Genomic DNA, 68239 nt, shown 5'->3' with positions numbered 1-68239 from the left:
AATTTATGCTATTACTGGATGGGAAATACCCCTCCTCTACTCATACTCAAAGCTACCTGCACGTCCCCTCTGGAGTCCCTGACCATCAAACCAACACCCATTCGATTGCCTTTCAGATCCACAGATGCGTCCCAATTCAATTTGACAAAGTATTCTTCAGGTGCCTTCCATCTTATTAGTTCTCTCATTTCCCTCTTGGACTCTTTTGCTGCCAGAGGCCTACTTTGAGCTTCCTTAAAGTCTTCGACTATCCTTCTAGCTGACTGCACCAGAACTTTTGGACTATCAAAAGAGTGTTCAAAGATAAATTTGTTTCTTCGCATCCATAAGCTCCTCATCGTAACTGCCACCACCTCTAATTCCTCACCTGGTATGGATTTGACTATTTTTTCCCAAGTCTGCATAAAATCTTCTTCTCTGCATGACCACTTTTGAATAGAACCAGCAAGTTCAGACCACACATCCAAGGCTGCCCCGCAACTCCATAGGACATGACTTACTGTTTCCTCCTCCTGCAGACAGATAGGGCACATGTTTGATTCCCCAATCCTCCTCTGGAACAGATTTTTCTTTGTTGGGAGACTATCATTGATAGCCTTCCAGAGAAAAGTTTTCACTATATCCAGAATGTTCAATTTCCATAGCAACTTCCATACTTCGCCCTTCTCTGAAACTCTTGAGAACTCCCCTTTATGTTTTTGCTTTCTTGCCATCTCTAGATGGTATGCACTCTTTATCGTAAAAGGTCCATTTTTTGTGTGAAACCAGATCCTTTTGCCCTGGAGACCAGTTTGGCTAATAGGAATGGAACAAATAAGCTCAGCCTCTTCTTTCATAAAAATCTCCTTAACTAGATCTTCCTTCCAACATTTTCTCTCCCCATCTATAAGCTCTACCACTCTTGATGAAATATCCAACTTTTGTACTGGAGATTGGATGCAGAAAGTAGAGGCCTTCGGGATCCAACTATCCCCCCAAATGTTAATGCTTTTTCCATTACCCACTCTCCAAAACATGCCTTCCTTCAGTAACTCAAGAGACCCCCATAAACTTCTACATATGAGAGAAGGCCTAGACCCCAACTTCGACATTAACAGATCAGCTGACTTGAAATATTTCTCCTTTAATACTCTAGCTGCCAAGGAAGATGGGTTAGTATAGATCCTTCAGCACTGCTTTGCAAGGAGAGCTTTGTTGAAATTCTCCAGATTTCTGAAACCCAAGCCCTCTTTTTCTTTTGTAACCCCCATCTTATCCCAACTCCTCTAGTGAGTCTTACGCTCGTTTTGCTTATGTCCCCACCAGAAACGAGCCATCATGGCAGACATTTCTCTGCACAATTTCACCGGGATTTTAAAGACACTCATATGATAAATAGGAATAGCTTGCACCACTGCTTTTATAAGCACTTCCTTGCCAGGAAAAGATAGGAACTGGTTTCTCTAACAGTTAATCTTCTTCCAAACACTTTCCTTAATTCCTATGAAGGCATTATATTTGGATCTCCCTACCATCGTAGGTAAACCCAAGTACTTCTCATAATTACTGCTGCTACTTGCACCCACCTCTCTTAGGATCAGTTGTCTATCAGACTTTGTCACATTGGTACTAAAGAATATGGTCGTTTTGCTTCTGTTCAGGCACTGTCCGGAGGCTTCCTCATAAACTCCCAGGATATTTCTAATTTTCTCCATATTTGCCCTCCCGAATAACACACAATCGTTGGCAAAAAACAGATGGGAAATCCTTATACCTCCTCTCACCATATTAACCCCCTTAATAACCCCCTCTCTTTCAGCTTGATTAAACAGGGAGCTGAAACCTTCAGCGCACATTAAGAAGAGATAGGGGAATAACGGGTCGCCCTGCCTTATACCCCTTGATGGAGTGTTCCAACCACTAGGGTTCCCGTTTACTAGAGTAGCATAGGATACCGTAGTAACACATCCCATTATCAGAGCAACCCATCTTTTATCAAAGCCCAATTTTAACATTATAGCCTCTAAGAAGGGTCATTCCACCTTGTCATACTCTTTCGACATATCCAATTTAATGGCCATATAACCAGTTTTACCTTTCTTCCCTGTCTTCATAGAGTGGAGAGCTTCATATGCCACCATGACATTATCTGTAATAATTCTTCCAGAGATTAAAGCACTCTGGTTAGTCGAAATAATCTCATTTAAAACTGTTTTCAGCCTATTAGCCAGAGTTTTTGCTATAATCTTGTATAAGACATTGCAAAGACTAATAGGCATATAATCACTTACTGAGATGGGATTCTTTATCTTTGGAATAAGAGCCAAATACGTGCAGTTTAGAGATGCCTCCATACGCCCATCTCTCAAATAGCACAACACTGCATTACACACTTCATCTCCCACTATACTCCAGTAGTTTTGGTAAAAACAAGCTCCATACCCATCTGGTCCAGGAGATTTTAATGGACCAATTTGGAACATAGCCCTCTCCACCTCCTCTCTAGTGAACTCTTTTAGCAGTTTTGAATTCATTTTCTCGGTCACTTTTGGTTGGACAGAATCTGTGCATGTTGTTACCCTCTCCTTTGATGGGTTGCTTGAAGTAAACACACCCATGAAATGCTTTATGAACGCTGCTGTGATTCCTTCAGGATCATATTTCACTTTCATTTTTGAATCAACAACAGACTTGATGCAGTTCTTCCTTTTCCTCTGAGTGGCGCATGCATGAAAAAATTTGGTATTTTGGACCTTATTCCAAAGATAAAGAATTCCTTTGCTTTGCCCTTTGCTTCCATTTCAGATCCTCCTTTTCCATCAACTCCCCCACCTCCTCTTGCAATTGCCTTATCTTCTCAGAGTTGTGTGGGCCCTCCTTCTCTTGTAGGACTTTTATTTCTTCTATTTTTTCTTTTATTTATTTATGCATATTCCTTCTCAAATTCCTACTCCATCCCGCAAGAGCCCCACTACAGCCCTTCAACAGCCCCTGAACTCTCTTAATAGGCTCTGTTGATGGCCTATGCCCAGACCACTCCCTTGATATTAAGTTCTCACACCCCTCCTCTTTCATCCAACTAGCTTCAAAACGGAATAGGAATTGTTTTTTCCTATATAAGAATGGAGGTTCTCTCGTAGTTAAGAGAAGAGGTCTATGGTCTGAACATCTCCCTGTTAACACCTCCACCACAGCCCCTTTAAAACACGACATCCATAATGCATTTGCCACCCCCTATCTAGTCTTTCTTTGGTAAAAGTATTATCCGAATGCTTGTTTCTCCAAGTAAAAAAGTCCCCACTACATCCCAGATCATTCAAGTTATTCTCCACCAAAGTTTCTCTGAATTGAACCATTTGTCATTCCTCCATTAGTTTTCCACCTACTTTTTTCTGATTGGACCAGGATCTCATTGAAATTCCTTATAACAACCAACCCATCTGTTCTTTTGGACACAACTTGCTCAACAGATTCCATGACTCCTTCCTTTTACAAGTCTCATGGTGGCCATAGAACCCAGTCATCAACCAACTCACATTCATCTCTTCCTCTATCACCCAGGCACTAATATGCCTCTGAGAGAAGTTATAAATCTCCACTTCTTTTATATTTTTCCACAATAGGGCCAAGCCCCCTTTCCTCCCTACTGGCTCTACCACAAAACACCCTTCAAACTTCAACTTCCTCCTTACTACTTCCATTTCTTCTGTTCTGAGTTTGGTTTCTATTAAGAAAACCAAGTTGGGTTTCTTTTCCTCCACCAACATGTGGACCTGACCTGTCCGAGGGACCTCAGAGCAACAGTCTCATCTATCATAGCAACAGTCTCTTCCTCCCTTCTCAGTTTTATAGATCTTTCACATTTTCTTTCCCCACCCTTTATCTCATCTATCAATATTTTGATACCCATATTTAGGTTAAGGGACTCACCTGGAGACAGTTTTTCTCGTGCCCTTCTCTTCCATTGCCCCCGTCTTGGTATTCTTTCTTTTTTCTGGCTTACATTATCATCCTTAGTAGCATTGATCCCCTTCGAGGCGCCCTCTACAGCCTGACAACCCACCCCTTCCTCCATCCCCCGAACCTCTTTCATCAGACTTATTACAGCCACCTGATGATCTTCTCCTCTCTCCCAAATGGAGCTCTCCCTTTCAGGCACTTCTTGGGAAACTTCATTTTCCACCTCTACCCTTGAGTTCACTCCCTCTGTTTTTCTAGGGATTTCCCGTTTTGTTTTCGCCTCTTCTTCTGTCCCAGAGTACGTCTCCTCCTAATTACCAACTCCAGACATTTCCTCATCCGCCCTCATCCTTGATTCGTCAGATTTTTTGAATTTAACTATGCTCGCCCTCAACCAAGGACCAAACTGACCCACAGCTCCTACTACTTCACCTGGACAACCTTGCTCTGGATGAAGGATACGTCCACATCTGAAACACATCCTCGAGAGTTTTTCGTACATAAAGGGCACCCACATATTCATCCCTTGGAGATTTACGGTTCTACCTCGAGCCACCACTTTGTTTAGGTCACATTCAATTCTTATTCTTAGAAAACTTCCCCAACCCATGCCATCTTCCCCCGCATCCACCTCCACCACCTTCTCTATAGTAGCCCCAATCTGTTCTCCTATGCATTTATTCATACAAGCAAGGGGTAAGTTGTGCATCTGTACCCAAAACTCCTCATTATCGAACCGCATTTTGTGTGGTTGTGTGAATCCATCAAATGGCTTCAACACAAATAAACAGTTGTCAAATTGCCAGGGTTTACCACCCAGCACTCTGTTCTTATCACCAGGATTAGCGAAGGTTATGATGAAACTATTAGCCCGGAATTCATGAAACTCCAATAGTTTACCCACCCTCCAGATCTTCTCCATAGTCCTCCGCACCACTTCTTTACTTATTACTCGATTAGAAATTATTTTCCCCACCAAACTTCTCTTTGCCTTCACTCCAGACTCTTCACTCAGATTGATCTCAATTGACACATTTTCTTCCTCGTTTAGTTGTAACCGGTCCCAAACCTCCTCTAGATTTTCCATACCTCCTCAATCCCCACTTAGAAATGGCGATCAGGAACTTCTAGCCTCCTAAATCTGATCACTGGGATCAGAAATAGGCACAGACTCTTCTACTCCTCCTCCCTCAGTCCCCTGAACGTAGCAGAGAGCGACTGTAATAATATTTGTAGTTTTAAGAGCATTGGCAATAGTCCAAATTTTAGCTAGAACTTTAAGTTTTGACTATAACATTAACCTTATCTCATCTTATCTGCAAAAATAAACAAACGAGAGAGTTTTTAATAATAATAATATCTGTAGCTTTAAGAGCATTGGCAATAGTCCAAATTTTAGTTATAACTTTAAGTTTTGGCTATAACATTAACTTTTGGCTAAGTGAATCTATATTGGATTATCCATCTTAAAGTCAAAATAATAATATAATATTATATATTTTAATAATATTTTACAAATACACTTCATATATTAATTAATAATTTATTTTTTACTTAAAATTATTGTTTCCCAACTATCTGAGGCATAACTTGTCCTTCTACTACCTGAGCCAATTTGTTCATAACCTGTTAAGAATTTTTTTATAACGATGTTGGCTGGATGTAAGTTGGTTGAAAATTTGACCATAACGATGTGAATGAACATAGATCATACAAAACAAAAAGTTGATTGTAAATTTATTGCGTTTAATCACAATACTACCTGAATGTAAATTTTGCAAATAGACCATACAAAATATAAAGTTTGCAAATTTTGGAAAAAAAAAAAAAAACAGTTTACTATTGTGATTAAATACAAAAGATAAATGTCCTATTTACATAAGTTTCTACCAACATATTTTCTACCAGAACAAAAAATGAGAAAATTGCAAATCTACCAACACAATGACTACCAACACAGTTGGTACCATATAAAAGCAAATCCAGCACAAACCACAAAAACAAATTCCAGTTTCTAGCAACACAGTTCTACCATATAATTGATGTTTCTACCATCACTGCATCCAAAAAATAATCGCAGTTTGACCCCAACCACAACACAAACATCTTACCTCTTTAGTTGCAACTCAACCACATGTTTCTCTAGCTCATATGTGGCTGGGTAGCCACTAAAATAAAATAAAAAATAATCTACTAAAATAGCTAGTTAGACACTTTCATAAAGTGTTAATGGAGATGTAGATGTACATCCAGAATGGAATTTTGATGCCTCAAAAATTGCTTGCTAAATATTAAGGAAATATTATTGCTATATAGCATTCATGCCAACAAGATCTAGTCTCATCATCTTTGTCTCGAACTTCCTCTTCTTTAGTTCAAATTCACACATCAATTACAATTTGCCTTCAACACAGCATTTCTCCGCTCTACGATGCATGCATGTGGCTCTATCTTCAGTCATTTTAGCTAAGGCAATGTTGATCTCAATATCATGTCCTTCGATTGACTTTCTTTCTTAGCTTTTTTGTCTCGAGGTCTCTCACTAAGAACCTCCATGTTCTACTCCACTGTGTCAACAGTAACTTCACTGTGAAGTTTTTCTTGTGGCCTTTTCCTTGTACCAAGGGTGGAGATGTGTTGCTGCCTTTTTGGTTGGTGTCTTAGAAAACACCAACAGTGCTCCATTATAAAGTTCGTCCTCTCCATCTCTTTGTACAAAAATTTTGCATTCTCAATCTATAAAGGTGAAGAAATATTGTTAGTTCATAAATTAGTCCTACATAATTGCATAATTAAATAAAAATGTTACATACCTTATCTTACTCTGTTACACCACTCGGGTGCAATGAGTATACCTGTACTAAAAATGCACAAAACTTATTTGTGCATTTCTGAATCGAGGATCACTAATTCATCAAAGAGACTACAAAATGGTTCACAGTGTTTTATTTTTTATATTCATGGTAAAATTCTAAAATTATATCCTACATTTTGAGTGAACTTTTTATCAATACCCTTTATCGCATCAATACTAATATTGAGCCACGCTAAGATAAGGAGGTTATCCTCTTCTGTAGTGAAAAATGCATCATTTTGAACTTTTTTTAGAATATGTCTCTTTTCACCGTCATTAAGGGTTGCTTGGACCACAACATTCGAATGTTGCACTGGGGTGCTATTACAACCTTCTCCTCCACTTTTTAAGAGTTTACTTTGTAAGAGAGTGGTGAAGAATGGGTCATCATCAATTTGTGTGTCCATCCTTAAAAAATATTATATTTTCAAGGAGTCAGAAAAGTTTAAAAATTCTCAAGTCCAACAAAGCAGCAAATCATATTATACAAAGTAAATAAATGTTGTCAATATATAGATGTTATATCTGTCTGCCTCAAAATGACATGTAAAACCACATGTAAAACTAGTAGTCTCCAATGGAATGTTTAAATCAACTTAAATTATGATTAAAAAAAAACCTATCTGGCACTACCTACAAGAACAGTGTTGTCATTCATTGACTAATATAAGTAGTAGTGTGCCACAAACCAAAATAAATCTATATGAAACAAATCTTACAGGGCAGAACATAGTACGTCACAACATGTGCATTCAAAACCTAAGTAGAATAGCATAAACTAATATTTCAAATATATGATGAAACTCACCCAAATCCCAACATGACTCCGATCTTAAACTCAAATCTACTTGTGCCTGATTATCTAATTCTCAAAAAGATCTTATGGGTTTAGAGAGCTTTTCAGCCTTTAACGCAGTGACTTAAAAAGAATATAAAATAAAAGGGTTACTTGGTAATAGATAAGGAAGTTAGAACAAGACAAAGAAAAGCAACAAGCTCCTATATATAATCACAGCTTTCTGCCCAGAAGTCAAAACATCTTCCTCCATATATATAACCACACAAATCCAACACAGTTTCTACCACTACTGAACCATGTGTTCAAAACACAAAACACAAATTCAACACAAATCCAAATAAATAATTGCAGTTTCTACCAACACTACTCCAAAAAAATAATTGCAGTGTCTACCATTTATTTAACCATTGCTACACAAATCAAGGCAATCAAACTAGCAAATATTGTTAACTATTAATTATACAAGTCGGTTTCCCTTGCTTCTTTCCTCCCCTTTGTTATTAAAGGCTACTTTATCTAGAGTGTAGATCAAAATAATTGCCAACTGGGGTTCTGTTGGTGAAAAGTAGACCTAAACCAATAAGTGCTAATAAATGTAGAAAAATTAATAACAAGAATGCCCACAACACTAACTGTTACCATTCAGAAAAAACCACATCCCAGATGATAGGTAAACCTATTTAGACAAGACATTACAACCTCCTTAGAGCAGTAGTAGAACCACAAAAATAGAAGTTGTCATGCTCCACAAATGAAAACAATTCCCACATAATCTTTGTAGCACAGAAAAAGAACCAAGACAAGAAATGAAGCATTAAGCACCTTGCTCCACAACCAAAATAGATTGATGATTACAATGTTTCCAACATTTCCAACACTCAGCAAAATATTTCCAACATTTCCAACTTCAACAAAACATTTGAGTCTATACAAAACTTATGTTGGGCATAAAAACATTAGCAACAAAAGGAAAAAAAAAAACCACTATAAAAGATTTTGCAAAAACACTTCATTGAGCCGCTTGTGTTCTGACCTAAAAGAGGTGTAAAAATCATCTCTTTTACATACCAAGAGCAAGCAGACCCCCATAATTTTTGAAGTTTCATTATCATGTAAAAATCATATCTTTTACAGACAGTTACGCTAACCATACACATAACAAACCACAGATGGGCACCAATTTAAAAAACATGCTCATACCATCACAGATCAGACCAGCTCTGCAAAAACCACATAGCAAACCACATAAAAATGCACATAGTAGTTAAACACCAACTTCACCATACACTCAATAGACCACATATCATACCACCACAGAGTCAACTTCACAGACTAGGAACACAAACCAGATTCAACGCATGTACTGGCCATCATTCACAAGAGCAACAAAAACGTTAAAAAAAAAACGATGAAAGTTTTTTATGCATAACCAAGTAGAAAAAACGTAGAAAATCAAAATATGATCAAATATGAGTGCAAGACCCATGAGTAATAGTACTACATAAAAGAAAAATATATAAAAACAAATTTATATCAGAATTTGCATCTACCCAGAAGGATCAATTGCACCCAGAAATTCAACAAGAAAAAAAAGTAATGAAACCTCTAGAGCTAGTATTGGACCAAGACTCTCATTATATGCAAGAAAAGAATGAACTTTGGAATATTGAAACGAACGAGTTTTGAAAAATCTTACCTTTTTGTTTTTGCGAGGACAGAAATCCACAGTCGATTTTCTCTTGCAAATCGATTGTTCCTTCCATGCGTTCCTAAGCTAAGCCCAGAGAGAGCACTTTAACAACCCAGGGACAATGATAGCAGTAAGGGAACTGAAAATAATGAAAAAGTGAGAGAGAGAGAGAGAGAGAGAGAGAGAGAGAGGGATGGAATGTCAGGCCAATTTAGAGGGAAGAGAGAAAATGGGAGAAAAAAAAATGAAGGGGGTGTTTGGCAAGGCAGAAAGGAAGAGAAAGTGAATAGGGTTTTAGGGAAACAGATTCACGAGGGAAATGCTTTGTTGTAATTGTTCTGCAAGTGATTTTAGAATAAAATACTCATTTGGCTATGAACTGGAACTCGCCAAAGATGGAAATATGTTTAGATATACGGTAGCTCAGAACTTAAACTCCCACATTTTACCTATTCCAATGTAGCACATTTAAAGAGATAAAAAATCATATTTTGCATTGCTTGAAGTTATGCCTAGGTCGATGCGGATGCTCTAAGATGTCAAACTTTGCCTTTTTTTTTTTAAAAAAAAAAAAAAGTAATAATAAATCTAAAATTTTTATAAAAGAAAATATTTTTTAATAGTAGATTCTATTTTTTTAAGGAAGTGCAAAAGAGACTTCTTGGACATCTGCCCAAAAAAGAGACTTTCGGGCTTTGGAGAATTTCTTACTGTGGGCAAGGATGTCTCCTAGTTCCCAAAACTATGGAGGTTTTACCATTTTCTAGAGTGTCTAAGAGAGATGTTATGGGATGGTCGAGGAGATCATAGAGAAGTGGGGTAAATTCAGTTTAATTGAGGCAAAGCAAAATGAGATACAACTTGACATCTTTACGAATGATGTGATAACCAGGCAGGGAAAACTTTGTCTCACAGGCCTCGTCGTTTCTGAAAAGCTTGTAAACAGAAAAGCTTTCAAAAGCACGATGCTAAAGGTTTGGAAACCAAAATGAGGAATGCAGATCAAGGGAGTTGGTGACAATCTTTTCTTGATTGAGTTCCAAAGAGTGAAAAGAGGAAGACCATGGATGTTTGACCGAAACTTGTTATGCCTTAACTTGTTTAATGATTTATCTGCACCAAAAGATATTATCTTTGATAAAGAGTACATGTGGATACAGTTCCATAATCTTCCTCTTGGTGGAATGACTAGAAAAATTGGTGAAAAAATAGGAAAAATGATTGGCAAGGTGGTGGGAGTCGATGTTGATGAAGAAGGGATTGATTGGGGGCCCTATCTACGTGTTAAATTGTTGTTAGTATTAGAAAGCCTCTGATAAGAGGGATTTTGCTTAATATTCATGGTACCAAAGTCTGAATTTTTTTATCAAGGTCTAGATTTCTTTCTTTTAAGAAAGATTTCCTAACTTTTGTTTTAGCTGTGGTATTATTAAGTATGGTGGTCATGTAGGATGCCCAAAAGATTCCTCTACGAGATCCCTGCATGGTAGTCATGACTCACAATATGGTGCATGGCTTTGTGCATCAATCCTATGAGAGAAGGTAAGGGTTACTCAAACTGGCAGTGGAGCCAAAAAAGGGCAAAGCGGCCATGACTCAAAACAGAAGGTTGAAAATGAGAAGGATCAAAGTCTTTAAATGGCAAGATTTCAAGGAAATCAGAAGAGGTGGTTGATTCTTGGGAAAATTCCAAGAATCAAGAAGTTAATCGAGCAACTTTTCTTTCAAGGAGAAGTGAGGAATTCATGGGTCAAGGATCACATATGGAAATGAGGCCTTCCATTGTGGCACTATCAAAGGAGCTAGAAGATCACATTGTGGGATTTGGCAATCAAATTGAGGAAATCTTGGTGGAACCGGCTGGTAGCAAAGAAGCTACTAACAAAACTGATATTCAAGATCTCTCAATTATTAATCCAGCAACTAACATTATGGAGAATATAGCAATTAAGCCACCTGGTCAGCTTGGACTAGAGGTTGACAAAGAGCAAAGCAACATAGGTTGCAACATGGCGATCGAAATACCAAGTTCTATCACATGCATGCTAACCAAAGAAGAAAAAACAATGTTATTCACCAAATCATTGATCAACAAGGGTGTATGGTTACTGAGAAGGAGCAAATAGCTGATATTTTCACAAATTACTTCTCTACTTTATTTTCTACTTCTAATCCCTCTGTATTTATGATTGCCTTAAAGGAATGAAGCAAAAGGTGACTGCTGGTATGAATTCCAGATTGCTAGGAAAGATTACAGAAGAGGAAATCAAAGATGCTACATTCCAAATGAATTCTTTAGGCTCTCCAGACCCTGATGGTTTTCCAACTCACTTTTATCAAGATAACTGGTATACCATTGGGAGGGAGGTTTGTAAGTTTGCTCTCATCATTCTTAACCAGGGAGGCTCTTTGAAGGGTGTCAATGAAACTTTTATTACTCTCATTCCCAAGATTAAGGAACCAAAAAGAGTCTCTGATTTTAAGCCTATTAGCTTATGTAATGTTATTTACAAAATTGTTGCAAAGGTGATGTCTAATAGGCTTAAATCTATCTTGCCTGATATAATCTCCTTAAACTAAAGTACATTTGTTCCAGGAAGGATCATTACTGACAACATTTTGGTTGCATATGAAACTCTTCATTCTATGACCTCTTGAATGTAGGGACAGTGTGGCTACATGCCATTTAAACTTGATATGAGCAAAGCATATGATCGAGTAGAATGGAATTCCCTTACCTCAGTTATGAGCAGTCTGGGTTTTGATTAAAGATGGATCTTTTTAATCATGAATTGCCTCTTCTTTGTTTCTTATTCAATCATTTTGAATGGAGAGCATCAAGCATCATTCACACCTAGTAGAAACCTTAGGCAAAGGGACTCTTTTTTCCCAAACATGTTCATTCTGTGTGCAAAAGCTTTAACCTACCTTTTGAATCAAGCTGAAGCAATTGGAAGCATTTCAAGTGTACCTATTGGCAAGGGCCCCATAAGAATCAGCCCCCTCTTTTTTGCAGATAACAGTCTTCTGTTTTGCAAAGCCAACTCTTTGGAATGGAGTAGAATAATTTGAATTCTGGAGGTCTATGAGCAAGCTTTAGGTCAGGACCTCAATAAAGAAAAAAACTTCCATCTTCTTTAGTAGAAATACCCTTACTGAAAATCAAAGAACTATCTTAAGAATAGCTAGAGTAAAGTCAACAGGCTCCTTTGAGAAATACTTGGGTTTACCTACTGTAGTGGGTAGAGCAAAGACTTCTGCTTTTCATTCCCTTATTGATTGGACTTGGTCTCAAATTTCCAAATGGAAATCTAGGTGTCTTTCAACCGTTGGAAAATAAGTTCTCCTAAGGCTGTCCTACAAGCAATTCCAACCTACACTATAAAATTTTTCCTCCTCACTCACTCCATAACTCAAAGGCTCAATCAACTTCTGAAAAAAGTTTGGTGGGGCTACAATGAAGTCCATACTAAAATTCAATGGATAAAGTGGAGCAAACTGAGCCAATCTAAGGAAAAAGGTGATTTAGGGTCCAAAAATTTTAAAAGTTTCAACATTGCTTTGCTCTCTAAGAAAATTTGGCGTATGGTGCAGAATCCTGACACCCTTCCAGCTCAGCTTCTAAAGTAAAAATACTTCCCAATGGTTGATCTCATGGATGCCAAACTTGGGCACAGACCCTCTCTTGCATGGATAAGCATAATAGTTGGTTTGAAAATGTTAAAAGAAGGCTTACTATGGAGAATTAGAAATGGTCAAAAGGTCAGAATATGGGAAGATAAATGACTTCCAAGTCCCCATTCTTTTAGAGTGCAGTCAATAAGATGTGAATCTGAACCTTGTGAGATGGTGGCTGACCTTATAGACTCTAACTTGCTAATATGGTAGGAAAACCTGATTCATAGTATGTTTTCCCATCATGATGTTGAACTTATTAAATCCCTCCCAATTAGTCTTGGTGGTAGAGAGGATAAGTTGGTTTGGAGCTACACAAACAATGAGGTATTTTCTGTTTAGAGTGCCTATCATTTACACAGGGAATTAATGACTAGACATGAAGGAGACCCATCATCAGAAAGATCCCAAATTGAGGTCTGGAAAAATATTTGGAAGCTTCAAATCCCTAATGCAGTGAAGATATTTTTATATGGAGAGCTTGCAGTGAAGCACTACCTACCCTTTCTAATTTGCAGAAGAGGAAAGTAATGGAAGATAGCCATTGCCCTGTATGCAAGAGTGATATAGAAACCTCAGGCCATGTGTTATGGGGTTGTGGTATAGCTAGAGACATTTGGGGTCAAGGTTGCAAAAAAATACAGAAGATGTTAGTCCACAGTATGAGCTTTCTGGGTATATGGGATCAACTTGTCAAAAATTTACAACAAGATGAACTTGAAGAGGCAACCATGGTTGCAAGGCATACCTGGACTAGAAGAAATGAGTTTGTACATGGGAAAGAATTTAGACATCCCAATTCAGTCCTCAAAAGAGCTCGAGAGGATCTGCAATTGTTTAGAAGCACAAAACAGACTCAACTCACAAACTCAGGAAGTCACACTGTGAGTATTAATACTTGGAAGAAATCTCCTAGCTTAATTGGGATGTAACTATTGATGATGCATGTGGACAAATTAGCGTTGGGGCCATCCTAAGAGACTGCAAGGGATTGGTTATTGGGACTCTTAGAGCTCGAAGATCGTTGAAAGCTAAATATTTCACAGCAGAAGCTTATACCATGATGTTAGCTATTCTGTTTTGTAAAGAAGTGGGTGTTAACAAATTCATACTTGAGGGAGATGCTTTACAGTTGGTTAACAAGCTAAAGAAACCAAGATCAGACTAGAGTCAAGGAGGACTACTGATTACATATGCCAGATAAGTTCTAAACTCCTTTGCTGATTGGAATGTTGTCCACACCAGAGAGATGCTAACATGGCTACTCATTTACTAGCCAAAGATGTTGTTAATCTTACTGAAGATTTGTATGAATTAGAGGAAATTCTTGATTGTATTCAAAATATTGTACTCAGTGAGATGTTGTAAGCATTGTTATGAGCAATAAAGTATCATGTTTTTTTGTTTTTTTTTTTTTAAAAGTGCAAAAGAGTTTAATACCTTAAAATTGTATTTATCATTATTTTCTTATTATCTTGTTATCACAGTGCATTATCTGAGTAGATTGTTTATATAAATACTAATGGTGAGTTAATATCAATATGATAAGATATAATATAATATGTCTATGGTTATTTTTTAAAATAATCACTATTTCGTTGACCTTCACAACACTTTTGAAATCTTATGGAAATTCCTAAATTCTACAAACTGAGGGTTTCTTTTTGTCATCACAGAAATCTCAATTTGGTACCTCAATCTTCCATACAAAAAGGCAAACGCTTCAGAAGGAAAAGAAAGATCGGTATGTAGAAAATGTGAGGGCAGGGCAGCAATGCTATACTTTGTGTAAGTATGAATTTCCACTATGTTCATGTTTATATGATTTTCTCACCCCAATAATATGAAGTTTATGACACCATACATCTTTATATATATGAATTGTTGGAAGATATGAAATTCTATGAACTGTTGGAATTTTAGGGCTACTATCTGTCTGGTGTTCTGGACATTATCTGGAAATCATTCTCAATAAAAGACTTGGGATCCTTTTTTAAAGGTACATTAGAAAACTTGAATAAAATTTCTTAAAAAAATATTGTTTCGCATTGGAGTGTGTGAAAATGTATAAATAAAATTGTAATGTTTGTAGATAGTTTTTTTTTTTTTTTTTTTTAAGTTGTTTTAGTTTTGTATTTTTTTTTTTCCACTAAAACCTCCCCCGATTGATCCGACGAAAATATATTTAAAGATATAGAAAAAAGTTTGAGACGGAAAGATGCTTGGATTGGAGTTGAAAATTCTTTTGGTACTTAGAAATCATATCAATTTATCTCATCTTATTATTACAATTTTTTTAAATTTTTATATAAAATACAATAAATAATTTAACTTTTTCAAATCTCAAAATAATAATAATATTAAAAAATAATATTCTAACAATATTTTGTTCAACTTTTAACTTTTATTTAAAAACATCTCATCTCACCAAACAGAGCTAAAAAATGGTACTTAATTTATTGATCATGTAAATCCCTTATTTTATCTGCTGACAAACAATAAAAAGAATCCTTTGAGTTCTTAGAAGAACATATATGTAGAAGTGGTTTGGATGCTCCGTCCCCGGACCAAACAGAGTCGGTCACATTATTTCTTGGTAAAAGAATTGACAGAGTTAATATTTGGAACCACTAAACAGCCTCTTAAATAGTAAATGCCCTTTGTGATTCAATATAAAGAAACTAAAATCATTTGACCGATGTAACCAAAGATCATAAACTCAAGATCAAGGTGAACAGAATGTCTCTCTGTGGATCTGTTAAGAGAAGTTTGAAATTCAAGACTGAATGTTGGGCAGCCTGCTGAGAACAGAGTGCTCTGGTTTGTGTTCACATTCATAATCAAGGTGAACAAACGCCCGCTCAACCTCTGGAAGTTTCTCTATCTTAATTTGCAAGCTCTCTCCAATGGCGTGGGCTTCTTTCAAGGCTAAGTCTTCTGGAAGTTCGATGTCAACCTGTTTCAACAATGTAGTGAAAGATCATCATGCTACATTTTATGAGACTAATGTAACTTCTGATGGTAGACAATAGGCATGCCACCCTCATTGCATAATAATGTCCAAAAGAAAATGTCTCATAAAATATTTTATTTTTGAAGATTTATTTTTAAAGTGATCTTAAAAGGATGGCAGTTGATTGCTTAATTTAGACTGATAGCCTTTTCTTTTCTTTTTTTCTTAAAAAATGAGAATAAAAGATTGAAGATGTGATTGAAAGCCCACCAATATTTAATCGGAAATTTACACAACTTACCTCTACAAAATAAAGAACACCAAAGGTGTAAGCACGGACAGTGTCAATACGCTTGACTTGAGGGTGCCCTATGACAAGATATGTCAATTTCTGTAAAACTTCAGGAGATGCAGACTGTCCCACAAGTGAAACTGCACCAAGAAACACATCTTAATATGTCGTGGATATGAATATTAGAGCCATATAAACCATGTATTAATGGAAGTTCTGGCTTGAGCAATCTATTGGTCAAATGGTGGAGTTAATGAAAGAGTTTTAAGATTTGTTTTCTGTTTCTATATCTGGATCAAATAAGAGATTCTGATATCAAACAGAACAAAGACAAGGCAGAAAGAATACCTGCATTTTCTATAACAGTTTTAGACCAATTTGTGACAGTGTACACCGCTAGGATGATAGCACCAGCAGGATCAATCCACCAGTAAAACTTATCGCCCAGAACAGCAGCAACTAATCCGACTACATTTGTTACCACATCAAAAAAATGATCCTGGGCATTGGCACTTCAAGAAGTTATGCAGCTGATAACCAGATGGCTAATGCATACAACAGAAGCTTATAAGTAAAAAAAATAGAGAAGGAAAACCTGTGCATATGCACGGACAATCTCATTTCTTGAGCTTTTACAGTATATCCACAGCAAAAGTTTCACCACAGTAGCAGATATCATGATTGTGCACATCCATATCATTTGACTTGAGGACATATCTTCAGAAGGTTCATCTCTAACCAGTTCTTCTACAGCCTGGATCAATATCTGAAAGCCTGCAAGAAAATTGAAGGGACATAAAAATGCCATCTTATGAAAGGAGTCTATCGCACATTTCGAGAAGTTAAACACATAGTTTTATGAGGTGGTTAGTAACTAATCATTGTGATTAGTTATGCTTATTTCTTATTGTCCCTAAACGGTAGTCATTGTAATCAATTATTCCTATAATCCAACAAAACCTTTCTCCATTGTAGCGTATAATCGCTCCAAGTGTAGATATTAAAGAAATGGTCTCTCCTTGATTAGGATATGGGAAACTTGGCTTAGAGAAGTTAGCAGCTGAAGTTTGAAGCATCTGTGCTTAAACCTGGCAAACCACAGAGCTTCTTCATAACCAGGAGGGGGATGTGACAAGGACATTCATCTATCTCTATCCAAGTTTTAGATCAACCCATTTAGAATAATGTTAAGATCAAGCCTGAACAAGTGCCTGCCTCATACTGCAAGTGAGTAATGTTGTTTTCATGGGGTCATGAAGGTTTTTATCCATGGTTAACAGGAAAAATATTTACTTCATCTTAATCAAAGCAAGCCCCCCTTTCATTTACCCGCACAAGAGAAGAAATTAGGAAAGTACGAAAAATCCCCAATGCGTTCTTCATAATTCCTTGTCTAAGTCATGCTTATCGAACACCATATCAATAAATCTTGGCAGTAATAAATAATGTATTTATTATTTAACTTCCCAATCTCTAGGTTATTCAATATTGTTGCACATTATGCCAACCACAGCAGTGACTGTGGATATGCATGGATATAGAAAGCTTCATATATTCAGTTCCAACTATGAATAATAATTTCAGTAGAAGAGTGCGAAAAACAGTTCCTTAATTCTTCTTTTATTTTGTACGCCATCTTGCTAATTAAAGAGTATTTGGGAACAATCCATTCAACGTTGCAACTGTTACCTATGCTAGTAATCATGTTGAGAATTAAACAGATGTAAAATTGCATTCTCTTCACTTATCTCATTAACCAAAGCTACCTATATAATAGCAAAAGTTCAATTAATGATGAAACTCACCATATTGAACTATGTAAATAGTTATTGTAAAAGACAGTTAGTGAGCTTACAATACCACTGTCTTGATGCTTGTTTTAAGCCATTTAATGACTTAGTTAACTTGCATACCCGAGTCTCCCCCTTCTTGCCATACCCTTGAGGTAAAGTCATATACACCTCCTCATCCAAATCTTCGTGCAAAAACGCATTATTTATATATAATTGATGTAAATACCAATTCTGAGAAGAGGCAACAGCTAGCAGACAGCGGACACTTGTAAGTTTGGCCACAAGAGAAAAAGTATCAATAAAATCCAAGCCCTCTTGTTGAGTGTACCCTTTAACTACAAGCCTAGCTTTATAACGTTCAATGGTTCTATCTGATTTATATTTAATTTTGTAACCCATCTACAACCAATGGGATGTTTATCAGGAGGCAAGTTAGTGAGAACCAATGTATGATTTTTCTCAAGAGTAGATAATTTTGCCGTCATGGCCTCTTGCCAATGATAAAATTTAATTGCTTGATGCTAGAATTTAGGTTCAAACTGAGATGAAAGATTAATGGTGAAAGCCCAATGTTTGGAAGAAGGTTTGTTGTAAGAAATGTAAGTAGACAGAGTGAAGAGTACTTACCTTGGGAGAACCTGTAGCAATGGAAGAATCAGAGTTTGATGAAGAAGAAGTGATTAAATCACAATGATATTGCTGCAAATATTGTGGTGGGTGTATGATTCTAGTAGACCTTCTAACAGCAGGATTATCAACAGAAATATTGGAATCTGAAATTTGTTGGGACTGATCAATAGGTACAGAATCTAAAATATTAGAATTTGAATTTTCTGTATCAATGATGGGATGGGAAGCAGGTGTATCAGTCACAATAGGTGAGTGGGAATTTCCTACAATATTAATGAGATTACAAACTTCAGATGTATTAGAATGAGAGATAGGTATTACAAAAGAATCCAAGGAAACTGATTTAGAGTCTAAAGAAAGATTGTTTATGTTTTTATATGGAAAGAGATGTTCATAAAATATGACATCCCTAGACAGAAAAACATATTTGGAGTGTAAATCATATAATTTGTATCCTTTGACACTAAAGGGATAGCCTAGAAAAATACACTTCCTAGCTCTAGAATCAAATTTTGATCTTTGAGAGACAAGAGTGCTAGCATAGCATAAGCAACCAAACACTTTTAAAATGGAATAATTGGGCTTGTAAGAAAAAAGAAGTTCATAAGGACATTTGTTAGAAAGAACAGGAGTAGGTAATCTATTTATGATATAGGCTGCTGTTAAAACACAATCCCCCCATAAACAAAGAGGTAAATGAGCTTGAAACTGTAGGGCACGTGCAACTTCTAGTAAATGCCTATGTTTTATTTCTACTATCCCATTTTGTTGAGGAGTGGCTACACAACTCTTTTGATGAATGATGCCTTTAGTAGAAAAATAGGAAGACATATCAAACTCTAAACCATTATCACTCCTAATAATTTTCACCTTAGAACTAAACTGTGTTTCTACAAGAGCGATGTAAGAAATGAGTTTGGCTCTAGTTTCAAATTTAGTTTTCATTAAATATACCAAAGTGGCTCTTGTGAAATCATTAACAATAATAAGAAAGTAATGAAAACCATCTAAAGTAGGAGTAGAAAAAGGCCCCCATATATCACAATAGATTATTTCAAAGGAACAAGAAGTATGAGATTCACTATGTGGGAAAACCAATCTGAATTGTTTTGAATAATGACATACATCACAGTTTGTATGCCTAGAAGGGGTTACATCAGGAAAAAGCTTATGTATTAGACTTTGTTTTAGAAAAGAAGGATGACCTAGGCAATAATGCCATAGGTCCAAATGAACAGAATTAGAAGTACAAATTGAAGGTAAAACAAAAGATTTACTAGAATCATGTATAGCAAAAAAAAGACTACTTCTTTCTTCACTCAGACCAATCGTCTTCCATGCACACAGGTCCCGAATGAAGCAAAATTTATTCAAGAAGATTAGACAACAATTAGAAGAATGAGTAAGTTTACTAGCTGATAGGAGATTAAAGGAAAATGAGGGAACACACAGGACATTGATAAGGACCAAAGAATCTAAAATTTTAACAACTCCTGTGTATGTAATTGGTGCTTTGTAACCATTTGGCAATGTAACAAAAGCTGATTGGACAGTTGTGTAAGAGGATTAAATTGACACTGAACTAACCATATAGTCAGCAGCTCCAATATCAATAATTCATGGAATATCAAGGTCTAAATGATATTTCTTGTCAGAAAATAAGCAAGGATCAAAAGTCAGATTAGAAAGTGATTTACCTAACTTATTGAAAAAAGTCCGTAAAACTAACTATTTTACAATAACTATTTACATAGTTCAATACACCATACGTATTACAATCAACAAGCATGTGACAAATGAAAAATAATGGAAACTTACGCCACGTAAAGGCACTTCAACATACCTAGTGTAGCCATGACAGCAGCAAATACGATTATGCCTACTGGCTGCATTCTCAACTTTCCTATAGGATACTGATAGATATTTATGTTCTTCATCGACAGGTGGGTGAACCAAAGTATGCCACCGGCCATGAGATCCAGTAACGAATCTAGTGTTGATGCTGCAATGGCTATCGATCCACTCTTTATTGTGGCATAGAGCTGAACATTGTATGTAAGAATTTACATGTATATGAGCAACGAGTTACAGAAAAATATTATCACAAGTATAAATTTGATGATTTAGTGGTGTACGGATACTAATTATTCAGTTCACATACATAAACACACAGATAGTTAACACACATCTATAACATATACGTCCGATACAGCATTGAAACACACTTCCATTCAGGTCAATATAGTCAGCTTCAATTCGTGGAGTTTGAATTTGATAGACAACCTTAAATGCTAGTAGTATCATGTTGGCATAATTAGAAACCCGCATCGCTCTTTCTTGCTGAGCTTGTTCCTCGAGGTTTTCCTCATCGACGCTATCTGACGCCATCACAGTATCAACTTCCTCGAAGGATTTCAAGGTGTCGAATTGTCTTTCATAGTACGCCCTTTGTCCTACACACAAGACAAGAGAAGACGATCAACGTAAGAAGAAATCGAACAACCATGCTGAGTATGTACATATCATCTTGCTTTATTTTTCCTGCATTAATTTTATCAAAAAACCAAACGGAGAGAGAGATACCTTTGCTTAAGGCTCTGGTTCTGGAAAGATCAAGGTCGGAGGTGGAAGACTCGAGGTCGAGAGCAGAGCGTACACTGTTAGGGAGTCTGGAGACAAAATCTGTCCGCAGTGAGTTAACCGAGTACCGCCGACTGAGTCCGCGACGTCGACCGCTGCGACTCGACCCCCGACTATCCTTCCCCAGCATCGGTGTTTTCGGATCCGAATCCTCCATTTTTTGGATCTCTCTCTCTCTCTGTCTGGAATATCCTATATAAAGTCAACGGGAATGCCCGTAAAAAATGCCAAATACTGAAATACATAAGAGAAATAAAAAAACCGCTCTCTCTCTAGATGAATTTCTCTCCAACTCTCGTGAGTGAAACCTGCTCTTGTAGCCCCTTAATTACCCACAACAACCCAACCGGCCCGCTGTAAATCAACCTTAACTAACAAGACTCACCTTCATCTCCATCCGTATTACACCAACTCCATTCCCACGTACCCTTCCCAGTTCCGCGTTTCTTCTCCACAACTGCAACCTCTCTCCCCTCCATTAACATCTGAAACACCTGTATTACACCACGATCAGCTCCATCTGGTATTACACTGCAATGTGGTCCAACCATGAAGGTATTGAAGATATCATTCAAAAGGCGGCAGCTCTCACCCGGAGTGATCTACATTTGGAACCAGAGGCTGAACTTGCAGATCACTTCTCCAACTTATCCCTCATTGGTAAGCTGATCTCTTCTAAGCCTCTCAACAGAAGGACAATCCATACAACTATCAAAGCAGCATGGAGCTTTGTGAACAACTTAATCATAGAAGATGTGGATGTGAATGTGTTCTTGTTTAAGTTTCCATCTCAACAAGTTAAAGATAGGATATTAAACAACAGGCCATGGAATTTTAAAGGATTCCACATGGTGTTGAGTATATGGCCCCCTGGACTTGGTGTGCACGAAGTTGAGTTAAAATTTTCTGCTTTCTAGGTTCAACTACGCGGATTGCCACTGGAGCTTCTGACCAACCTCAATGCTGAAAGGATAGGCAACTTGCTTGGAAAACTAATAGAGGTAGACCGAGTTTCTATTTTCGGTGTGGCATTGAGACGCTTCCTTCGAATCAGAGTTAAGGGTGGACGAACCTCTCCCTGAATCCTTTGATATGCCGAGGCCAATTAGGGAGACCAAGAAAATCCACATAAAATACGAGAGGCTCTCTGATCTCTGCTATGGCTGCGGGAGACTCGGTCACACCATGCAAGCTTGTCCAAATTATGATACCGACCCAGAGATCATGCAATTCGGTCCATGGATGAGAGCTGAAAGCCACCTTAACAAAAGGAACAATGGCTATGATCTATGATGACTAATGTGTGGCAATAATTTTATTTAAATGGATAAAATTGTAATTTTCTTTTCTGGTTTGTATTTAATGGTCAAAGAAGTGATGACGTGCCTTCATCTATCTTTATTATTATGATTCTTTTGTTGTAATCTATCAGCTAGCATATATCCACGTGTTTAAATCAGAGTAATTAGAATTGCTAAAGTTGTAGCCATATAAAAGGCATATGATGGTTATTGTAGCCGTAAGAGAGAAAAAATAGAATAGAGAGAAAAAAGATAATACAAAGAGACAGTGAGAGGCTTCGATAGAGAGAGAGGTTTTAGTGAGAAAAACTTGTCAATCCAGTGAGATTGAGAGAGTTAAGGTTATATTGATAACTTAAATCTTATAATTTGTACATCTTTACTGTTTAAAGTTTGAATAAGACGATCTCTAACTAGTTCCTCCTGTGGACGTAGATTCGAAAGGATCGAATCCCGTTAAATCTTCATGTTCTTTGTATTTTCGTTCTATTCTTTTATTTCTCAATCTGGTTGTATTTTTGTTTATGATTTCTTGAATTAATCTTGATACGTATTACTGTATTTTGGTGTTCTTGTTATTTAATATAATATATTAGATTATAAAACTAATTTTATCATAACATAAATCTAACTAATCATATAAAATTAAATAATATTATACATACTCTCATCTTATTTTCATCCCATTATATAAGACGTGATATATTTATTACTATAAGATAATCATTTATTTTTTTAAAGAATAAATATAAAGTTTGATAGGTAGTGCCACCTTATCTTAAGACTTAATGAAAGTGAGATAAAAATATAGTTATAAAATTTTTCTGTAAAATCATACTTATTTATAAATTTATTTTTGTATTATCTAGCCGTAGCATTCTTCGTAGAGTTGAATTGAATATAATTATTTCTTTAGAAAGAAAAATTATACATATTATTCACACATTACATATCATATATTTTTTATTTTTTTCTGTAATAAATATATAATATATAGATGATGAATAGAACAATTCAAAATTACTTAATTAGTTTAATAAAAATAAAAATAAAAAATTAAATATATAATATGAGATGATAAGCAACATGTTCTTTAAAAATATATCATTTAATTCATAAATGATTTCTAATAATTAAAATATCATAACTCGTACAGATAGGACAACAGTTGAGAAGCGCTACCGACAGTGAGTATATTAATGATGATTAGCTAACTGATTTATTTGCTTTGAGAATTAATAGAAAATATTTATTCATTATCTCAACTCTTATCATCATCTTATCATTTTATGATATAATATTAAATAATATATTTATAAATAAAATATAATAAATAATTTTTAATTATTATTACCATATCATAAAATGATAAATAAATGATAAAAATTAAGATGATAAATAATATTACTGAAAAAGAATTTATAAACTGACTAAAAAGAGGCTTCAAAATGAAATTGTAAGGTTGTGTTTAGATGTTGAAATAAATTAAGTTGAGATGATAAAATATTGTTAAAATATTATTTTTTAATATTATTATTATTTTAAGATTTGAAAAAGTTGAATTGTTTATTATATTTTGTATTGGAATTAGAAAAAGTTGTAATGATGAATTGAGATGAGTTGAGATAGGTTGATGATTCAAACGAAGAGAGAGAGGGTGAAGCCGAGCCATGGGATGGTGTTGGAATAGAGTGCCACATGTGAAAGGGCTTCCCACGGTGTGCGTGTGACATGTCAGCTTTTGTTCAGGGTTGGCTGCGAGTTAGTCACGTTTATTTTCACAATTCTTTTCAATGTATCTCATTTTATCTTATCTAATTATTATAATTTTCTCTAATTTTTATTAAAAAAATAATTCAAAATTTTTAAATCTCAAAATAAAAATAATATTAAAAAAAATATTTTAATAGTATTTTATTTAACTTTTTAATTTTAATCTTAACTCATCTCATCTCGTTTGTGAAAATAAACGAATTAATGTTTGCCTAAAGCCAATGTATTTTTGTTTTGAATAATAATACACATACAATATATTTTATAATATATTTTACAATATGTGTGGTTAAATAAGAATATTTTTATAAAATAATGTTATTTTTATAGGGTATTTTATAAAAATATTTTTATTTTAAAATATTGTATAAACATATTATAAAAAATGATATTTATACAGTGCGGTGTGTATATCTATTATTATTATATAAGTGGCTATCTAACGGAATAAAACGGAAATTCTTGTTTTAACAGAACTACAGTAATTTCCGTTAAGCTTCCGTCTGATAGCCTCTCTCTCAATTAAACCACAGCCTTTCTCTCTCTCGATAGAAACAGGCCCTCTCTCGATAGAAACTCGCTCGTCTGAATCAAGCTGGGGGAAGGGGAGCTTCGGCTCCTTCTTCCTCTTCCTCTCCTCCCTTGCCTCGCCGGTGCTTCGTGTCCGGTTGTTTTGGTTTGGTTTTTTTGTTTTTTTTTTTCAGGTTTTTGGCCGAATAAAGGGGTAGTCGTTTCGAGCTCCTCCGATGACCACCGTCCGACACGCGCACCACCGGGAGAAGCCTCACCTGTCGATCTTACGATTGACCGGATTGAGAGCCAATCAGAGCGGCGCGTTGCATCGACGCGCGTTTTAAAGGAAACGCATGAGGTTCTCAAACCACCGCTATTCATCTTCCGTCGACGCCATGCGCAGCAGCTCAAGGCCCAACGACTTTGGCAACGTCTTGACCGGTCGAATGGCTCCTTTCCAGTGTGGTGCGTGTCATGCACGCGCCACCGTTGATTTTCATTTTGTTTTTTCAATTATGTTTGGTGTTGTTTGGTGGTGTTTGTTTGTTTCCGATACTGTATTTCCAGGCACCTTCGTTTCAAGTTCCTCTCTCTTTCTCTCAGCTCTGCCTCTCGGCTCTCTCTGCTTTGATTTTTCTGAGGCGCTAACTTGCTTCTCTTATTTTCTTTATTTTCTTCTTTTTTTCAGTCACTCAAGGACACAAAAAGTGTGCGTTCGTTATTTCTGGCTCGGGAGAACTGAATATCACTGCTCTTTCGGAGGTACATGGGTCTTGGGCATTTGTTTTTTTTTTTTTTTTTGTTAAAAATACTTCAAGAGTAATTCTTTTTACTGCTATATATAGACAATAATTGATCGAGGTTAAATATTTATGCGGTCATGCCTGAGTTGCAAAAGCACTACGAAGAACTTGTTGTGTCTAAGGTACAACTTTGGTCACCTAAGCTTGAAACCATATCAGAGTACAAGGTTAGGTTCTCACCCTGCAGATTTATAGGGTTGGAGTTGAAACAGAAAGAGAAAGTAATTAAGGGGTAATTAGTTTCTATGATATGGTAGCTAGCTAGGGTTTTTTGTTCTCTTTTAGTGGTCGAAGAATCAATCAATATATATACATGTGTAATACATGATCATGCAGCTAGCATGCATGATAGATCATTTGTTTTAGATCAGTTTTTTGTTGTAAATTGTACAAATTAATGATGTCATGCTCGCTAATTGTTGAACACTGGTCTCTTCAATGGATCATACAGTACTACAAGATTTTCCTCTCTTGATCCGTCACCAAAAATGCAGTTTCTTTCTATATACTTTGTGCAACTCTTAGTAAAATTGGAAGTGAAAAACCTTCTGGATCCTGGAGACGGCCATTTAATCAATATATATATATATATATATATCTATATATATTCATGTTTAGATAGTACTAGAGTAGTAGAATTAATCAGATTTAGAACAAAGAGTCAGATTAATATTGTTTGCGGCTTCTACTTAAAAATCAAAGTTTGTTCATGTTGTTCAATAATCTATTTCTGGTTTAATGGTGGCAGTTGGTTGTAGAATCTATATGTATATTATTACTTGCAGAGATAGTTGAAAGAGATAAAGAAAAAGATACGAGAGAATGTTTGACCGGAAGAGAACACCAAAATTATGGCTTTCCTACTACTCATGTATTATTTAAGGTTAAATATTAAATTACACATTCATATTTTTACTCATTGGGTTGAATCTTTATTACTTGGGTTTGATAATTCTTTCAATAAGATTATTCCATTAGATTTTTGTTGAGCAATTGAACAGAAATATGCTCACATGGCATGTCACATGGATAATAATAAATGTAGTTCCTCTACATGCCACAATTATGAGACCTGCTGCAACGATTGATACTGAGGATAGGATTTTGAATCAATGGGCACACTTTGTAAAACAATATGGCTTTCTTCCGCACATTGGGGATGGATATATCAAATATGTCTTGAATCTATCATTTGCAATCTGGTGATAAATTATTTTAGTTGAAGTTTAAAACTAATCATTACCACTCATGGTGGCTATATGTTATTTTTAAATTAGTTATTGACAATTTCCTGGCAATGTTTTTTTGCAGAATCCAACCCTGGAACAATTGCAGCCTTAAAAGATGATGGCACGAGCATGAGAAAATTTTATGAGCTTGGTGCACCTGGGGTCTTTACTACTATACATGAATTGGTAAAAATTCTCTTCCTCAATGTTTTGGCTTTTTTTATAGGTAAAATAAAGTTTTATTAAAAAAATAAACGGTTCTGCCTGTTGCATTGGAATGATATGATTTTTACCAAGATCTTGGCACGCTGTTGGCGGAACTTATGTATGACATGATTCGGGAATGATCTCGCTATGTGAAAGTTCCTTTCCCTCTTGCAAAGGTACATAGATAAACGACAATATATTTAGACTATTGGGAATGAATCTTTTGAATACTATCATTCAGTGACATTGACTAACTCATTTTTAGTTTTTATTGCTTTATATGAGTGGGTTTGTTGGCCTTTAGCAGCACTTATTCAGAATATCTATAAATGATTAAGTTATCAAACATGAAAAGTTTGTGCTGAGCATCTTAACATATCATGATGTACCAGTAACCCTTCATTAGTGCTATTTGCCAATCAGCCATGATCAACTTTTTTTGTTGCCATATATTTTGGGCTATGGGCAATGTTTGTGTCTCTGATTGTGTGTGCTTTTCATTTGGTCTTAGATGCTGGAGTGGTTTTACCATGTAATTTATATGCTAACTTTCTTAATTACTTTATGTGCATAAATGTTTTTAGCATCTTTCTCCTTTGTCTGGATGTTGGAGTGGTTTTACGATGTGTGTGCTTTACATGTTTTTTAAGACATACTTCTTAAAAAAGTTCCCTTTCCATTAACCAATCCTGAAATTTTCAACCTAGATCAGACCCTTGCATTAACTGCAAATACAGTCCTGTTGGAGAATGGTGAGTTCAAACAATGTTTTCAAATAAATGTTATCCCATGACCTTTCATTCTTCTTTCCATGCTTGTTGTCTTATGACCTCTCCTTTTTTCCTGGGTTAATTATTATTCCCTTTTTTTGATAAGTTGAGTAGTCTTTCCATCTGGTTGCCTTATTCTATCATCTCTTGATTTCTATGATTGGATTTACAACTTTGACTTTCAATGATCTTGGGATTGCACTTCATAAGCTGAAAGGGTACCCCGTCAAGTACCTTATCCAGTATGGTAAGAGCGGCTCCAAATTTAGCTCTACGGCCGGTGAAAAATTCTCTCCTGATGCATGGCCATGAGGTTCTATGGGTTTCTATCCTAAATGTTTTTAGTTCATTTGGTTGAAGACTTTGAGAAGGCTTGTAATACCTTCGATATTTCTTTTAGCAAATTAAAATAGATTTTTGAGTGCATGAATGCTGTATCTTCCATTCATGATGTAAAATTCACATTCATTAGCAATTATTTTTGGATGCTATATAGCTATAAAATTTTAAGAAATCAAGGGAAAAGGGTTGAAAACTTGAAGAACCCGAAAGAGAAGAACTAGCTGCTGTCTGTTATAGTTGAAGATGACTGATAACTGTTGCATAATAGGCATGAAAATCTACCTGCACAGTATACTGAAATGAATTAATTTCCTATGTTCAACGTTATTACAGCTTTAAAACTAATACATTTATGTTGTATGTAATGAATACATTTTTTAATCAATTTGTACTATTTTTTACTTCTAGAACAGAAGACTTTTGTGTTCTTATTTTTTTTTTCCTTTTAAATGGGCAAACGTGCCTCGCACGTTGAGCCACTATTAGTACAGTAAAAACAGCCACGTGATTCGACTTGTCTTCTAGAACATCCTTGATTATTTTTTTTTCTTTCTCCACGACTTGAATTGACCGTAGTTTTCACAATTCACATGGCCATCGCTACGTATTCCTTGACTTTTTTTTTTTTTTTTAACTTTGTTTCTCTTTCTCTCTTTCAGTTTTTGTATAATTTATTTCTTGATTTTGAATATTAATATTAATATATTTTATTTTATTGTGTAGATTGATAGTTTTATATAAAAAGTGAAGCTCATTTGTTAAATCAGGTTTTACTGTTTTATGTTAATATTTATTTTATTTTAAAATATTCATAAGCATAATAAGAATTTATATAGTAGATATTGTTCATTTCTACTATAAAATATGTAAATAAAAAATATGCATCTAGATATAAGAAACTTAAAAAAAATAGAAGAATAAAAAAATTAATTGAATCCTAAAAATGATCTTTAAATAAATTTGTTACTAGCATTAAACAAAATATAGCAATAAAATTAGGTGAAACATATGTAGATGATAAAAAATACACCAAAAAGGACCAAAAGATAACAAAATAAATCAATTTCTCAATTTAATTAGCAATTTTGCATCTCAAAAAGCAAGAAGAATAATTTTTAAATGAAAATATATTTAGATATAACCTAGTTAATTTGATACAAGAAAAATGCTCAATTTTAACTTCTTGTCTTAGACCTCAAAATCTATTGAGTCGGCCTTGCTTTTGTCGTGGATTTTTAATAATTTTTGGAAAATTTTATTTAAAAACCTCAATTTAAAATCTAATAGATTTTTTTTTTAAAAAAATTCTTACTATCACGATGTATTGTGTGATATTAAATTATTTAAATAAATACTAAATCTTTTAATGAATTTAAATATGATAACATAAAAATATTATGTCTATAATCTAAGATTATATGATAGTTATTATTATTTTCAGTATACTCACATAAAATTAATTGTCTAATTACAGATCGATCTTCTCTCCTTTCAGAACCCTATCTCTCTCACTTGAAAAAAAAAAAAAAACCTCTAGAGCTTATATTTGTCGGAGGAGGAGGCCTCGTTCTCCCTCTTCTTCCTTCATTTTTTAGTTTATTTTCTTTCTTCAAGGTCAAAAAGTTAGATCTATAGTTTTTCAGAAATTCTCGAGACACACAACATAAAAAGACTCTCAGGACGCAAATTGTTTGGAGGATAGTAGCAATTTTGCTGAAATCACAGTCAAGCTTGTTGCCTTCACATGCTGTTAAAGTCTACCGAAATTGGTCCAAACTATAATTCATCATTTTTTGTTCTTGTTTTTCTTATTGTATAGTAAAAAAAAAAAAAATAGTTCTTCTATTGGATAGTTGTATTCATAGAGGTTGAGTCTTCTCTTTCTATGAAGGGTGATGTTGAGTCTCTGTTTAGCCAGAATGTTATCTATTAGATATTTATCTATAGAGAGTATCAGTAACAGAGAAGTCCAGATCAATCTAATAGCGTATTGATGAAGCTCCAAATAGTTGATATAAGAATATCCCCACATGTATTTATTCATGGCTGTAAATTTTTCTTGATGAATGAATAAATGTTGATATTTTTCTAAAAATAAAAAAGAAAAGTATACTCACGGAATTTTCGCTTAATAAATTGTTACAAAAAAAAGAAAAGGAAAATATAGCCTATGATCAGGGAGAGGCTAGGTGTATCCTAAATGTGAGGTCCTCGTACTACTGTTTTCCATCGTGAGCGTGCAGAGAGAAAGAGAGTAGCAACTTCTCGGCTCTCAGCTATCTACATGCAATGTCTTGCTTTTGCTTCCTCGGGGACACGTCCAGTCCAATAGTGAGTTTTCCCTCGTTCCCTCTATACCCACTTCAGAATTCGAGCTTATTGATAAATGTCCTATATATATATATATATATATATATAACAACAGGAATGAATTTTTCAAAAGCTTTTTCTTTCTCGTGGATGAATCTTCCAATTTGTATGGCCTCTCTTCATTTTGGGCTCTTTTAATTCAAGTGTGAATTTGACCATATGTATTCGGAAATCCATTAATCCTAATTTCTATCCATCTTATAATGGCAGCAAACTTGAAGTAAGGCAGGCCATTCATTCCTGTGAGAGCTAGCTTCGGCGAAACGAGCAACAAAGTCCAGGTGAGTCTGACTGACAACCCATCAAACCCGGCAAAAGCATGCATATGTATGTATATACGTTGTTCGAAGTTCACTTCTGGCCTTGACAAAAGAAGCCTGTGAGCTTAATATTACTTTGGAAGTACGACTGAACAGCCTCTTAAATAGTAAACACCCAGCTTGTACCTCGATGCATATAAAGAAACTAAAAATCTAGCATTTGGACGTACGGACGATACAACCATAGACCATAAACTCGGTGGTTTTAGAGCCAAAACCATTAAGCTGCATGGATGCCATCCACTGGGTTGAAACTTCTTTTATGTATGTTTGAGGCCGACGGTGCCAAATTTAGGTCTGGTTTGAATAGTGAGATGAAATGAATAAAATATTATTTTTTAATATTATTATTATTTTAAAAATTAAAAAAATTAAATTGTTTATTCTATTTTATGAGTAATGTTATACACTATATTACCATCTAACTTTTATTCTACTAATTAATATGTAATATATCTGTCACTATTTAGATGATAAAAAAATATGTAATAAATAATTATTTAATGATAATAAATATTTTACATTTTACTTAGTAGGATGAAAATGTGATGGTAGAATGATGTATATAATTTTTTATATTTTATACAAAAATTAAGAAAAATTATAATAATAAAATAAGATGAGATGAAATAAAATAAATTAAGAGTATTTATGTATTGAAATAGACATTAACCTCATCTCAAGAATCGAGATAAGTCATTTTCTGCTTTAATTCTTAATCATTATCCTTATTCATTAATTTGTTTTTTTTAATGAACGACAAATAACTGAATAAGTAAAAATAAGGAGAAACCAAATTGTTTATTGACTTAATTGGAAAATATTGAAAAAAATATATAGGCATTGAGCGCATTACCTAATACCTAACCCAATGGGCCCTACTACCATAAAGCATTACCAAATCGCTATGACACTGCACCACATGGCTCGTCTGAAATGGACAGTAAAAGATAATAAATAATGTATGGGAAAGAGAGGGTTAAAAAATCTACGTGCTCCAGACAAAAAATGGACAGTAAGGATGAGTTTGGATATCAGGCAAGGTTGAGATATTTTGTTAAAAATTAAATAAAATATTATTAAAAATAATTTTTTTAGTTGTATTTTTATTTTATTATTTGAAAAAATTAAATTATTTATTATATTTTTATATAAAAATTTAAAATAATTTTAATAATAAAATGAGATGATCATGTTAATGCTCGAAAAGAGTAGCTAGCAGCTTGGACCCGGAACATATATAAATTATATATTTATCTAGATGGTTGGACTATAGTCTATTAATAATATTATTTCCCAGGCCACAACCATGACAAAGTCCAGACCTAGCTAGCTAAACTTCGAATCATGCAACTCTAGAATAAGGCAGAAATATTAATTGGTGAGATTCCAAGAAAAGTAACCTTGCTCCAACCATCGAATTACATAATTTTTTGAACCCCAAGCACACCGACAAGTATTCCTAAACAACTTTACCACTTTTTCCGAGCCCAAGAACTTTCAAACTAGCTAGCGTGCTTGGTAAAACAACGTGTTTGTCACTTTATAAATAAAGGCTCCCAATTTGGTCTGTTAAACATTGAAAACTCGGTTCTTTTTTTTTTCCAGGAAGAGAGAGAACATCACACACAGAGATCATGTCTTCTTCCCACTGCAATGCGATAGTTCTATTCTTCATTGCATTCTTGCTGGGAGGAATATCAGTATCCCATGCCCAGCTTTCCTCAACATTTTATGACGAAACATGTCCAAACGTGACGAGCATCATACGTGGTGTCATCGACAATGCGTTGCTGAGCGATTCCAGGATTGGTGCCAGCCTTCTTAGGCTTCATTTCCATGACTGCTTTGTCAATGTACGTAGTACTTCTCTCCATGCATGCATCCTCCTTAGTACTTTTAAAATCAAGCACCGCTAGCTTGCTTATTAATCGTGGGTTTCAAGTTTTTGTTTTTTTGTTTTTATAATTAATTTGTGTTGAAACGTACGTGTTTTACTTTCTTGCAGGGTTGTGATGGATCTCTTTTACTGAACAACAGTGACACCATAGACAGCGAAAAAGAAGCTGCCCGAAATAATAACTCCGTCAGGGGCTTTGGCGTTGTTGATGATATAAAGACTGCGTTGGAAAGTGCTTGTCCCGGCATAGTTTCCTGCGCTGATATTGTCACCATTGCAGCGGAAGAATCAGTTTCAGCGGTACAACAACAACATCAACACGCCCTTGATCTCTTTAAATTCACGCCCTTGATCTCTTTAAATTTTCGTCCCCGACTCTGCTATACACAAGTTCAAATTTTCTCTTATTAAACCTTAAATACCTTTTCTATACAAAATTTTCGGCTTCTTCTATATCTCAGAAAATGTTCTTTTCTGATCTTCATAAATGGCAAAATATGAACCACTTAGTTGAAAATAATGGTTGAGATTTAACAGGTTTTGATCTATACAACATTTTTATTGCCCCCAAAACATTAGTCATGCCACATAAAACACAAGGGAAAGTCTACTGCCACTCCGAAACAAGTTTTTAGTAATGTCTGTTTTACATATGAAGCTAACTAATTGGTGCTCACAGGCAGGGGGTCCTTCGTGGACAGTTTTACTGGGAAGAAGGGACGGCACAACAGCCAACCGTACTGGTGCTGATATTTCCCTTCCAAGCGCCGTCGATACCCTTGACACTCTTAAATCTATCTTCTCAGCCGTGGGGCTGAACACCACCGATCTGGTTTCCCTCTCAGGTAGCATTTCTATACTCATCACTGGTGTCCAAAAATAGTAAGTAAAAAAGAAAAAACGTTGTGCTTAAATTTTTGTCATTATCAATCACACCAACTACTATATGTCACATTTCAAGTAATTTTTCATGGTTGATATCCGTGGCGGACCCACGTTTAGCTTTGAAATTTTTTGAAAATTCGAAATAGGCCCAAGATCATTTCAACATTTTATTCAATATAATTTTATTTCTACATAGCAAATTATCGAGATCTAATTTTATATATAGTAATATTTTTTAATTTTTTAATCTATTTTTATTTCACATAAATATCTCATTAGAAAAATCGGCCCCTAAAAGAAAATTAGAAATTGTTGTTTCCGCCACGTACGGTTGATATTCACAAATATGTATTAGATGACAAAGTTGACATGCGTAATTTTCAGGCGCTCACACGTTTGGACGCGCACAGTGTCTGACTTTCAGTGGCCGATTGTACAACTTCAACAACACAGGTAATCCTGATGACACCCTGAACTCAACCTACTTGGAAACTCTCCAAGGAATATGCCCCCAGAATGGAACTGGGACTGGCTTGACGAACCTCGACCTCACAACACCCGATACTTTTGACAACAATTACTTCTCCAATCTTCAACTTGAGAACGGATTACTGCAGACTGATCAAGAGCTGTTCTCAACGACAGGTGCGGACACCATTGATATTGTCAACAGCTTTAGTAGTGATCAGAGTGCTTTCTTTGCCAGCTTCGTGGAGTCGATGCTTAAAATGGGGAATATCAGTGTATTAACGGGGTCGGAAGGAGAAGTTAGATTGAACTGCGGCATAGTGAATACAGACTCTTCTGGATCAGAAAGCTTTTTACATAGCTCGATTGAAACCAGAGATGATGCTGAGTACAAATATGCCATATAAAACTAGCTTGTTTTAATAAATGGTGATGATGACAAATATGTTAACAAGACAATACATTAGTAAGTATTGAGAGTTATTAGCATATGTTAGACAAGCCATATAAGATTTGTTAGATAAGTGTTGGGAGTTATTAGCGTATGTTGTCATGGTCTGATGTTTTGATAGAAGTGACTGAAAACTTCTTTTATAGAAGGATTTAGTTATCAATAACAGAAAAGCTTCAAACTGGTCGAGTGTTATTTTTCACTTTACACCAGCCAAAGGAATTTCAACACATATGAGACTTATGTATCTTGTGGTGTGTTCGAGTTTATTGAATTGCAACTTTTTCTCTCTCCTCTCCCCCGCACCCTCTCATCTTTTCTTTCTCCTGATCTCTCCTTTTCCATTTCTCTCCCCAGCACCCTCTCCTCTTTCTCCTCTCCCATTTTTCTTTTCCCTTTCTCTTCTCTTCCCCCTCTTTTGTAACATGGCTATATATGTTGATTCATAAGAGGATTGGTGATTTGCACCTTAAGTAATGGGTAATAGGAGAGTTCTTGATCTTAGCATGCGTTGCATTGCACATGCTCTTTTTCACAAACTCTCTTGTATTTCTTTGTTTTTTGGGTTTTTGAAACTTCGTTTTGCACATGCTCTTTTTCACAAACTCATAAGCCTTGAAAACTTCCCGCAAAGGAGAGGGGGTTGCGAAGGAGAGAGAAAGAGAGAGAGAGAGACCGGATTATGTGTTTCTGAAGAAAATAGAGATTGTCTGCATGTGAGTTTATTATTGAATTTGCTACACCATATGTGTTGGCTCTTTGCTTCTGGGTATAAAACAGGATATTTCACCCATCGACATGTAGCTTCTCTCTGAATAAAGATTTGTCTTTGGCCTTTTAAGAAGTACTTGGGTTCTCATTATTATATATTTTCACATTCTTTTACAAATTCAGAATAGATAGTATTTGAAACATAGATCATGTCATATTTTGCTCCCTTAGTACTTCATCACCTTCTAATTGGTTTAAGCGGCTGCGCCACTTTTTCTTTGTGCATAGCAATGAATTTGATGTTTACAATGAGAATTTTATGGGACTAACTAATTTCATAAAATCGGTTTTATAAGATATGATTGTTTATTCTTTATAAACATGTCCAAGACCTTATCCATAGGCAATGTGTGATTGTTCTTCAACACTTTCGATCACGTGCAAACTAACATTTTTCCTACTCCATGTCACGAGATAAGTAGTGTGGGCCTCAATTTGTCCTGTAGCAGGCTCTAATACCAACTCAACATCCCTTGAATGAAAAACTACATCAACTTTAATACTCCTCCTTGATGGTATTTTTCTGAAACTTCAAGCATCATTCTTAAGAACTAGAACTTGACTCTAGGAAGAGCTTTTGTAAAAATATTGGCAACTTGTTCTTCAGTGATATAGAATTTCAATTCAACTTCTCCTTTTGCTTCAGCTTCTCTCAAGAAATGATACTTGATTGCAATATGTTTAGTTCGACTATGATAAACAGGATTCTTAGCCATCGCAGTGGCTGATTAATTATCACAATAAATCTTCACTGGACCTTGTTGTTTTTCTCCAATATCTTCAAGAATTATGTTCAATCAAATGGCTTGATTTACAGCTCCAACAACTACAACATACTCAGTTTCTACAATTGACTAAGCAATAGTAGCTTGCTTCTTTGATCCCCATGAAAACACTCCTAACCCCGGATTAAAAAAATACCCTAAAGTACTTCTCATATCATTAACTGAGCCAGCCCAATCACTATCAGTAAAACTGATTAGTTTTGAGTGTAGACATGACTTGAAACAGATGCCAAAGTCCATAGTACCTTGAACATATCTAAGAACTCTTTTAGCAGCACCAAAATGAATTTGACTTGGACTTTGCATAAACTTGGAAAGCAGACTAGAAACATACATGAGATCTGGTCGAGTTACAGTTAACTACAACAAACTATCAACCAAACTTCTATAAGTAGTTGCATGCAATCAAAGGAGTTGCTATTGTCTTACATCCCAGCATTTGAAATTTTTTTAACAAATCTTCTGCATACTTTCTATGTGATATGAAGATTCAATTTTCTTGACAAACTTCCATTCCAAGAAAATAATGCATAAGCCCCAAATCACTCATTTCAAAAGTATTCATCATCTCTTGCTTAAATTCTTCAATCATCTCTAAGTTATTTACAGTGAAAATCATATCATCAACATACAATAAAACTATAAGCAAAGCTTTATCCTTGATTTTCACAGAGTGTAAGCTCACTCATGCTTCTATTAAAGCCTTGATCACTGAAATAAATGTCTGTTTTTCCATACTATGCTCTAAGTGCTTGTTTAAGCCCATATAAAGCCTTCTTCAATTGAAAGACTTTTCCTTCTTCTCTTATAAAACCTTCTGGTTGATCAACATAGACTTCTTCTTCTAGAATTCCATTGAGAAAAGCTGACTTGACATCAAATTGAAAAATCTTCCAACTTTTCTAAGCTGCAAGTCCACAAAGAGTTCGAATTGTATCCAACCTTGCAACCGGTGCAAAAGTTTTATTATAATCAATTCCTAGCTGTTGTGAGTAGCCTTTAGCAACAAGCCTTGCTTTGCATTTTTTTAAAGAACCATCATACTTAAGTTTTCTTTTGAAAATCCACTTAACCCCAATCACTTCTATATTGTTAGGTCAAGCGACTAACTCCTATGTATTGTTCTTTTCAATCATTATGATCTCCTCCTCCATTGCATCAACCCAGACTTGTTCTTTTACAGCTGTGGCAAAATTCTCGGGTTCTACAGATGAGTAGTTACAAGATTCATAAATCTCACTTAAAGGCCTTAGCCTTCTAAGTGGAGATTCTAATGAAGAACTTTCTGTTGAAGACATTTCATTCAAACTGTTTTCTGATCTGGGTGACAAAGATAGAGTCACAATCATATCTTCATCCTCTTCTCTTCTTTCATTTTGATTTTCAGAAATAGGAAACTGAGATTCTCTTATTTCTGGTATATGAACAGATTTACTGATCATCTTTTCTTCATCCCAATTCCAACTAGCTTGCTCGTCAAACTCAAAATCTCTACTAGTGACAAGCTGTTTTGACTCTAATTATAGATTTTATATCCCTTGGATTTAGAGCTATATCCAAGAAAAACTCATTTTTCAGATGTTTCTACAAGCTTGTGCCTTTTCTGTGAAGGAACATGAACTTAACACATACCGAAAACTTTTAGATGGCTTGCAGTAGGTTTTTGATCCCTCCAAGCCTCTATAGGAGTTTGGTTGGGAACTGCTTTTGTTGGACATCTGTTAAGCAAATAAATTGCTGTATTAATAGCCTGTGCCCAAAACTTTTTTGGAAGTCCTTTCTCAAGCATCATAGATCTGGCCATTTCCATTACAGTCCTATTTTTCCTCTTAGAAACTCCATTTTGTTGTGGAGTATAGGCTACTATCAATTGATGTTCTAACCCTTCTTCTTCACAAAAAGCATCAAACTTCTTTGAATTAAATTCAGTGCCTTTGTCACTTCTCAAAGTTTTGATCTTGCAACCATTTTGATTCTCAACTAAAAGCTTATACTTTTTAAAGACCCCAAATACTTCAGATTTTTCTTTAAAGAGATAGACCTATGTCATTCTCAAAAAATCATCTATAAACAGTATAAAATACCAGTTTTGGCTTAGAGAAGATATTCTCATTGGACCACACACATCATTGTGAACAAGCTCCAACACCTTTTTAGCCCTCCAAGCTTCACCTTTAGGAACAGACTGTCTGTGTTGTTGTCCAAGCATACAATCTTCATATACTGACATGTTTAAATCCAGTAGAGGTAAGTCACCTATCATATTCTTTTGATTCAACACTCTCAAGGCATTAAGATTGTAATGTCCAAACCTTTGATGCCAAAGAATTGTTTCGTCAAACTTAGCCATCATAGCCTTTTGAAACTGCCAATGAATAGGAAAGTTTATGCGATTTCCCATTTTCACTTCTGCCACTACTTGTTTATGGTGCTTCAGATCACAAATGGTACATACTTCCCCTTCAAAGTGTAGTGAATACCCATTTTGCATCATTTGACCAACACTTGGTAAACTTTGATCAAGACTTGAAACTAATAAAACATCATTAATGAATCTAGTTCATTTCTTAGTTTCCAAAGTGATTGTGCATTTTCCTTTTGTTTCTACCAATTCACCATTTCCAAGTTTGACTTTTACATTTATAGATCTATCAATTTTTGAAAAAATACCTTCATTTGGAGTCATGTAATTGTTGCACCCACTGTCCAAAAAGCATTCTTCACTTTTCTGTTCAGCAGTAGCTTGACATACATAGAACAAGTGCTCCTCCTTTTCTTTTGTATAGTTGGCTTGTTGATTCTTGTTTTTGAATCAACAATTCTTCTCTACATGTCCAAAATTTTTGCAGTTTGTGCACTGAGGCCTCCCATGATGATAAGAGTCCTTCTCTAATTGATTATTCTTCTTACATACACCATAAGGAGGAAATTTTCCTTTTGTAATTCCCATTTTTTGAGAACTTTCTCCACCTTTTGGTACACTTTTATACTTCTTTTTATGTCTTTTAGTTTCTGATTTTTCAAATTAACCTTCAGTTGGAATGCATTCTCTAAGGAGACTTCACTTTTTCTATCAATTCTTAGTTCAAGAGCATGTAAAGATCCCATCAACTCAGTGACAATTAGAGTTGAAAGGTCTTTAGATTCTTCAATTGCAGCAACCATATGATCATATTTTTCTATCAAACTGATCAAAATTCTCTGGACTACTCTTTCATCAGATACTTCTTCTCCATAAACACACATATGATTTATGATCTCAATAAGTATGGAACAATAATCTTTCACATTCTCAAACTCTTTCATTTTGAGATTTTCAAGTTCTATTCTCAAACGTTGAAGCTTGATTGTTTTAACTTTAAGATTTCCTTGAAACTCTTGCTGCAGAATCTCCCAGGCCTGCTTTGAAGTTGATGCTCTCATCAATCTTGGAAAGATTGCTTCACTAACAGCTTGTTGTAGAGGAAACAAAGCTTTAGCATCTCTTTGCTTGTCAATCTTGTTTTGGGTTGACTTTGAAGTTCCTTCTGCAATGGCAGAGACTCCACTTTCAACAACATCTCAAAGATCAAGTGACATGAAGAGTGTCTTCATCTTGATACTCCAGTAATCATAGTTCTCACCATCAAATATTGGTATAGTGGTAGATGAACCAAGAGCTGCCTTGATGCCTTTTCAAATCGAAGTGACTCTGATGCCAATTGATGGAAATTACAATTGAAAAAATAGAGGAAAAATGAAGAGAGAAACTTCAATCCACGAAACTGTTGAATTGATTCTTGATGTTTTGTCTATTCCACTTCTCAGAATACAACTTATATAGTCACATTGTAAACATCACAGCATTAATAAAGGAACAACTTTCAAGATAAGCTAAATAACATTATAATTTAAATGGGTAATACTACACCCACCGTTCTCCCTTACCGTTTTTACTTCCCACTTGACGTGTCATGCTTCTTCTTTTTTTTTCATTTTTCCTTCCCACGTCGTCTTCCCCCATTTCATTTAGTTGTCACCATTCCATTTCGTCTTCCCAAATCCCCATTCCATTTCACTCTCTACATTTTTTTTATTTCGTTTTTCGCTTCCCCTTTTTCTTCCTTCCCATTTCGTCTTCCCCTCCAACCCATTTCTTCCCTCCAATCCATTATAGATTCGCTCTCCTCTGATTTCATCTCTCTACATTTTTTTCCAGTAAAAGGCCTACTCGATTGAAGCATAATAATTTCTTGATAACATAATACATATTTGAATAATTTGAAATTAAAAACCTAGTTTCTGTTATGCTCCAGCATTTTGTCAGCAAGTATGCAAGAATCAAGAAAATTTACTTACTACATACAAATCAAAGGCATGATGCAGTTGGTGTCTATTGTTTTGAAGAACCCATCAAAGGGATCAAAGTCATGAAACAGAAGTAGGAGATATTACCAGAAAAATGTTCAATTAGTTCCTTCTTGAGAACTATTCAAGTACATGACCACTACTTTCAATTGGGTTTTCAAATTGGTCCAAAACCCAGAAATTCAAAAGAAAAATTCTACGCTTTTTGACCCGATCTCAAATAATTTACCGAAGCGAGTTGAGATTTATGAAGGGTGTGGCGTGTAGGGCTTTGCTGCAAACTCAATATTGGAATTAATGCTCCTGTGAAACCAACTTTATTAAAAATACAAGTGTAAGGGTCAGATTCTGAGAGTTATCGGAAATGGATCATTTGAACGGCCTCGACTTTAACTACGTTTTTTGGGGAGAGGGAGGAAAACAAGGAAGAGAGGGAAAAACTACTTCACATTTTCGGAAGAGAGATTTCTTTAGAGGGATTGCTTCACGTTTTCGGGAGGGAGGTTGAAGAAGAAGAAATTTTTTTAATCTATTAAATCTTTTCACATGGGCTGGAGCGAGATGCTGAAGCGGTGGGCGTAGCATTATCCAATCTAAATATATATAGCAGAACACACTAATACTAAAGTTTATGAAAAACTACATCAACTTTAATAAAATTCCACTGATTGGATCTTAGATTCAATGAACCGCATGAATTTAAGATTGCTCTGTACACTGCCAGGAAACGAACATAGATAATGCATCATAAAGAGAGGGTTAAAAAATCTACGTGGTCCACACAGGAAATGGACAGTAATGCTTGAAAATAATGGCTAGCAGCTTGGACCCGGAACATTTATAAATGATGTATTTATCTAGATGGTTGTACTATATATTATTAATATTATTTCCCAGGGCACAACCATAACAAAGTCCAAACCTAGCTAACTAGCTAAACTTGGAATCATTGCAACTCTAGCCAGCTAGCAGGTACAGAAGGCCGAAATATGGTGGTTTATATTTAGAGATGAGTTGAGATAGTTTGTAAATAATAGAATAAAAGTTAAATTATTTATTATTTTATGTAAAAATTTAATAAAGTTATTTTGAGATTTGAAAAAGTTGAATTGTTTATTATATTTTGTGTAAGAATTTGAAAAAATTGTAATGATGAAATGAGATGAGTTGAAGTGAATTTTAAATACAAACAAGACCAAGCGGCTGAGTATAGCCCCGTTATGCCATTTTGATTTTTTTTTTCTTTTTTTTCATATTTTTTATCATTTTTAAATATTTTTAAAAATATATCAATATATTAAAAATTATTTTCTTAATTATTAAATAAAAAAAATAAATACAAATGGGTGGACAAAATGAGAACGCAAACAACCATTTTCCAAATATTAATTGGTGAGAATCCAAGAAAAGTAAATCACTTGTTCCTATCGAATTATATAATTTTCCAACCCCATATACACCGACAAGTACACCCAAACAATATTTCAAATCAACTTTAAGACTTTTTCCGAGCCCGTGAACTTTCAAACTAGGTAGCGTGCTTTGTAAATTAACGTGTTTGTCACTTTATAAATAAAGGCTCCCAATTTGGCCTATTAAACATCGTTCTTTTTTTCCAAGAAGAGAGAACATTACACACAGAGATCATGTCTTCTTCCCACTGCATTGCGATAGCTCTATTCTGCATTGCATTCTTGCTGGGAGGAATATCAGTATCCCATGCCCAGCTTTCCTCAACATTTTATGACCAAACATGTCCAAACGTGACGAACATCACACGTGGTGTCATCCAGAATGCGTTAGTGAGCGATCCCAGAATCGGTGCCAGCCTTATTAGGCTTCATTTCCATGACTGCTTTGTCAATGTACGTAGCACTTCTCTCCATGCATGCATCCTCCTTACTTTTTAAAATCAAGCACCGCTTGCTTATTAATCATGGGTTTCAAGTTTTTGTTTTTATAAATTGTGTGGAAACGTGTTTTACTTTCTTGCAGGGTTGTGATGGATCAATTTTACTGAACAACAGTGACACCATAGACAGCGAAAAAGAAGCTGCCCGAAATAATAACTCCGTCAGGGGCTTTGGCGTTGTTGATGATATAAAGGCTGCGTTGGAAAGCGCTTGTCCCCGCACAGTTTCCTGCGCTGATATTCTCGCCATTGCAGCTGAAGAATCAGTTTCATTGGTACAGCGACAACATCAACATGAAGCCCTTGATCTCTTTAAATTTTTGTTCCTGACTCTGCTGTACACAACTTAAAATAGAAGGATACTAAACTGAAGAGAAAATAAATTAACAGCTTGCTTGCTATGCTACTTAAATGAAGGCATCCAGTTTTGATAGCAGATCAAGATCTAGTAGATAATATCTTATTAAACCTTAAATACCTTTTCTATACAAAATTTTCAGCTTCTTCTATCTCAGAAATGTTCTTTTCTGATCTTCATAGAATAATGGTTGAGATTTAACAGGCCGGTTTTGATCTACAAAACATTTTTATTGCCCCCAAAACATTAATCATGCCACATAAAACACAAGGGAAAGTCTACTGCCACTCCGAAACAAGTTTTTAGTATGTCTGTTTTACATATGAAGCTAACTAATTGGTGCTCACAGGCAAATGGTACCTCGTGGACAGTTTTACTGGGAAGAAGGGACGGCACAACAGCCAACAGTACTGGTGCTGATATTTCCCTTCCAAGCGCCGTCGATACCCTTGACACTCTTAAATCTATCTTCTCAGCCGTGGGGCTGAACACCACCGATCTGGTTTCCCTCTCAGGTAGCATTTCTATACTCATCTAGGGTCCAAAAATAATCACACCAATTACTAATATGTCACATTTCAAGTAATTTTTCATGGTTGATATTCGCAAATATGTATTAGATGACAAAGTTGACATGCGTAATTTTCAGGCGCTCACACGTTTGGACGCGCACAGTGTCCGACTTTCAGTGACCGATTGTACAATTTCAGCAACACAGGTAATCCTGATCCAACCCTGAACACAACCTACTTGGGAACTCTGCAAGGAATATGCCCCCAGAATGGAACTGAGACTGGCTTGGCAAACCTCGACCTCACAACAGCCGATACTTTTGATAACAATTACTTCTCCAATCTTCAAGTTGGGAACGGATTACTGCAGACCGATCAAGAGCTGTTCTCAACGCCAGGAGCGGACACCATTCCAATTGTCAACAACTTTAGTAGTGACAAGGATGCTTTCTTTGCCAGCTTCGGGGAGTCGATGATTAAAATGGGGAATATCGGTGTGTTAACGGGGTCGCAAGGAGAAATTAGATTGAACTGCGCCTTAGTGAATGCAAACTCTTCTGGATCAGAAAGCTATTTACATAGCTCAATTGAAACCAGAGATAATGCCGAGTACAAATATGCCATATAAAATTACTAGCTTGTTTTAATAAATGGTAATGATCATGATAAATATGTTAACAAGACAATACATTAATAAGTGTTGGGATCGTTATTAGCATATATATGTTGTCATGGTCTGATCATGTTTTGATCAGATCAAGTACTCATGGCTGGAAACATCTTGTATAGAAGGATTTCATGGTTATGAATAAAGATTTGTGTTTTGGCCTTTTAAGAGGTACTTGGGTTCTCAGAATAGATATATATATATATATATATATATATTTATAGCATTTGAAACATAGATCATGTCATATTTTGCTCCCTTAGTACCTCATCACCTCCTTGGTTTAAGCAGCTGTGTCACGCTTTTAGCAATGAATTCCATTGATTGGATCTTAGATTGCATGAATAGCATGAATTTAAGATTGCTATGTACAATGCCTTTTCTGTAGCTGTACCAGGAAATGATTTAGGATTTGTTCGGAAATATATCTCATTCCAAAATTCTCATATCATCATTTCTCAAATATAATTTATATATAAATGTTTTCAAATTAATCATTACAATTTTTTTAAACTAATCATTACAGATTTTTCACACTTTCAAACGAAAAATAAAAAAGAATTCAAATTATTCAAATCTACAAATAAAAAAATAATAATATTATAAAACTATATTGTAACAACATTTTTAATAATATTTTAATTTTATAATATTTTTTATTCAATTTTTTCTATCTTCTCTTTCAAAGTCTAAAAAATAACAAACTCAAATTATTTTATTATTATTTAAAAAATAATCATCTTATCTCAAACTCTAAACGAGTGCCAGAAGAAGTTGCAAAGGGATTCCGAAAAGTAAACATCACAGCAGCAGCGATTGAACGAGATGGTTGTAACAAATGAGCTCCGTGGCAATCTCAGAGACACATGATGGACTGATGGAGACGCTACATGCCAGCTTTCTCACCGTCTTCGAAAAACTCGTTTTCAGGAATCTGATTTCTTTGGGTGCAATTATTTCGTGGCCTTTTCTGCGAACTTTCTATTATTTGTGGTCACGTTTATATTTATAATCCTGGGAGCTGATATTTGAGATTGGGAGTTGAAAGGAAAAAAATGGCAAATGGATAGTGACAGGGTAACTGTCCAATTACTATCCATATATTATTAAGTGCATTTTAAGTTTTTTTTTTATTTTTTTTAATCATTTTTTAAGTATATTTTTAACATTCTTAATCATTAAAAAAATAAAAAAATATATATAACTTTATTAATACTCACCTCCTTAATTATTAAGTAAAATAAAAAATTAAAAAAAAATCACTTCTTTAATCATTAAGTAAAATAAAAAATTAAAAAAAATTAAGTAGAAACTCTATCATTATTTAATCATTAAGTAAAATAAAGAATTAAAAAAAATTAAGTAGAAACTCTATCATTATTGAAAAATTAAAAAAAAAATCATTACTTCTTTAATCATTAAGTAAAATAAAAAATTAAAAAAAAATCACTTGTTTAATCATTAAGTAAAATAAAAAATTAAAAAAAATTAAGTAGAAACTTTATCATTATTTAATCATTAAGTAAAATAAAGAAATAAAAAAAATTAAGTAGAAACTCTTTCGTTATTGATGGCAAATAATGGAGATGCGGGGTATCGATCCCCGTACCTCTCGCATGCTAAGCGAGCGCTCTACCATCTGAGCTACATCCCCTTATGGCGATGCTTGAGGTGGTACAAAGTTTAATAATAAAATTATAAACGCGCAAGCATAATTTTCATTCATATATTTATTATATTCATGACTGAAAAACAAAACAAAACAAAACTCAAATATTCCTAAGTAGCAAAATGTGCATGCACAACCAGATCGTCAGTCTTGGCCTTCTAGACCAATGGCCTGACATGGGTCAACTACTCTCCATGGAGAAAGGTCCATGTTCAAATCACAGAGAGATCAGCAAAGTTGATATGAAAATGCAAAATTTTAAAATGCTTGAAAGTAAGACTTAGGCTCCGTTTGAATATTAAGAGTATATTATATCATCTGTGAATAATAATAAATAGTTTGTGAATAATAATAAAGTGATATGATAATATCTAAGAACAGTTATGTTTTTCTTTCAGTATATATATTTAATAATATATGTGTTTGTGATATGAAGAAAATGCTATAAATTGTGCCAAAATGCTATCAATTGCGACTAATAATTAAGGGGGTTTTTTTTTTCTTTTTAAAATGTCATTTGTTAAATGCGTTGCAAATATTTCAGTATCTCCAACGATTTTAGCTTCCTCCCAAAATCTTTCGCATAAACAGAGTATTCCATCCGTTGTAGTGTTTGTTTCTATGTCAGATGGACCCAAAAAAGCTATACCAAAATATTAAAAAAAAAAAAAGGCCTAAATTATAGAAATAATAAAACAATTAGCATTTATTAGGGAAATGAAAAAAATCACAATATTCAAGAAGCTTAATTAAAAGGAGATCATGTCATATTCATATATAAAGCATTGAGACTAAATAACATGTTGCCCTTTATAAGTAGCATTTTTTGGTACGTACATGATAGATATCCTTAATTTATTTTTCCACATCATGTATTTTTTGCTAATTATTTCAGCACAATTTTCAATTTATGATGAATTCACTGCTCTGCAGCTCTTCCGAATCTCTCCACTGGAACCAGTGAGAGGATTGATGTTGCCCATCTTGATCATGGAATTAGCAAAATCGGCAGAGAAAAGAGAGAAGTTATTGCTGTAACTTTGGACCAAACTTTTGGTTGTTGTGACGGCGGCGACATCACCAGAGACTAGAATTTGGTCGGAACTAAAAAGTCCTTTTCCGTTGAGCAAGTTTTGAAAGTAATGGCTGTCGAACAAATCAGTTGAGTTTCGGTCTATGGCTGTTGTCCTGTTTCCATCCCCATTCACCGGACAAAAACTTTGCAAATCAGACGCCATGCTTGCATCCATTGTACTGTCTGCGGCGGCCGTCCCGGCCGAGTCGAACAACCTGTTGCTGAAGGTGACACATCTGGCCAGTCCAATGGTATGACCTCCTGCACATTAACATGCATACTCAATTATGGTACCAGATATTCTTATACCTGAAACGTTTTAACTACAAATAAATTTGACGAAAGTAAATTTATAAATTGATATGATTTGATGTACTATGTTAGATTGTAAAATTATTTTTATTATAAAATAAATATAATTTATTATATATAATCACGTCAATTTATAAATTTATTTTTATAAAATCTCTTGATGATTGGAGCACTTCTACTCATCTTTTACTATTGCCAAACATTTCTTGTTTTTTGAGTGCATGGCCACGATCGAGGTATTTATATGTTCTCCTTTACTGATAAAAAGCATCTGTAAGTGGAAAACATTAATTTGATTGGCATTAATTAATTACCAGATAAGGAGACGACATCTGTGAGATCAAGGCCAACAGCGGCAAACTTGGAAATGATAGAGTCCAGTGCCTCTGTTGGAGTAGGAAGTGCACCATTTACTGTGGATTGCGTTGCTGGCAACAGTGCATCTCTTCTGCCCAACAAAACCTTCCATGACGGCCCTCCACTCTGCAAATTATTTAACCATCATGATATATATATATATATATATATATATATATATATACACACACACACACACAACATGCTTATTAATTATTAATGATCACCAAAGTAGTACTTAACATGCATGAACTCAGAATGATCTCTTTGAGCTAGCTAGCTTTGCTTGATCCAAATATCAAATTGCATGCATATGTTTCCCTAGAAGTCGTGATTATATACATATGGATTAATTCAGCTATATGGCCCAAAGAAATTGGGGGGAATATTATCATGTATTAGTTAAGCTTACTAAGAGCACAGCATCTCGGGCAGCTATGGCGAGTATATCAGCACATGATACAACGCCACTGCATGAGCTCTCCACAGAGCTTTTGATCTGATCCACAACTTCGTATCCTCTGACTGAGTTTTGGTTAGGAGGGGCAGACTTCTCACTACCCGTTCCATCCAACAGTATCGACGCATCACAACCCTACGAACAAAAATTATTATGGCTTAATCATAATCAGGACACGACGATGCATGATATATGCAGCATGATATTATATAAAGAGTACGTAGTGATATTGCCCAAACTCACGTACGTTTACAAAGCAATCGTGGAAGTGAAGCCGAAGCAAAGAGGCAGCCATTCGCATTTCAGTCTTGATAGCATTTATCATTTGTTTCCGCACGACGCTAAGAAGATTTGGACATGTTGTCTTGTAAAAGTCCGTAGTTAGTTGAGACCTTGCAACAAGGAACAACATAAAGGTGGTCATAATCAAACAATAACCCTTCTTCATGCTCATGATTTTCATTAGCCTCCACAAACAGGTAATCGAGGGAAACAACGTCTAAGGACACGGCCAAAATGCTAATGCCTTGTAATAATTAAGTCTTGCACTAGTTGCAGGCTTAATATATATAGCCGATCGAGGTGATCACGAGGGCAATAGCATGAATTTGATAATGTATGACTCACGAGAGCAATAGAACTTTGGTAATGTATCATTAATAGAGTTTTTGTTGTTTACTATATGGCTAAGTACTAGTGGTGGTGATGTATGGCGGCTGTAGCTAGCCGGTGTTTGCCTCAATTCAAAATAGTACTGCACTGATGAGATTGATGGTACTTAGAATAAGCCTGAATTAAGTACTGCAAATTAGTAGTTTTAACAATGCCGACATTTGTAATTAATTGACATATCGGTAGTGGGATTATACTTATAATCAGATTGCATAGAAAATTATAAATGCTTGAGCTTTCCAGTCTAAAGTATCACATGTAAATCCACAAATTGAAAATAACTTAATATGATACGTAAGATCCACTACAAGAAATTAGAACTTTTCCAGCACTCAAAATCGTCGCAAAAATCCCATATAATTGCCACATATATCCATTTTCGTCGATTTTTAGTTTGCTGCATTTTTTAGGAAATTAATCCTTTACCTCTGAGTTAACCCAATGAGAGGCAAAAATCGTTGGAAAAATTAAATATTCCCGACGATTTTTGTCCGTCGCAAATGTCTCAAACGATGAAAATGGTCTTTCCATTTTCCATCAAATCATTGAGAAAAATCAATTGTCGCGATATATATCGTCGCAAAAGGTAAATAAATCGCCAAAAATGACACTTCTTTTTTCCAGCAATATAGCATTAGCATCGCCATTAGGTATTCTCAACGGGTAATTGTCGCCACAAATAGACCACAAATCGTTGTAAATATGCATGCCCTTTTGCAGCGATTATCATTTTCGTCACTCTTGAATTTATTTCCAACGTCTACAAATCCCCGTTAAAGCTATCCTCTCCGCCGCAAAAACTCAATCGCGACGATTTAGTAGGTCATCTGTATAAACATCTGCAACTAATATCCACTTGTTTTGTCGCATACAAATCGCCGCAATTGCATCGATTCTTTGAATCGCCGCAATAGCCACATAGCCTGTGAATTTTTTTTTTTTCTGGCAATCACTAATCGCCGCAAAAGATGTGTTCCAAATTAGTTGTGCTCATTTCCACCGAGTTTGAATTTCGCCGCAAGGCTACTTTGGTTCATTTATTTCCCAGAGATAGTGGCTGGGCTTAATTTTCAAACTTCATCTAAATAATTTGATTTTCTTATTAACACGTAATTTATCTTATTTCATTTCAGTCACTAAATAATTAAGTCATGTAAAATAATATTGTAGATCACCTCATTCATTGTGGAACAGTACTTTTCAGTCATAATATTATGTGTTAATTTCCAATCCTTTTCACCTAAATTTTTCTTGAAATAAAAGGACTTCTAGAAGTGTTTATCCAACACTCATGCCTTATGATATTAAATACTTAGAAATAGGAAACATAATGGAAAAAGATTGAACTTTCATTATGTGCACTGATGAACATGTAGGATTCCCATGTTCAAATCTTTGAGCACCATTTTCATCTAATTTAATAAATTAAAGACATTCATTCATCCAAACTCAGTTAAGAATTCACATTAACGTAGTTATGGGCTATACACTCGGGTACTACTGGACCAATTGGAACCCAAAACCTACAACTTAACTACTAAATATTGAGAACACATTATATCCAAGCACAGATCTGAAAATGTGCACATTCAGATAGATTTGTCAACTGTGTTGCTCCTCTATCCTTAAAAATTATATCTAGTCAGCCATAACAATATGCACCTGGGCATGAGGGGTGGGTAGAACAACTTCAACATGATTGCATCAATGCCCTTATACTTTTGGGATATTTCATATTTCCATCTCTCCAACTCCAATCTGGCAGTTATACATAAAATAACAAATCAGTACATAAACATTATACCAGTTATATAGGAGCAGTGCATTCGCTGCGTTGTCCAATTAACAGAAATTAAATATGAGATGGTCATATAAAAAAACATTGAAATCTATAACTAACCAACAAAGGATGACAGGTGAAGATATTGACAAACAAACCCAGAAACCTAATCTAATATGGATCTATGCCTGCTGCTTAAACGCTTAAAGCAACTAAAGAAGTGTTGAGAGTATTAATCCAGCCTTACATGGTGAAAAAGCACAGCTTTTCTGCTACAAATTCACTATTATACTGCTGCTGTTTACATGAAAAAAAGTGTCTGGTTTCAAAATCATTGAGGCAGAAATAAATTAGTAATGTTGCTACGTCTTGGTAGGATTACAAATATCACATTCCCTTTTGTAGTGCATTCAATCACAAAGCAAGTCCAAGTTCCGTACCTAACTTCATTGGTTTCCTTTCCTTTTGATCAATGAGCATAACCAGATTTGGCTAAATTAAGTGACCCCCACAACTTCAATTTTCTACAAACTAATTGTGTCTACAGATAATTTGCTGGGTATCTCGAAGAATCCTCCATAGACCTTTTTCATACTAGAAAAAAATTAATTACCAGTGTTCTACATGTTTAATAGATAGCTTTAAAGATCATAGATATATAGCATTAATGAAATCTAAAGGGATATATAGTGAAATATTATAATATATATATATATATATCTTGAAATGGATTAGATCGATATTATTGCATGGTAAACCTCATGACTCATTCAAACAAAGCAATGAACACCGAATAAATTCTCCCTCAGATCATGGCTATAGAAGAATAGACCATCTTGTAAGCCACATAAAGGCAGCATGATTGGGAAGTTGAATGGAAAGCAGAGAATAGAAACCTCATTTCTATTAGTGGATTGAATAAGATAATGGAATTGTTGGTGACAATCTTGTGGATTGCACACTCTTTTCAATTTGTATTTTCTCAGTCCCACTCTTTTCCTCTCATCACCACTTTTATTTTGGACGAATGCTCCCTCACTAAAATATTAGTGCTTTCCTCTTCACTTAACCAGTATTCCTTTTACTCATCTGATAATAGCATACATCAGTTATCAGTACGCACTTGCCATTGTCTCCACTAGTGTCATAAATGTCTTGTAAAACACAGAAAAGATTTTGGGATAAATAATACTACAGACCCCCTTGAAGAAAAGATTTCATCCAGAAAACTTGTGAAACACCTTTAGATCCTAGAAGCTCAACAATCATGTTGTTCTACTCCACAATCGAACATCGAGAATTTTCTTTTTTTGTTTTGATACATCCTTTCTTTACATCTGACCTTATTAGCATTAGTAGTTGAGATGGGTTGGCAAAATTTACTCTGGTAGTTGATGTAGTACTTGCTGTCTTTGAGATATATATTGGAAATGGCTTAGTATATTTATTTTCTTTGTGGGGTGGAAGAGACGGATGGACGGTTTACAACTGCAAGCCCTCACATTAGAGTCCCTACTGCCCTCTTTAGATCAGAGTTAGACAAGGAACTTGATAAATTAGGTGATACAGACTACTGAATATTTCAATTATATTATTTTTTGTTTGAGAAATTGCAAGAATTCTCTGAGGCTTCTTAATACACCCCCCCCCCCCCCCCCCCTTCTCTCTCTCTCTCTCTCTCTCTCTCTCTCTGTGAGTATAATTTAGATTTGTCTGTGATATGCATTTTTTCTTTTTCTTTTTCACATCACTGCAGCTAAAGCCTCACTCTATGTACTAAAGCTTTATTGCGTCTATTCATGTAGTGACTCTTTCAATAATATATTGCAGATGCTCCCATCCAAGGATGCAAATTTCGTTGGTTATATCATTCACAGAATTTTGAGATCGTGAATGAGGATCATATACGGCCTGGCATTGGTCAGTATCAGCTACAAGTTCTCTGGTTATGGTGCTGAGATAATATCATTTATAGTAAGACAAAAAGAAAGAAAAAGAAGGGGTGGGTGGTGAGGGATGTGGATCATACCATTCATGATTGGCCATGGTCGTACAAGGTCATTAATATTTGCATTGTCACTATCTGATCTATGCTAATTTGTTATTCTTCAAATTGTTTCCACAATATTTCTTTTTTCTAATTTTAACTTAAACAAACTCTAAACTTCATTGACAGTGGCATATTCTATTTTTCTTTAATGTTTGATATTATTTTCCTTTGAGAGATTCCCTGATTGTTAAATGTAAATTTAGCATGTATACCTTAATTGTGATATCCTGTATTTTAGTATATTTTTTTAATTGACTGATTTTTTTTATTTTAATTTTAAATATTGGTCCTCTTGTTTTAAATTTATCGTGTTTTTCATTGGTTTAATTTTTTATTTTTAAGTTTTGAAATTTATTTCGACGTGCTTTCTTGATATTAATTATTGTTTGCATTTAAATTGCTATTTGCTTTAATTTATTTTATTGTTGGACTTTAATTATTTTATTTTATTAATATTGAGTTGTAGTATTCTTATTTGGCTCTTATTTATTTTTATTGTCTTTTTGAGTATGTTCTATTTTTCCTTTTGAGCTCAGCCCATTGTTTTGAAGCTTTGAAACCCTATTATTCTTTTTTTTTTTTTGTTCTTCTCTATTGCGCCGCACCCCCCTTCTCTATTTTATCTGTTCTTTTTGTTTTCTTTTGCTTGTTCTTCCTTCTTCGCCCGTGATTCTCCCTTCTTTATTTTTACCTCTCTTTTCTCTCCTACTTGCCACATCCTTGGCCTACATCGGCAAACTCTACATCCAGCTTTCACACGCGGGCTGCCAAGCAAAAATTTCCATCACTGTTTCACGCCACAACAAAGCCTCGGATGCACTGCTACCAAACTCATCCAGCAAGCAAATTGAGCACCTCCTCCTCCATAGCACAACCCTTTTCCACTGTGCACCACCATCCCCATGCCATCGAAAAGTTATAGTGGAAACACCCATATTTTGCTCTCCAAAAACATAGCAATTTCACTCAACCAACTCACCGCCCGTAAGCCACCACCCCACATGTTGCCGCAGCTACAAGCAACACAGACGCCCCAACCACTCGTGATCTGCCGCTGCCCAACCACCTTGGCACCGCTGCATTGTTATTCTCTCAGTGAGTATCACATGCGGTCTCTTTCTCCCTTTCATGGCTTACTCTCGCACTCCCTCCCGCCCATCTCTCTGCCTCTCTAGCTCTCACCGCCCAGCGTGGCAGCCTCGCCACAGCACGCCCTCCTCTGCACTCTAGCCGCGCCACCACAGTTCCTCCAACCTAGCCCATCGCACCTTGCCCGTCTACGCATATCTCGGTTTCAGTTGTAAGTCCACGCCGCCGCACTTCAATTCATCTGTTTCTCATGTTTGTTGACTTAAAGAGTTATATGGGTAATTATGTAACCTATTAGAATAGGAATTATTACTATTATGCCCTTTATCATGTTTTCAAATGATAAGGTATTACAGAAGCAATTGGATAGTTGGTCTTCTAAATAGATAAAATTACGTTATTTCCTTTGAGTTACAAGTTGCATTATTGTGTTTAAATTTTAATATGTATTTGTAAACTCTACGTTTTCTATTTTTACAGAAATTATTTTGGTAGGTTAAATTTATTTTAAGTAAAGTTTTCTTTCGAATGTACGTCATAATGTTGTAATTTTATTATGTTCTAGTTTATTAAATAATTATGGTTGTATAACTTAAAAAGGAATTTTGGTATAATTATGTTATTTAGCATTAAATTTGATAATTTGATTTTTCAATAGTAGGTCAGTTAGAATTTAATACTTTAGTCAAATATTAAATTTAGGATAATTTTAGGGTTTCGCGGAATTTAAATTTTTAGGAGAATAGGTTACTTAGCATTTCAATTGTAAGTATTGAAAAATTGTGTTAATCTCGGATATTTATGGGAGTACGTGACTATTTTAGAGGTAATGATTGATTTTCATTCAGTACTGCTGTGGAGCAATTCTGAAAAGTTAAGAAGTTCAGGTAAGTGAGGTTCCTATGTTAGATTTTATACGAGTTAATAAGACTGGGGTTGACTTTCTAAAAACTTGCATATTTTGTGATGTAATGAGAACTTGGGAAAACAAAAACCAACCTTGATCGCTTATTTGCATTATTCATGAAATCTGTGTAAAAAGGAAAAATATTTTCTGACATACATTGTGCAGACATGAGCTAAATTCTGTCATGCGGTCTCTGAAATCTGAAAAAGAGCGATATTGAGAATCTGAAAAATTGTGCATTTATTTAGAAATATGTTATGACTTTTATTTTCAGTATGTGAAAATGATATGATTATGTTTTGGTATTCTGTTTTTATTTTGATATAACGTCTAAAAACCTTTGGCATGGTGTACTGATTTTTGTATCTGACTCTGTCTCTGATTTGCTTTGCTCTGCTCTGTTATGCTCTGCTTTGTTTGGGTTGGTACCAACTTCTCTGTCTCTAAGTGCACCCACTTTGGAAACAAAGTGATTTTATTGTGGTCTTTCCTGTGTGCACACTCGGGGCTCCGAGAAGAATAAGGGAAAGATTTCACCTCTGTCTCTGCCCGATTTGGCCACCGAGGTTAGCACAACCCTACTACGGGGGTGAAACATGGTATCTGCTCTGTGAGATGCTCTGTTCTGATGTGATGATGATACTCAGTTTTATGTTATGCCAAAGTACTATGGGTTTTACTTATCTTAAAACCATCGCTCTGTTACTTTTGAAACATGTTTTGTTCTGCATGATAACTCTGGAAAATATTTTGTTCTGCATGTTGTACTTTATAAATGCTCATGTTTGCACGCTAGTATATGTCTTCTACTTTCTGAGTTGTTGATAACTCACCCCTTATCTCCACGACATTTTTTTCAGATATTTTAGATACTTCAGCGGAGGTTCAAGAATAAGAAGCATGGGTAAGGCTTGTGAGCATAGTCTATTATATACAAAGAGGGTACTTGTTATTGGAGAATTTTATGGAATAGTTTCGTTTTGCTCTGTTGACTTTTGAGATTTCTTCGCAATCTCTCTTATTTATTTTGGAGTAAATGAGGAATTGGAGTTTACATTTGTACAATGAGATATGATTTTAAGTGTTAAGAGGTAACTCTCCGACCCATCCCAGACCGGGGCATTACATCAATTCAGCTGAGTTGAAGAAAAAGACTAACAAGCCCCAAGAGACACTCTTTGTGCAAACTAACCATTCCCCATTAGAGTTAATTTATTTCATCTCAAATGTTCTTATTACTATATTACGCTAGCTAGAAAGAATCATGGTTCAATATATATATAGATACCTCGTGGGGTTTTATGAAGTAGTGGCGAATACCTTTCTTATTGCAATTGAGAACCACATCAGAGACACAAGCATGCAGGCATACATGATAAAGTAGGGATTTCAGAACACGTAATCTGTTGTGGGGTAAAGGGGGATGATATGTGTACAAACCAGATGCTATGATGTTGATGGGTGATTGATAAAGTAGGGATTTAATGCAAAAAAAATGACAAATCTATGGTGTGCAAAATAAAAAACTCAAACAAAAATTATCAACATCTAATACCCACATCAACACATTCACAAAATGCAGATATACATGCAAAATTCATGCAAAAAAGGACATGATTTCACAACTGCACAACTAGAAATTAGTCTACAAACAAAAGGTTGTAAAGCAACAAGCACGAATGAAGGGGGTGAGATCTCCACTTCTAAGTTGCAGCCATACATGTGGTGACTGAAGGTACTCAAGAGTCTCAAATAACAAATCTCAACCTCTGATATTAGGAAATCTATGAAAAAATCCAATTGCCTAAACGACGAATCGCACGGCACAGTATGGGGAGGAGACAAGTTCGATCGTAGCTTCCGCGGGAGGAAAATGGGGTGGAGGAGAAAGCTTTGGGTGGTGATCGAAAATGGAGATGAAATCATTCGGGGGTGGGTGTAGTAAGCAGGTGATCGAAAGGACTGGGTACGACAGAATGGGGAAGAACATAGAGAAATGGAGAAGGAAAGAAATTGGGGAGAAAAATTAAACATTTCATGCAATTTTGGCACCCCAGACCTAATCTCGACGATTCTTTGAGTGTTGCAACAGGTTTTTACTTTTTCCGGTGAAATATTTCGCTGTAAAAACCCTATTATTCGCTGTAAATGCACAAAAGGTCACCTTCTTTAATTCAACTGTCGATGTAAAAACGCTGCAACGATTATAAAGTCACCGCAAAAAGTGACCTATTGCAGCGATTATTTTTGCAACAATATAAAATTGCCGCAATAGGTGGTTTTTTCTCATAGGGGTACCTAAAAATAGTTTTGTAATCTAATGTACTATAACAAGTGAGTTAGTTTGTGGGTTTACTTGTATGTAATTTGTTTGTGATTAAAACATTTTTATTATGTTACTAATAACACATACACTCAGAAACCTCAAGCTAGCTAGCTTGTGAAAAGGCTAAAGTTTTTTGGTTGTGACTTAGTTGTGACTTCTTGCACGATTTAGTTGTGACTTATGATATATATATGTTTGCATTAATTAAGAATGTTTGATATATCTATATATAATTAAATTTTGTTGTTATCAGCATTAATTTGCAGGTGGCTTTGACTTAGGTGCTGTTTGGATAGTGAGTTGAGTTGAGATGAGTTAATCAGATGAAAGTTAAAAGTTGAATAAAATATTATTAAAATATTATTTATTATTATTATTATTATTATTTTAAAATTTAAAAAAGTTGAATTGTTTATTATATTTTTTGTGAAAATTTAAGAAAAATGTAATAATGAGACAAAATGAGATAGGATGAAACACTTCTTGTATCCAAACGGGACCTATGCTAGCTCGTTATGTTGTTATTAGCTAGCATGCAATCTCAATTAATGGTGGCAAATTATATATAGTCGGTTTAGAATTCAACAAAACATAGAAGTAAATGTTGCTTCGCCAATATTGCACGATCCTCATCATCATGTATATATATAAATTTAAAATATATATAGATCAGACCCAAGTTTTCATGATCTATTTATGTATATACGTGCCAATTATGACTCTCGCGGACCGAATGGCATTACCCTAATTGATCCTTAGTTAGGGACAATGTGTCAATGAGGTTTATATTTGCAGGTTGGAGTTCAGTCAGCCCCAAACTGCTAGCTAGGGCATTAATGTCGCTAAAAAACTTACCTAGCTATCATTGAATATTCAACTTTTTTATTCTTTTCAATTTTTTTCAACATACTATATATATATATATATATATGATCTATTTTTTCAGAGAGAGAGAGAGAGAGGGGTCACATTAAGTTAGTAATAACATTTTCATGAACAATCGTATATATAGCTTGCTGAAAGATGTATTATTCTAGTTCATGTAGATCGATGCTACAAGTTATAACTAGCTAGCTACCTGTGTTGCTGATTTTTTTTTTTTTTTTTATTAAATTAGCAGTGATCGAGGTTATAAGCTCTCTAGTTCTAATTAGTGTTCCACGGCCAACACTAATATATAATACCACATATTATTGAACAAATGCAAACTATAGATGGTTCAAGTCATGATCTATATATATACAGAGATATATATATAGCATATACTAGTTATGAATACAATAATGCTGTCCAAATTCAAATTAATTTCATTTCAGTATATATATATATATATGATCATATCGTACATGTTTACGTCGTTGTCCATGTGTAACACAAAACACATATGTTTATAACTAAACATAAGAAATTAAAAGTATATATATGCTCAACTAAATTTCTGAAATCGATGCAAGTATTAGCATTGGGACTCTTTTAAAGATTATATTTATTAAGTTAATTACATGTATTAATTTTTGTTTACTAATTAGGAGTTTATTTGGTTTGATAACTGAGGGGACTCAGAAGAGACAAATAGGGAGCAGAATGCCACGCAATTAGGACATGACTACCAAAATTCTCATTTCTCTCATGATCCTAACCTAGTTTTAATTACTAATTAATTAATCACAAGAATATTGTAAGGAAATTAGTATGGAAGTTATGGAAGTATAGACAAAAAAGAAAGTCAGCCATCAATGATCAGTCAAAGTTGTCAAAAACCAAAAGGCTAATGCTGACAAAACTTAAATCTTAAAACATTCTTACTGCATGCAGGACAAAATGGCTTTCAGATGTACTTGCACTACTCGTCTTTTAAGTGCATGCGCTGCAGTTGAGAAATTGCATGAAAAACTTACATATTTTAAGCAATCTGACAACTCGAAACCCACCAATCTATTACCAAACAAAAAGTTCGGTTATATTAAAATCAGTACTGATGTGTTTGGTTTCTGCACGTATCATTAACATAACTGCAGCTAACTCTATATGTCAATAGAGAGTAGTGCATGCACGCATGACTGGTTGAGTACTAGTACTGCATGAGCTGTCGTACTTGCATCACTAGCATTAACCTCAGAAATAATACTTTTCTATTATATAGTGCATGCATTATAACACTTTCAATGCATCTAATCCTTATCCCTTGGACCCATTAGCATGCATTCATTGCAATATTGGGTTTTCTGGACGGCACTCGTTTACTTTCCTGGAAAGTACTACTGTTGAAATATCCGAATACTAGACATCAATCGTTGATCGAACTCTGCCTGATCAAATATTTGTCAGTGTTCCCTACTTAAGAAATGCTAATTAATTTCATTTTATTTTTCATTCATATGAAGAAAAAAACTGATCAGAGAAATCTGGATAGCGAAAAACATTAACTCATCTATTTGCTCACGACCAATGGCCATATGCAATCGTTATTGACCTTATTTCATTCATACTGATGCATGAAATTCGGAGTCTTTGGTACCTCTGTCAATCTCTAACACATCACAGCGCAACTGTAAAATGTGTAAACGTTATGTAATCGCTTTGAAAAAGAGTGGGATCTACTATTAAAAGATTAATTTTTTTATCTGGATCTCATATTTTATTCACTTTTTTCAAAGTAATTATATGGCGGTTCCACAATTCACAATTACAAATATATTTTCTCTTCCAAAAACAAGAGTTGCTTTCCTTTCACGACACGTCGTTTTGCTACTGATCAAGACGCTAGAAAATCATGCATTTCTATTGCATGGTGAGAGGACCTTAATTTGGCCCATCAATGGTTCGTTGAGCCGACCGAACTCGGCCCATTGAACTTTATATGCATCTACTGCCACTCCCTCGCTTGCTCCAAGAATCTAAACCCTGAAGGATAGATAACAAACACGTGTCTGATCCAAAAATTTCCACGTAAGCACCATCTACATTGATAATCCAACGGTTTTAACTGTATACCACAGTACTAAGCTAAGAACCAAATTCATCTCCTCCTCTTTCTCTGTGCAATGGCTCTCAAAGCCTATACAACAAATCTTGGATTTCAATGGAACCCAACACCCACATTCTCACCTATGTTCAAGACAAGAAATCTTCGGTACAAAAGTACTAAGCTCTTCGACTCCTCCTATAGCAGTATTCGCAGAAATGTTACTGTTAATGGATCTAATGTTGTGGACGAGCAGCAACAGGTTTCATTCAACGAACAAGAAAACAAGCTCATTGAAGCGCTTATTGGGATCCAGGGCCGAGGCCGCTCTGCTTCTACTCAACAACTCAGTGTACAGTGCTTCTTACACATTTTTTTTTTTTTTTTTTTCGGGGCTGCATTAAGCTCTAACCTATTTCTTATGAATTTACGTGCTTTCTGATTTTTATCAATGTTGATATAGTATGAAATATTTTCTGCAGGATGTTGATCGTGCCGTGCAAGTTCTAGAAGGTTTTGAAGGCGTGCCTGATCCGGTGTGTTGTTTTATGTATTAAGATTGTTTTCTTCTTCTGTTTTGTGCTAAATTTCAAGATGTCATTTATGACAAGAATTTAGCCGAGTTTGTTTGTTTATATCATGGTAGAGCATGAGAAAACAAAAGCCTAAATTGATTTTCTATCCTTCAATTGGAAAACCAGGAAATTCTGCTGCAATATAGTACTAGTGTTTATTTGCTGCCACTGAGGTTTTGGGTGTAGAAAATGATAATATCTTCTAGTCCTATATACATGTCTATTCCACAGAATTGACTATGCCTTGAACATCTGCAGACAAGCTCTAGTTTGATTGAAGGTCGCTGGCAACTGATGTTTACAACTAGACCTCAAACAGCGTCTCCAATTCAGGTCAGACTTGGAACTCCTGCCTCTCAAATGCCTTGATAAGATTGTATAGATCATATTTTTCCATTTTCTAGATGAACTCCATTGAGAATCATGCATCTTAATTATCTCGTTTCTTTTGATCTATTCTTCTCAAGTGCCAAATAGAGCTTTAAAATCTCGAAATAAACCAATACGCACACTTCCCATGTATGTTTCTGTAGAGAACGTTTGTGGGGGTTGACTTCTTTAGCGTGTTTCAAGAGGTTTACCTTCGGACGAATGATCCGCGTGTATCCAATATCATAAAATTCTCTGATGCAATAGGTGAGCTGAAAGTAGAGGTATGACTTCAATTTCTTAGCTTTCATATTTACATTTTTGGGTTAAATTACATATGGCAAGGGTTGCCACCTAAGCCTCTTCAGCAATAATACAGAAATGCTATACTTAAGACATGAAAATAAATATGCAGTTACCAAACTTTTCACGCTATAAGAAAATTACTCATTTGTGACTAGTTTTTCCAGCGAAAATGATTATTTCCTGCTAAAATGAGTCTGTTTTTTTAGTAAATAATCGTTATCGTCACAAATGCTTGTTTTTCTTGTAGATATATATCGATACTCTCAATTCAAAGCATATATGATTGATATGGCCTTGAGGCTCAATTTCATTCGCCTGCAAAGCAATAATTATATTCAAAATTCATCTCTCTTATATCATGAATTATCTTTTGGTTCTATTCAGGCAGCAGCATCAATAAAAGATGGTGAACGAATACTTTTCCAGTTTGATCGAGCAGCCTTTTCTTTTAAGTTTTTACCCTTTAAGGTTCCATATCCAGTGCCTTTTAGACTTCTTGGAGATGAAGCAAAGGGTTGGTTAGATACCACGTACCTGTCCCCTTCTGGAGACCTCCGTATCTCAAGAGGAAATAAGGTAAATGGGCACTTCGTTTGTTCCTTGATACTTACTTCAGTACTTGTGCTCAGGTAAAAACCCTTGCCAGAACCTCCTCTTATTTGATTTGATAAATGCTAAGGATACCCAGTAATGTCTCTGTAGTGCAGGGCACCACATTCGTCCTGCAAAAGAAGACTGTACCAAGGCAAAGATTGATATCAGCCATTTCCACGGGTACAGGAGTTAGAGAGGTAAAGATGCCGATACATTTTTTACATTACATGTCATGGAAAATGTTGCTCTATTGCTGATTTGGGTCAGCCCTATTAATCACTTTGGCAGGCAATCGATGAGTTTATCTCCTTGCATCAGAATCTAAGTAGAGATGAAACTGAACTCCAAGAAGGTGAATGGCAAATGATATGGAGTTCACAGGTAGTCTTCTAAAGATCATAACATCACCTCATTATTTAGTTACGTAAACAAGAATACATGGAGATGATTGTTTTGCACAGAAAGCCAACAAGAAATGCCTGAAGATGGCTGCAAAACCAGCCATGCTTTTGTGGTAGACATGGTTTTTGATATTCTGGCAAGAGGCTGCGATGGCAATTCAGAGCATTATGGTGCAAATTTAGACAAAGTGGATATGAAGACATTGCTTTTCTTTTAGAAAGAAAAACACTTTATTAGTCAGCCCTCAGAATTAGAGAGCAGAAACAGATGCAGAACCAGAAGGAAGCCCAATCTACAAAAACTAAACATAGAAAACTTATTTACATCTCAAGTAGAAACACCCCACTCTCTAATCAAAGAGTTCCTTCAACTTCTTTTAGAATACTTTCCTGAGCAAAATACTGAATAGAATTCCCCTCTGGCTAGACTCCTTGCAAAGAAATCAGCAGCACCATTGACTTCTCTGTAAACATGATAAGTTTAACCAGATAGGCCCCTAGTAGCTTCTGCAATCAGTTCCCAAACGTCAAGAAACTCCTAACGAAGTCCTCCTTTGTGCTTCAGCCATCCAATATGAAGGCATTGCTTTAAGTAATGAAGAATCTAGTCATCAAATATGGCTCTTAATAGAGTATGATCACCAGACAAGAATAAGATTTTATAGCTCAGTTGGGACTATGTAGTAACTTCTTTGTTCTACTCCTCTGTATCTCTAAGCAGGAACTACTACTAACACCACCATTTATAAAAGTTAGTATTATGTACTGCATTTGCACAAAATTTCAAATTACGTAGCTGTACTCATTGCTAGTCTCCGTCGTGAACTCATTGCCGTCATGAGAAGAATGCCTGTCTCTTTTAAACTTGACAAACTTTTCGAGCTGAGCTAAACTCATCGATCCCCTTTCACTTTGTAGGTAGAGACAGATAGTTGGATAGAGAATGCTGCCAACGGTCTTATGGGTAAGCAGGTGAGTCAATAATAAGAGCGCTCAGTCAATTATACAGATCATGTAATAGGATTTTCTTAGATAATTAATCACTTCCACAATCTAAAAATGCTACTCCTATAGATTGTCAAGGAAAATGGACAAATAAAGTTTCTGGTTGACATCTTCCTGGGGCTCAGATTCTCCATGCTTGGTAAATTTGTGTAAGTTCCTCACAGCTTGCTGATTGCCATTCACCAGGAATCATGAAGAACAGTTTTTTTTTTTTTTTTTTTTTTTTTTTTTTTTAAACATTGGTTGGAATGATTCATGCTGTTGCACATTTCGGCAGGAAATCTGGCAAAAACGTATATGAACTTACAATGGACGATGCTGTAATACTTGGCGGCCCCTTTGGATATCCTATAGAGATGGAAAGCAAGTTTAACTTGGAGCTACTGTAAGACAATTCATTCAACATCACTAGCTTTTTCTGTTCATTTACAACTAATATATAAGTCATAAATTGCAGACTTAGGTACAAGAAGATTACTGAATTTATTTGTTGCAGATATAGCGACGACAAGATCAGAATAAGCCGGGGTACAACAACATTGTTTTTGTGCATTTAAGGACAGATGGATCGAGCAAGAAATAAAACAACACAGTTTGGGTTTGACCAAAAGAAAGACATGTATTTAGATTCATCACGCTACGCTCTTGCTTACGCCATATGGATGTCTTGTTTGTGAAGTGAAATATCAAGGTGAACATGTTTGCTCTTACTGTGCCTATGAAATAAATAAGTATATATCCTTCTATCGACATCATCGTAGAGGACAACTACAAAAGATGAAGTGGTCCCCATCTCAAGAGGGGTGGTTAATCAGTCTTCGTCTCTCCGAATTGACATTTTGAATTTTTGTATCCGATCTTTAAGAAACTCAGCAATCTTCTCGAGCATGCAGGCAACCTGAGCCTCTTATCAACCTAGACACGACAAAAAGTCTTAAAAGGCGTCAAAAGATATTTGAGATTCCATGACTGACTCGGTGAATAATTTATAACAAGGGCTCCTTTGATCCCAATTTAATAACTAAAAACAAAGCCTGTGGCTGTTGATTGAACCACACACAGGATTTCAAGTAATAAAAAGTGTTTTCATGCGTCATTCTGTCCTCTGGGTGTCATTTTTTCTTTTCCAGATAAGTATGATTTCATTGTAGAGAAAAAAAAAAAAGATCACGGCCCTAGATATATAAGGGAAAGATACCAAACTTGGATTATATTGGATCTGTTCGGATATTGAAAATATTTCATCTCATTTCGTCATTATAATTTTTTTAAATTTTTACACAAAATATAATAAATAATTTAACTTTTTTAATTTCCAAAACAATGATAAGATTATAAAATAATATTCTAATAATATTTTATTCAACTTTTAACTCATCTCATCTCATCTCATTTCACTATCCAAATAGCATCACCTTAGTGTCTGGCTGTCACAACAATCCATATATAAGATGGAAGTATATATATGATATTTATATCTTCAAATTAGAACTTGAAAGTATACAATTTTACTAACGTGACATTTAATAAATAGATTAGAATTACCAAGTTATCCATATTCCGATAATATTAATAAAATAGAGATGGACGTTGCCACTCGGTCATATAAGTTTACTGCTCAGATAGACAGCTTGACTTGACAGTACCACGTGGCATTGCCATGTCATATTAAAATACAAAAACAAAACGTAAAACTCTTTTCTTTTCTTTTTTCCTTATTATCACAATTATTAATTTGTTATCATAATTGCAATCATCTGCAAAATGATTCACTAAATATAAAAGATTATCAAATCTCTTAATAAATTCTCAAAATGTATCATTCAGTTCATTATCAATCAATAATGCAGAATCTAAATCTCATTTTTTTTTCTTATTATCACAAGCATTAGTTTGTTATTGTGATTGCAAGCATCTGCAGAATGATTCACTGAATATAAAAAATTATCAAATTCCTTAATAAATTCCAAAATGTATGATTCAACTCATTGCCAAACAATAATGCTGCTAGAAGTTTTGATCAATATTGTTTCCAAATTCATAATTTCATGTCTTTCTATTGTGCCAAAGAAATATCACAATTGATCTGAGAGGGTGGTGGAGGACTAGGCTTTCATGGTGGTTGGCAGCATGCTCTGTTTCTGAATAGAAAATAGAGTATGTTTCAGTCAACTGCGGTGTGGAGTAACGGCGTGAGGTGGAGGCCCTAGGTGGTGGTTCTTGGTGTAGGGTGGTAACAGCAAGGAGGAGCTTGGGCAGTACTGCGTGGTCTTGTTCGATTCTCCTCCAACAAAGGTTGCTTCTCGTTTGAGGACATGGAGGAGCTAGGGGGGGGGCACTGGGCATGGCTGTTGTAGTGTGGAGGAGGCTCAGATGGTGTTGGTGAAAAGTTGCGGCACATGGTGGGGCTTATAAAGGATGATTCCTTGAATCAAGCTGAAGATCAATCAAACTGGGCATCAAGCATGAAGCACGACTATAACAGTTAGAAAATCATAAAGGATTTATGACTCTATTTGACTATGTAAACAACAAAAATTTCAGCCATAATTTTAGTCTTCTCAGTAGGGGTGTAATTTTAAACCGAAAAACTGGAAAAACCGGTCTAAACCGGACCGGTTTTACCGGTTTTGAACCGGTCCGGTCTGGGACCGGTTCCAAAAATCCTAAAACCGGCCGGTTCCGGTCCGGTTCCGATTTTAAGATTTTTGGAACCGGACCGGACCAGTTCATAAAAAAATATACAAAAAAAAAATATTTTTATATATAAGTTATTAAGTTTTATACAATATGTTTTATATATATATATATTAATATATAAAATTATAAATTTATATGTGAAATTTTTATATATAATATATATAATTATATATATTCATATATGAAATAATTTCATATTATAATTTATAAATTATTACATTAAATGTTAATACTAATATATAAGTTTATAAATAATACTAATAGTCTAATATAGACTATATAGACTATAGTTATACTTATAATTAATACTAAAAGATTTTACTAAAAGTTTATAACAAATACTAATATTAAATATATAGTTTACAACTAATACTAATATATAACTTATAACTATACTAATAGTCTAATATTAATACTATTATATAGTCCAATATATTATTTAGCTTTACTAATATATAAGTCTATAACTATTTAATTAATAGTCTAATACTAATAGTTTAATATAGACTATAGTTATACTTATACTAATATAGTTATATTAAATCACTATAGACTATAGTGATACTAAATCACTATAGACTATAGTTATACTTATACTAATATAGTTATACTAAATCACTATAGACTATAGTTATACTTATACTAATATAGCTATACTAAATCACTAAAAGTTTATAACTAATACTAATATATAGTTTATAACTAATACTAATATATAACTATACTAATAGGCTAATATTAATACTATTATATAGTCTAATATATTATATAGCTATACTAATATACAAGTCTATAACTATTTAACTAATAGTCTAATACTAATAGTTTAATATAGACTATAATTATAATTATACTAATATAGTTATACTAAATTACTATAACTAATACTAATATATATAATATAACTATACTAATAGACTAATATTAATACTATTAATCTATTATATAGTCTAATATATTATATAGCTATACTAATAATTTTTTGGACTTGTAATTTAGACTTTTGGACTTGTAATTTGTTGGACTTTTGGACTTCTAATTTAGACTTTTGAACTTATTTTATTCCATAGGCCCATAGGCTTGTTGATGTCCATTCTTGAATTTCTTGTGATTGCTCTAACTAAAAAATATGTGTAAGTACTAAGTTATTTCCTTTAGCATGCAAGGACATATTGTAGATAAGGTAGTTTATTGCAGATTTTTTTTTTTTCAGTTTTTGTAGTAGTTATATTTATAAGTTTGTAAAACAGTTTTTTTCCAGTTTTTTAGTAAAGCAATTTTTTGGAGTGAATCAGATTTTTTAGTAAAACAGATTTTTTATAGTAAAACAGATTTTTTGTAGTAAAACAGATTTTTTATTGAAGTAATTTTTAGTAAAGCAGATTTTTTTATTTAAAGTTAAAACAGATTTTTTGTAATAACAATTTGTAAAACAGATTTTTTTAAATCAGTTTTTTTATTTTATAAACAAATTTTTAATGACAAACTATGAAATTTACGTTTTTAAAAAACCGAAAAACCGGACCGGACCGGACCGGAAACCGGTAAAACCGGAAGTACCGGTTTAGGAGGGTAACCGGTGCGTAATCGGTTTTGGAAAATACAAAACCGGTACATACCGGTTCGGTCTTAGATTTTGTTCAAAACCGGACCGGACCGGACCGGTTACACCCCTACTTCTTAGTTAGAATAGAACCTGTAAAACATGTATTTATTCTATACTTATTCGTGTATCAATTAGTGTGTGAATATACAATTGTTTTGTGAGCAACAAAGATTCTGTCAATTTTCAATCTTCATCAGGGTTTTGGGCTCACAATTTGGCTATTTCACAAGGGTAGTGTTTCTGGCGCTAGGGTGGTGCAGTGGCTTCGTTGTTGGGTTGGCGAATGAGGGAGGAGAATGCGGTTGTGGTTGGTAGGCAGGGAGAATGAGACGGTGTGGAGGAGTGCTTATCATCGAGCTTGAAGACGGCACCAGTGAGTTTCATTTCGTTCCCCTCTCATTTTGAGTTTTTTTTTTTTGTTTTTTTGTTTTTAATATATCATCATATCAGCCGATTCTCCCAAAAGTACCCAACCCGTGTACCTGTAACAGAACTGCTTTCCTATAGAGAATGCTAGACATTTGCTTTTAAATTCAACATCATCCTTTCTCAATCTTCGACCGTCTTCAAAAGTTTGAATATTGTGTTCTTACCAAACCATCAGCCAAACATCAGAATTTCTATGGTCTCCAAAGGGATTCAGCGAACGTTCCTACTCCACCACCTGTTGTTGGGTGATAACCCACTCAATCGGAAAGGCTTTAATATCGTCGTCCTTGATTCCCTGACCAACTCAATGTAGCAAAAATTGATACTTACTTTTTCCATTTTACTACACACAGCACCTATCCAATACCCACTTTATTAGATTATCCCATCTCATGGATAAAGATCTTTCCTCATTTGTTTTCACAACTCATCTCATCATTATAATTTTTTTAAATTCTCACACAAAATCAAATAAACAATTCAACTTTTTCAAATCTCAAAATAAAAATAATATTAAAAAATATATTCTAACAATATTTTATTCCATTTTTAACTTTAATCAACTCGTCTCATTTTCTCTGCAAAAACAAACAAGACAAGCTGCCAAATGCTAACCTAAAAACAGGGGGAAAAGAAAAAAGGC

The 68239-nt window shown here is 34.8% G+C and overlaps 6 protein-coding genes and 1 non-coding gene across 9 annotated transcripts; 3 read left to right on the top strand and 4 right to left on the bottom strand.

Moving 5' to 3' along the window:
- Window positions 1-4249: 4249 nt before the first annotated feature.
- Window positions 4250-5026, bottom strand: LOC121240945. Its single transcript, XM_041138460.1, has one exon. The coding sequence runs from the start codon at window positions 5024-5026 to the stop codon at window positions 4250-4252; it is 777 nt and encodes a 258-aa protein (XP_040994394.1).
- Window positions 5027-15416: 10390 nt separating this feature from the next.
- LOC121241724 (metal tolerance protein 4-like) lies at window positions 15417-21497 on the bottom strand. The gene is made up of 7 exons (XM_041139613.1): window positions 21209-21497; window positions 20909-21078; window positions 20469-20667; window positions 16798-16976; window positions 16551-16701; window positions 16212-16342; window positions 15417-15913 (listed from the first exon to the last, which is right to left on the bottom strand). The coding sequence occupies exons 1-7, from the start codon at window positions 21420-21422 to the stop codon at window positions 15734-15736; spliced, it is 1224 nt and encodes a 407-aa protein (XP_040995547.1). The 5' UTR covers window positions 21423-21497; the 3' UTR covers window positions 15417-15733.
- Window positions 21498-30477: 8980 nt separating this feature from the next.
- On the top strand, window positions 30478-34694 carry LOC121241375 (peroxidase A2-like). Of its 2 annotated transcripts, XM_041139119.1 has the most exons (5): window positions 30478-30534; window positions 32612-32749; window positions 32902-33093; window positions 33473-33638; window positions 34063-34694. In XM_041139119.1, exons 1-5 carry the CDS (start codon window positions 30493-30495, stop codon window positions 34551-34553), a joined length of 1029 nt encoding a protein of 342 aa, XP_040995053.1. In that variant the 5' UTR covers window positions 30478-30492; the 3' UTR covers window positions 34554-34694. The 2 variants fall into 2 exon arrangements, with proteins under 2 accessions (XP_040995053.1, XP_040995052.1); XM_041139118.1 differs by lacking the exon at window positions 30478-30534 and having other exon boundaries at window positions 32479-32749.
- A 7387-nt stretch (window positions 34695-42081) lies between these two features.
- Window positions 42082-44117, top strand: LOC121241373 (peroxidase A2-like). The gene is made up of 4 exons (XM_041139116.1): window positions 42082-42365; window positions 42496-42687; window positions 43120-43285; window positions 43420-44117. Exons 1-4 carry the CDS (start codon window positions 42147-42149, stop codon window positions 43908-43910), a joined length of 1068 nt encoding a protein of 355 aa, XP_040995050.1. The 5' UTR covers window positions 42082-42146; the 3' UTR covers window positions 43911-44117.
- A 1413-nt stretch (window positions 44118-45530) lies between these two features.
- On the bottom strand, window positions 45531-45603 carry TRNAA-AGC. The gene has a single exon. It is a non-coding gene; the product is annotated as a tRNA-Ala (tRNA).
- A 798-nt stretch (window positions 45604-46401) lies between these two features.
- Window positions 46402-48407, bottom strand: LOC121240337 (peroxidase N-like). Its single transcript, XM_041137750.1, has 4 exons — window positions 48070-48407; window positions 47775-47957; window positions 47320-47488; window positions 46402-46954 (listed from the first exon to the last, which is right to left on the bottom strand). The coding sequence occupies exons 1-4, from the start codon at window positions 48283-48285 to the stop codon at window positions 46527-46529; spliced, it is 996 nt and encodes a 331-aa protein (XP_040993684.1). The 5' UTR covers window positions 48286-48407; the 3' UTR covers window positions 46402-46526.
- Window positions 48408-59638: 11231 nt separating this feature from the next.
- LOC121241541 (probable plastid-lipid-associated protein 12, chloroplastic) lies at window positions 59639-63611 on the top strand. 2 transcript variants are annotated; one of them, XM_041139349.1, is made up of 12 exons: window positions 59639-59963; window positions 60094-60147; window positions 60445-60519; window positions 60720-60839; window positions 61246-61267; window positions 61343-61437; window positions 61569-61652; window positions 61744-61836; window positions 62775-62828; window positions 62931-63010; window positions 63139-63246; window positions 63358-63611. In XM_041139349.1, exons 1-12 carry the CDS (start codon window positions 59691-59693, stop codon window positions 63416-63418), a joined length of 1119 nt encoding a protein of 372 aa, XP_040995283.1. In that variant the 5' UTR covers window positions 59639-59690; the 3' UTR covers window positions 63419-63611. The 2 variants fall into 2 exon arrangements, with proteins under 2 accessions (XP_040995283.1, XP_040995282.1); XM_041139348.1 differs by having other exon boundaries at window positions 59640-59963; window positions 61246-61437.
- Window positions 63612-68239: the final 4628 nt, after the last annotated feature.

This window comes from Juglans microcarpa x Juglans regia, chromosome 7S, assembly GCF_004785595.1.
Source record: "Juglans microcarpa x Juglans regia isolate MS1-56 chromosome 7S, Jm3101_v1.0, whole genome shotgun sequence".
NCBI lineage: Eukaryota > Viridiplantae > Streptophyta > Magnoliopsida > Fagales > Juglandaceae > Juglans > Juglans microcarpa x Juglans regia.
The sequence above is the reverse complement of the archived record's forward strand: the minus strand, read 5'-3'. Positions and strand labels throughout refer to the sequence as shown.

Excerpts from the sequence above, each read along its gene's own strand:
- LOC121241375 (XM_041139118.1), top strand. The coding sequence starts at position 32,531 with ATGTCTTCTTCCCACTGCAATGCGATAGTTCTATTCTTCATTGCATTC. Across the intron at positions 33,094-33,472 it reads CGGAAGAATCAGTTTCAGCG|GCAGGGGGTCCTTCGTGGAC; the intron begins GTACAACAACAA and ends TGGTGCTCACAG. Across the intron at positions 33,639-34,062 it reads CGATCTGGTTTCCCTCTCAG|GCGCTCACACGTTTGGACGC; the intron begins GTAGCATTTCTA and ends CGTAATTTTCAG.
- LOC121241373 (XM_041139116.1), top strand. The coding sequence starts at position 42,147 with ATGTCTTCTTCCCACTGCATTGCGATAGCTCTATTCTGCATTGCATTC. Across the intron at positions 42,366-42,495 it reads TCCATGACTGCTTTGTCAAT|GGTTGTGATGGATCAATTTT; the intron begins GTACGTAGCACT and ends ACTTTCTTGCAG. Across the intron at positions 42,688-43,119 it reads CTGAAGAATCAGTTTCATTG|GCAAATGGTACCTCGTGGAC; the intron begins GTACAGCGACAA and ends TGGTGCTCACAG.
- LOC121241541 (XM_041139348.1), top strand. The coding sequence starts at position 59,691 with ATGGCTCTCAAAGCCTATACAACAAATCTTGGATTTCAATGGAACCCA. Across the intron at positions 60,148-60,444 it reads TTGAAGGCGTGCCTGATCCG|ACAAGCTCTAGTTTGATTGA; the intron begins GTGTGTTGTTTT and ends GAACATCTGCAG. Across the intron at positions 62,829-62,930 it reads ACGGTCTTATGGGTAAGCAG|ATTGTCAAGGAAAATGGACA; the intron begins GTGAGTCAATAA and ends CTACTCCTATAG.
- LOC121240945 (XM_041138460.1), bottom strand. The coding sequence starts at position 5,026 with ATGGAAAATCTAGAGGAGGTTTGGGACCGGTTACAACTAAACGAGGAA.
- LOC121241724 (XM_041139613.1), bottom strand. The coding sequence starts at position 21,422 with ATGGAGGATTCGGATCCGAAAACACCGATGCTGGGGAAGGATAGTCGG. Across the intron at positions 21,079-21,208 it reads AACCAGAGCCTTAAGCAAAG|GACAAAGGGCGTACTATGAA; the intron begins GTATCTCTCTCT and ends TCTTGTGTGTAG. Across the intron at positions 20,668-20,908 it reads TGATACTACTAGCATTTAAG|CTCTATGCCACAATAAAGAG; the intron begins GTTGTCTATCAA and ends TACAATGTTCAG.
- LOC121240337 (XM_041137750.1), bottom strand. The coding sequence starts at position 48,285 with ATGAAAATCATGAGCATGAAGAAGGGTTATTGTTTGATTATGACCACC. Across the intron at positions 47,489-47,774 it reads CCCGAGATGCTGTGCTCTTA|AGTGGAGGGCCGTCATGGAA; the intron begins GTAAGCTTAACT and ends AATAATTTGCAG. Across the intron at positions 46,955-47,319 it reads AGATGTCGTCTCCTTATCTG|GAGGTCATACCATTGGACTG; the intron begins GTAATTAATTAA and ends GTTAATGTGCAG.